The sequence below is a fragment of the Papaver somniferum genome, unplaced genomic scaffold, assembly GCF_003573695.1.
Source record: "Papaver somniferum cultivar HN1 unplaced genomic scaffold, ASM357369v1 unplaced-scaffold_150, whole genome shotgun sequence".
In the NCBI taxonomy this organism is placed as follows: Eukaryota; Viridiplantae; Streptophyta; class Magnoliopsida; order Ranunculales; family Papaveraceae; genus Papaver; species Papaver somniferum.
In genome coordinates, this window is record NW_020624377.1 from 5,068,429 (window position 1) to 5,140,517 (window position 72,089).

Sequence of the window (72,089 nt, forward strand, 5' to 3'; positions counted from 1 at the left end):
AGGTTCATGAGCTGCTGATAAGCTGCAACTCAAGCTGAATTCATAATCCCTTGACTAGTTGTGCTGTAGAAAGACAATTAGTGCTTTGGAAATAATACCATAGTTGTGTTTAACTTTCTATAGGAGAATACATAGTAAAAGTTAGAGTGAATTCAACCCCTAGTTCCCATCCATAATCAACCTTCCCTGTCATCCATAAATCCATCTTCAACTGTTAGTCTTGTTTTCTTTCACTTGTTTGTTTCATCTGCATTTTCTGTTTTGCATTTTCTTTACTACTTGCTTCCCCTCCTGCCACTTCTGTTGCATTTCTTCTACTGTTGCAATTGCTGCTGCAGCACTTGTGCTGCTGTGCTTTCCCTTGCTGCTGCCACTTCTTCTGTTGCTGCTGTAGCTTCCTCTGCTGCTGCTGCCTTTCTTGCACTGCTGCTGCCACTCCTTGCCTTGTGCTGCTGTTGCAGTACTGCCTTCTTTTCTTGGTCCTGTGCACTGCTTGTGCTGCACTGCTGCTTCCTCTCCTGCTGCCATTCTTTGTTGCAGCTGTTGTTTTCCCTTGTTGCAACACTGTTGTTAGCCCAGCTGCTACTGCTTGCCTCTGCTCTGCTGTGCACTCAAGCCCAAAGCTCACTTCCAAAAGCCCAGAGCACAATTTGAGCCCAACTGTAAGACCAAAACCAAAGCCCAGTTCATTAAGGCCCAAGTCAAATTCATTGTTAAGGCCCAGCCCAATTCATAAGTGAACAACTGAGCACAAGACTCAGTTCACTGTAAGGCCAGAGCCTAGTGAACTGTTAAGCCCAAGTCATAGTTGAACTGTTGAGCCCAAAGCTCAGACCAGTTTCTAGAACCAAAGCCCATTTGCACTTCAAAGATAACTGAGCCCAAGCTCAGTTCATTTTATCTTTAACAAACCCACTAAGCCCAATTCATTCAAAGGGCATTCAAACCCATTAGCACTCAAAACCCCATTTAAGCCAAAAGGCTTCTAAACCCAAAGCAAATCTAGGAACCCAATTAGCTAAAACACTTCCGAAACACACCCAATCTCTGTGGATCGACCCGTACTTGCACGAGCTACAACTGACGACCGTGCACTTGCGGTATTACTGTAGGCCCGCGTTTCATTACGCTCAATTTTATACACATCTCCGGGCCCACCATTTACCGATCAAAAAAAATAAAAATCAAGTACAAGCGATGTCAAATTAATTCACGTCCACCATTTATTTCATAAACTCTTTTGTGTTTGGTATAACCAAAACCATTATTATACTTATCTTACCGATAAACTTGTTTTATATCAGTGTCTTTACTACCTTTGTTTCTGCAAAAGGTGTTACTATTACGTTTCTATTTTAGCCTAAGAAATAGAGGTGGTATTATTGAGGGTAATCAGAATAATTATGGGCGGAGACCATACAAGGTGCGTACACCTCGAATATCATTTGCATACAGTTGCCGCTTTAGGGATCCTGGTTGGATGCTTGAGAACATGACTGCATCCCTTTCTGTGCTGTGCCCAAGCCCCAGTAGATGCCCAATTTCATGTAAAGCAACTGATTCCAGGTCATAAGTGCCACTTCCTTGCGCCGGATGAGTGCTCCATTTCTCGTCTGCATCGTAATGAAACCTTCCATCTACTGGTGCAAAAGCATGAGCTAGTACTCCACCATGACTACCACGGTGAAAACCAATCACGATATCGGCCTGATGAACAGCTTCAGAAAATGTAAAATGGGACACCTCTGCCCATCTTGCAAAAGCACTTGAACAGACGGCTCTCAAAGTGTTGATGATATTGCTAGTAACTGGGATGGTAGAGCTGAATCGATACGTGAGGTGGGATTTTGAACGTGGCCATCTAGGGTTTCCTCGGAAGAAGGTAAAGTGTGAAACAGTATGGAGAGAGCTCTCTTTCTTATTGCCTGATCTCATGGGAGTTTTTCCGTTGACAATGTCTGGGAATCCACATCTGGGTGCCGTCATCTGTTTCACCGTCTCGGCATCTAAGTTTCCGGTGGCTTTAAGATGATAATTGAGTTGGTAAGTTTTGATTTCTTCTTCTAAAATGTCATCAAATTGGTCAGAATGTTCATACTCAGTATGGTTAACGACATTTGCTGCGTACCCGAACTTTTTGAGATACAGCTTGAGTTCACGCAGGCCTTTAACTGTCTGACCTTTGTGGCATCCTTCCAGATTCTTGAGGAACTCGAATCCTTCGGAACTTTTTGTGGACAGAATTGGGTGTGGAAAAATGGCTAGGAGGAAAATAGAAAGTAAGGATACGATCTGAAAAGGGGATAAAGCCGCAGCTTTGGGGTTTGTCATTATGGCTTCAAAATGGTGAAAGTGTAAAACAAGGAAGAAGAAGGTTTTGATGATGAGGTTCTGTGACAATCTCTACCATATATATATATGTAGGATCCCAACATGGCCTGGAGATGATTTCATAAAAACCAACTGACCCATCGTACATGTTTACCGTCCCGTAGGGGCTTAGAACTTCAACATGGTGCCAAATAGACTAGGTTAACGTCCTTAGGAGTTTAGGACTTCAATATAATGCCAAATAGACTTCATGAAGGACGTCAATCTTGTGGAAAATAAAGCTTTGGTGGACCTGAAAGGAGGGAAAATTAGTACTCCGTGTGGTGGCTCACGCGTTTAGGACTTTAGGACTTCAATATAGTGCCGTATGGACTACTTTAACCGTCCTTCAGGACTTCAATAGAATGCCAAATAGACTTGACGAAGGACTGTTTACCGTCCTTAGGGGTTTAGGACTTCAATATAGTGCCAAATAAAACTTCATGACGGACGTCAATCTTGTGGAGACCTGAGAGGAGGGAAAATGAGTACTCTGTGTGGTGGGCGGTGGCTCACTAAAATGTATTTGCTTCTTTTTTTTCCCATGAAATCTCTACTATGTAATGTAGGTATCATTTTCTATTTTATTTTGATGAAAAGGTTAAAATTTATTAGTACAACAAGTTCAAATTTCGTTTTTACCAAAAACACTCGACAGGATGCATGATTTTCGAATTCTTGACTGCAATTGGATTGACATATGTTGAAGACTTTTGATCCTAACTTCCTTTGCTATGTAATCCTATAAGAGCAGTTCCTATGGGCTCAACAAACTTGAAGTTTGTTGATTTTGTTCCCACTATGGACTCAACAAATTTGTTCATTTTGTTGAGTGAGATGGAACATGTAGTGCACGCGTGATGGAAGGCCGGGCGAGCTTGGCACCAACGCTGGCGCTTGATTCAACAACTCTGGCGCATGATCCAACAACACCGGCGCTTGTCTTTCCATCACCCATTGTTAGTTCAAACACCAGCATTTTTCGTAAACGCGCCACATTTTTTATAAAAGCGCCAACGTCTCCACTAGTCCAGAAAGGGTTCCAAATTACACTTTTAAATGACAGATTAATTATGTGATTGGGATTTTACAGATAAATTCCGTCATATAATATGAAAATAATGGGATACACCATTTAACATAAAAAAAAATACTGTTATTCTAAAACGTCATATTTCTCTAGGCGTGGGATTTAATGATGAATCATACAATTACGGAATACATCCGTGGTATATTTCATCCGTGGGATTTAATGAAAAACTAAAATTTGTATGTGGATTTATGTCATTTTAGTAGATAAAACTAAACTTAAGGTGGGTTGTGTCTTTGATTGCATTGACACCCATCCTACAGACGCCCATTGGGTTTTGGTACCAGTTGATTGCATAATTTACACGATCAAATTCTTATCTTATTTATATAAAATTCAATGGATGACAGCATAAACTACTGTCTATTGGTTTAGTATTGTCTTTGAGCATTTTCTTATCTTTCCCACTGTTGTTCATTTCTCTTTTGGTGATTGATCAAGTCCTTAATGGGACCTTTAGTTTAGGGTATCATGGCTGACTCTGAACCTTTGTTACTTCGGGGTCTTGTTACTCTGGGAGTGATGATGATCGATGGTTTGATTTTTTTTTGTTGCTACGATGCTTCTGTTGCTAACATGCTTTATCTGCAACTGCAAACAACACTCAATTGCAGCATCTCTCAAGACCAACTCTACATTTAATCACTCATATCATCAGCACCAGCCCATAAGCACCACCTTCTCTGTCTCAAGACCCATTAATCAGTTGTACCTGCTACATTTCACAAAAATTTGAGCTTGTACTCTGTATCCTTGCGTTCTAAGTCAGAATCCTTGCATTACGTTGAGTCAGACGTCACTGGTTTTGATTGAGCTGGTTTATGAGTGTGTTAAATTTTTATTTGATTTAATCCTTCACAGTCTTGCAGATTATTGACTAGCATCATATTGTTTATTTATGTATGTCATTTAGGTTTACTTTAAGTGCTTTGAGTTGAACTATTGCTTCATTTTATCGAAGTGTCGTACTGATTATTAATTATGATGTTACAGGAAAATTAGGGGAGGCGTAAGTTCAAGACTAGTAAGCGTCCCAATAATAGCTTGAGATAAAATTTATCAGTACTGTATTTTGAGCGGAATTTTTCATTATTATAAAATTGATAATTTAAAATAATCCTTTAGATATTCAATAATGATAAAAATATGGAGTTTAATCCTTTTTATTTGTTATATTAATTTATTACATTCAAAAAACAAATATATCTATTATAATTGAGAAAGGGATTGTTTATTATAATTACAAAGTTTTGATGCAAATCGCAAATCGCCTCAATCCGAAAATTGTCAAATTTTCGACTGAAGTGTCGGGTCTTGGTTATGTAATTATATTTTGGTGCAAATCCTTTCAATTTGAAAGGATGAAGTTCCGGTTTCTTCGGTTTTACTCGAACTCGTTCCGACTCGATCAAATTTTCAGTTGATGTGTCGAGTTTTGATTATGTAGCTAAATTTTGGCGCAAATAGCCTCAATCCGAGAAGATGAAGTTCTATTTTTTCAGTTTAATTTGAACTCGTTCCAATTCGGTCAAATTTTCAACTGTATTATTGAGTCTTGATTGTGTAACTATATTTTGACCCAAATCGTCTCAATTCGAAGGAGATGAAGATCCGGTTTCTTCGGTTTTACTCGAACTCTTTCCAACTCGATTAAATTTCCAGTTGAAGTGTTGAGTCTTGATTATGTGACTAAATACGCAAATAGACTCAATCCGAAAGGATGAAGTTCTACTTTTTCAGTTTTACTCGAACTCGTTCCAACTCGATCAAATTGTTAGTTGAACTGTCGAATCTGGGTTATGTAACTAAATTTTGACGCAAATAACCTCAATCTGAAAGGATGAAGTTCTAGTTTTTCCAATTTTAGTCGAATTCGTTCCAACTCGATCAAAATATTAGTTGAAGCGTCGGATCTTGATTATGTAACTAAATTTTGACGCAAATAGACTCAATCATAAAAGGATGAAGTTCTAGTTTTTTCAGTTTTACTCGAACTCGTTCCAACTCGATCAAATTTTCAGTTGAAGTGTCGAGTCTTGATTATGTAACTAAATTTTGACGCAATTAGACTCAATCCTAAAAGGATGAAGTTTTAGTTTTGTCAGTTTTAGTCGAACTCTTTCTAACTCGATCAAATTTTAAGTTGAAGTGTTGAGTCTTGATTATATAACTAAATTTTGACGCAAATTGTCTCAATTCAAAAGGATGAAGTTTCGAACTCGGTCAAATTTTCAATTGAATTGTCGAGTCTTGATTATGTAACTATATTTGACACAAAATCGTCTCAATTCGAAAAGATGAAGATCCGGTTTCTTCAGTTTTACTCGAACTCGTTCCAACTCGATCAAATTTTCAATTGAAGTGTCGAGTCTTGATTATTAACTAAAATTTGTCGCAAATAGCCTTAATCCCAAAGGATAAAGTTCTAGTTTTTTCAGTTTTAGTCGAACTCGTTTAAAATTATTTATAATTTATTAATGTTGAAAGATCGAGTTTTCATTATAATTAAAGCGGCCAAATTCACATTTTAACAGGATTTCACTATTACACTTATTATTACGGCCAGATTTTTTTTTGAAGCATAATATTTATTAATCTACTAAAGGGAGAATACAAGAGGGTATGCAATACCCAAAAGTTCAGAAACAGTTGAATCGGAACGGCCAAAAATTACAAAATCATGACAGTGAAGCAAAATCTGAGTATCAATCTCCGGATTGAAATTGCAGCAAAGATAGATGTGTTGGATGAGGTTGTCGATGGTACGAAGCCTTCGACGAGTACTTTCCAAAAGAAAAATTGTACGTTTGATGGACATTGCTGAGTCCATAAGAATTTGGATGTTTTTAATGTCAGATGATGGATAACAGAAGTATGAGCAAAATTCGACATTTTGCAACTATTATTATATGCCATGCAACTACAAATCGAAGTGATGATGAACGATAACGGGAATTAACTTAACGTTTGAAAATGTTAATTTAGATTTACTTTTTTATAAATTTTGTGTGGTGGTATAATTTTGAGCATTTTAATATGCTTCACAAAATAATTTAACAGAAAAACATTTATTTTTTAGTTATTATGAAAAATAATTAATAGAATAAAAAATCATACAAAACCTTGGTATTATTATAATATTTTTTTATTATTTATTGCTCATTATTCCATTTTTTATACCCTAGTCAAGCTGCTTAAAAATTAAAGAGACAAGCTCTTGACCTATGACGTGTAAGCCTATATTAAAAAAAGGAAAGGAAAACGTGTAAGCCTATACTAAAAAAAGGAAAGGAAAAAAAAAAGATAGAATGATGCGTCTTTTGATGTTTAACAATGTGAGACAGTGAGAGAGTCTTCTCCTCCGTCCAGATCCAGCGGTTCTTCATCATTTCCGGCAATGCTTCGGGAAAAAAAAAATCTCTTCATCCCTATCTCTATCTTAGGTAATTTTTCCGCAATCTGATATCTTGGCAAAAAATTAGGGGTATTCAGAGAAGATTTGGTCTGTAATTTTATAAACATTTCAGCAACGCCGTAGGATGAAAATCCGATGTAACAAGAATATATTCACAAGGAATGGAAGAAGAACATCTAGCGGTAATAATCTCGATTAATTTTTTTCGATTTGAACCATAACAATTTCAATTTAAGCGGAATGAAATCGAAAGAAAATCCTTTTGGGAGGAATTATTCCTGCTTGGTGTTTTGGAATAACTATAAGTTCAACCCTAAAATCAATCCAGAGATGTATCTTTTTGGGGCGATTATATGGTCAGAGATCAAAAACATCCAAGGTATACCTTTTTTATGATTTTGATTGTAAAATGCATGAGTTTCATATTAGACTCTTTGATTGAATCGTTACAGGATTGTTATAGTATGGTAATAATACAATCTTATGCTGGTTTATTGCTAAATAACTTGTGACTTTTGATTGAAAAGATGCATGGGTTTCAAATCAGATTATCTTTAAATGAATTTAAACTTAGGTTACAGAGGATTGTTATAGATTTGTAATAATCTTATGTTTGTCTCTAGCTTAATAAATTTTAGACTTTTGATTGAAAAGAAGCATGTGGTATTAAGTCCGTGGTCTGAAGATCTGAATTTCATGTATATAGATCTGATTATCATGTATACTGGGTGTTTGTGTGTTTAAAACCTTTGGATCCAAAGAACAAATCAGTTCACTAGACCTATTAGGCTGTTGGTAGAGTAGTTGTTGTTTTGTTGATAAATACGAAAGGGTACTCATCCTCTGAACTTTATGGAACTAGGTCACAGTGATATAAATGAAACTCAATTGATTATAGTTTCTAGATGCATTGAACGAAAGCTTATGGTTATTTGAATGTGATTGTCATTGTTAGTGTTCTTGATTTCCTATTAGTTGCCTAAGTACAGATTAGCAAGGGTAGCATCTAGTAATGTTCTATGGTGTTTAGTTAACAAATGTGGTTGAGGTATTATTATTATTATTCAGTATTTGAATGCGATAAACTTTGTTCACATCCTGGATTCAAGCACCATTGTTAGTTAATATAATTATATTTAACTATTTTATTGTGATTTTGCTTGATAGGACTGTTTGCATATTCATTAGGTCTATTGACTGGAGGAAGTACGACCACTCTTTGCTCGACGGAAAGCAGCCCCACATCAAACTGGTCTCCTTATTCTCCTAGATATAGCCCCATGTTGTCTGAATCAAGTCATGATTGGAGAGATTACAAGGTCACAAATTGGATTGGGATATAAGAATTAGAAAGAGGTTACTGATAATTACAAAGAAGATATTTGGAACTCTGTTCAAGTGAGTCCAGTTGGATTTATTTTCCCTAAGCTTATGTTCATTTTTTTTTAAATTGCAGAGTACCTACCAGGTAACTCATATCCATACAAAATATGTTTTGACAAAAGCAAACAGTGCATAGAGAACAGAAAAATCAAACGGCGATTGGTCAATGATGGTACAACTCTGCAAGAAAAGAAAAGGAAGTTGCCTACATTTTATAAGAAAGAAGATTGGGAGAACAACACTTCTGAAAAATTTCAGAAAAAGTCTGAACAAGCAGTGAGAGCAGTCACAAGTGAAGGCTCAGTATACAGGTGGCAAGAAGGTGGCGTGAAATGGTAAATTCTTTATACTATATTGGATTTTCAAGCTATTATTCTTATGTTATTTCAGTTGTTTCATTAATTGGATATCATAAGAAGTTTTTTGTATGCCAAGAATCCTTGTTTATGCTAGTTCCATTGGTTATTGTTCATTCCGTGCATTATTGCTTCTTGCTGAAAGCGTCACTTATTCGTTTCAATTCAATTGAGTGCAATATTAACTGAAGAAACTTAGCTGGTTGGATTATATAAGACGTGATGCTATATAGAATAATTACTTATCTAAGCAGCTAATGAAATTTTAATGAACTTATCTTATCAGTAAACCTCTTCTTAATTATGCCTCATAGATGTTGTCTTTTGATGCAAAATTTTACAAGATTTGATGCATTGTGTTGTCACAGGAAAAGGAAAGCCCCTCTGGTGAGATATATAGGCCAGCGTGTTTCTAGAGACACATAAAGTCACCCCAGATGATAAACCCTCATCTTCTAAATCACTGGTATAAAAACGAAGCTTTGAAAGCACAGTTGGATGCTGAAAGACAAAAAAACAACACTTGAGTACATGATCAGATTTCCAATAGGTCTTATCAGCAGGTGTCTTCTAATAGCTCTAAGTAATGTGTAGTCACATATACTGCTATCATGATTTTTAAACTAACTTGGTCTTGTTTGTTACATATACAGGATATTGGGATGCCAGTAGCACCCTCGTCGTTTGGTCTTCAATCCAACGACTGTTACTCCTTTTTGTTTCCCTAGAAATTCAATTCATCTCCAGACTTAAAACTCACACCTTTTTCATCAATACCTCAAAATTACACAATTTCATACCATCTATAAAAAAAAAAAATTTCAAACAAAACTATTCATATCAACTCAATCTACCAGAAAAAATCCCATCTCTGTAAATTTCATTTCTAACAAATATGGCATCCTCACAACAACGATCACACCAACAAACACAACAACAATCACAACAATAATCACAACAAGAAACACAATAAAATACACTACAATCACAACCAACAAACACAAGAATTAGTGGTGTCATGTATACGATGGATGAAGACGAGTCACTTTGCAGAAATTATATATTATATACATGGGTGAAATCAATGGTATTTATCAAGAGAAAAAAAAACTTTTTATGATAATATTTTACAAAAATTTTGTGAAGAAACAGGTTACCCCAATAGACGTGATACCGATGGGTTGTCTCATCGTTTTCACGCAATTTCAGCAGCCGTTAGTGAATATGTAGCTTTTGATCACTCAAATGTGGCACAACGGAAAAAGTAGTGAAGGCGAACCGGATGTGGAACGAAGATGTCAGGAAGAGTGGCAAAGATCCCACAAATTAAGCTTCCAACATGAAACTTGTTTCACCATTTTGAGGGTGAAGGAAGGTAATCAAGTGCCTGCAAGATCACCACATGGTCCAATTTCGCAGGATTTTCAGAATGGAGGGCCTGCTTCCTCACCTGATGGAACTCCAAGTAGTTAGGAACAACACTACACTAATCTAGACGTTAACACCAACGTCAAGAGAAGATGAGGAGGGGATCAGAAAGTTGCAAAAGCATTGAGAGACGCAATCCAATGAGCATTAGAAGGAGGTTCAAGCGAGTTCAACTATGTTGATCACAAGGAATTCGAGATACAGATAGAAGCAGATAGAGCCCGGGACCGTGGCATTGCTATAAATAATCAACAAAAAAGTCGTCTATTGCGAGAACAATACTACAGGGAATGTAAGCTAAACAAGTTACTCTCCTTGAATACTTCAATAATGAATGGACGACAACTTGCTGCATGGACTAAGGGAATGGATGTGGTCGAAGCTCAGCAAGCTGCGGACGAAAAACAACAAGTCGCGGCCGAACAACAACAGGTTCCTAACAAGTCCCCCTCAACAAACTCGCCAGTATGTGAATGTGGAAGACGAAGATGATGCCTCGGAAGAAAACGAAGATGAATACAGTCTTGCTAACTGATTTTAATTCTTGTTTAGTTAAGTTTAATTTAATTGTACTCGTTTATTTAAAATTACTTTTAATATAATTGTCTCAACTTTAATTTTAAGTGTAGTCATTTAAACAAACAACTTTAAATTAAAAAAAATATTGATTAAAATAAACAACAACACTAAATTGAAAATAACAACTATCTCCCTCGCCCTCGCGCATCATCTCTCGCTCCTTTTAAAGTCCAAATGTGCTTAATTAGATCTTGTCTTAGTTGTCCATAGATTCTCCTGTTTTGGAGTCTGTCGCAATAATCCTTTGCGTCAAGTTGTGGCCCACGCGGAAAGGTCGCTGAAAATCCTCATCGGAACAGACACAATCATGATTAAAATAATCATGCATCATCTTTTCGTGGTAAAAATGTCGATCTCGCCACGTCCATCACCAAGAGAGTTGACCGCGGAACTTATATTGCCTATAAGGCTTTCAAGACAAAGAATTACCGAACTTTTTTTTGCTGCAGAGCAAACAACTAACTTAATTCCCTATAACAACGAATACCAATAATCCGAAAAGATGCAAAAAAAAGATACATAACACGGAAACGTATCATACAGCAAATCAAAGTGTCTTACATCAGTCTTGGCCTCATCCATTAATCTCAAAACTCCGGGTCTATGTTCAACCTGGTAATAACAACATAAGCTTTGCGTTCATTTTTTTCAATTGAACTGTGTACTTGTGATAATTAAGCAAACTTAAGGCATTGCGACGTTCATCCATTCTTTTAGGTCCTTTAGCCTTTAGGACAAGTAGAAGCACAAGTCCAGAGTAAACACTTATGTCACAAAAGAGAAAGCATAATTAAAATTATAAAATTAATATCAAAGATGTACCTGCGAGGAAACAGTCGAGACCTTTGAATCGATCCTACAACATGTAAAGAGATAGAACCTACATCAATATTATGTAAAACGTAGAACTAAGGGGTATTTATTCAATTTCCACTAGAATTTCCACCAAGAGAGTTGATCACGGAACTTACATTGCCAATAAGGCTTTCAAGACAAAGAATTACTGAACTTTTTGTTGCTGCAGAGCAAACAGCTAACTTAATTCCCTACAACAACGAATACCAATAAACCGAAAAGATGCAAAACAAGATACATAACACGGAAACGTATCATACAGCAAATCAAAGTGTCTTACAGCAGTCTTGGCCTCATCCATTAATCTCAAAACTCCGGGTCTAGGTTCAACCTGGTGATAACAACATCAGCTTTGCATTCATTTTTTCAATTGAACTGTGTACTGGTTTCAGACTTTCAGTATGTTAGTATCCAGAAATTGATCAATTCAACTTAAAATGCACAAAACACAAATGTACATCTCCTTACAGTTCCTGATTTGATAATTTCTTTGTACCTTTCAGTTTTCCAATCCTACAAGCAAAACTACAATTTCATCAGTGTCATTTACACAAACACCCAGTATGCAAGATAGAAGAACATGAACAGCCATATATACCTGGAGTGTATCAATGAGTTTAGCTTTATCAGAATCATTTTCCGGTGCAGATTCGAAAATTGAACTAGTTGGCCATCCATTCTCTTTAAAATACCATCTCATCTTAGGCTTTCCACCCCCGATTTGATTCTGAAGAACGTCATAAAAATCAGAATCCCAATTGAGTGGCTTAGTATCCGAAGCAGAGCATTTAACATTGAAATGTGCAAATGCATCGTTGTATGCTTGTCTGTGTAAATGTTCAGACTCAAGAATCACACCATCACAGTCAAAAATTAGTGCCTGAAGAGTAGAAGTAGTAGAAGAAGCTGATACAGTAAAGGGTTTCTTAGTAGAAAATCTAGTACTAACAGAGCAGAATCTCTGTATTGGAGACAGAGATTTAGAAGAAGAAATGAAGGTACAAGAAGAAGAAGAAGAGGGGAAGGAAACGGTGAGGAATAAGGATTTGAAACGATGGGAATTACAGGAGGGGATTGGAGGAAGGAGTTGAGAGAGGATTAGGGATGACGAAGAAGATGAAGCCATTTTTATGCGTCTGGAATTCAAAGTCTGAGTTTCTGAAATGATTAGTTTTGGGGATAATAATAATAAATTTGTTTTTGTGTGGCATGGGAGTGATGAAGGTTATCTGAATATTGAACGTTTTGGCGGGATTAGCAACCGAATGAACAACATGTGCAATAATTTGGAGTTCGGCTAGGTAACGGGTGCTAGATTTTACTCGGAGGTACCAAAATATATATAGGACAAAAATAAAAATCTGTTGGGGTGTCCGGCACCCATTAGCAATGTTGTAGGTACAAGTGCTTTAGCTTGTTCTTCCAATTTCTTGTCATTAAATTTTTTGTTGGGGTGTTCATGTTATTGTTCATTGGTTGCAAAACAATTAAAAGCAGATTAAAATCTCTTTATTTATTTTCTCTTATATATCAAGTACAAGCGATATGCCGGTGCTACTGTACTACAGTGGTAAAGTTACTGGGTGATGATATCAGTGGTCTGAGTTCGAAACTCGCTAGCATCAAAATTCTTTACCGATCAAAAAAAATAAAAATCAAGTACAAGCGATGTCAAATTAATTCACGTCCACCATTTATTTCATAAACTCTTTTGTGTTTGGTATAACCAAAACCATTATTATACTTATCTTACCGATAAACTTGTTTTATATCAGTGTCTTTACTACCTTTGTTTCTGCAAAAGGTGTTACTATTACGTTTCTATTTTAGCCTAAGAAATAGAGGTGGTATTATTGAGGGTAATCAGAATAATTATGGGCGGAGACCATACAAGGTGCGTACACCTCGAATATCATTTGCATACAGTTGCCGCTTTAGGGATCCTGGTTGGATGCTTGAGAACATGACTGCATCCCTTTCTGTGCTGTGCCCAAGCCCCAGTAGATGCCCAATTTCATGTAAAGCAACTGATTCCAGGTCATAAGTGCCACTTCCTTGCGCCGGATGAGTGCTCCATTTCTCGTCTGCATCGTAATGAAACCTTCCATCTACTGGTGCAAAAGCATGAGCTAGTACTCCACCACGACCATCAAAGCTGTGCCCGTCACCATGACTACCACGGTGAAAACCAATCACGATATCGGCCTGATGAACAGCTTCAGAAAATGTAAAATGGGACACCTCTGCCCATCTTGCAAAAGCACTTGAACAGACGGCTCTCAAAGTGTTGATGATATTGCTAGTAACTGGGATGGTAGAGCTGAATCGATACGTGAGGTGGGATTTTGAACGTGGCCATCTAGGGTTTCCTCGGAAGAAGGTAAAGTGTGAAACAGTATGGAGAGAGCTCTCTTTCTTATTGCCTGATCTCATGGGAGTTTTTCCGTTGACAATGTCTGGGAATCCACATCTGGGTGCCGTCATCTGTTTCACCGTCTCGGCATCTAAGTTTCCGGTGGCTTTAAGATGATAATTGAGTTGGTAAGTTTTGATTTCTTCTTCTAAAATGTCATCAAATTGGTCAGAATGTTCATACTCAGTATGGTTAACGACATTTGCTGCGTACCCGAACTTTTTGAGATACAGCTTGAGTTCACGCAGGCCTTTAACTGTCTGACCTTTGTGGCATCCTTCCAGATTCTTGAGGAACTCGAATCCTTCGGAACTTTTTGTGGACAGAATTGGGTGTGGAAAAATGGCTAGGAGGAAAATAGAAAGTAAGGATACGATCTGAAAAGGGGATAAAGCCGCAGCTTTGGGGTTTGTCATTATGGCTTCAAAATGGTGAAAGTGTAAAACAAGGAAGAAAAAGGTTTTGATGATGAGGTTCTGTGACAATCTCTACCATATATATATATGTAGGATCCCAACATGGCCTGGAGATGATTTCATAAAAACCAACTGACCCATCGTACATGTTTACCGTCCCGTAGGGGCTTAGAACTTCAACATGGTGCCAAATAGACTAGGTTAACGTCCTTAGGAGTTTAGGACTTCAATATAATGCCAAATAGACTTCATGAAGGACGTCAATCTTGTGGAAAATAAAGCTTTGGTGGACCTGAAAGGAGGGAAAATTAGTACTCCGTGTGGTGGCTCACGCGTTTAGGACTTTAGGACTTCAATATAGTGCCGTATGGACTACTTTAACCGTCCTTCAGGACTTCAATAGAATGCCAAATAGACTTGACGAAGGACTGTTTACCGTCCTTAGGGGTTTAGGACTTCAATATAGTGCCAAATAAAACTTCATGACGGACGTCAATCTTGTGGAGACCTGAGAGGAGGGAAAATGAGTACTCTGTGTGGTGGGCGGTGGCTCACTAAAATGTATTTGCTTCTTTTTTTTCCCATGAAATCTCTACTATGTAATGTAGGTATCATTTTCTATTTTATTTTGATGAAAAGGTTAAAATTTATTAGTACAACAAGTTCAAATTTCGTTTTTACCAAAAACACTCGACAGGATGCATGATTTTCGAATTCTTGACTGCAATTGGATTGACATATGTTGAAGACTTTTGATCCTAACTTCCTTTGCTATGTAATCCTATAAGAGCAGTTCCTATGGGCTCAACAAACTTGAAGTTTGTTGATTTTGTTCCCACTATGGACTCAACAAATTTGTTCATTTTGTTGAGTGAGATGGAACATGTAGTGCGCGCATGATGGAAGGCCGGGCGAGCTTGGCACCAACGCTGGCGCTTGATTCAACAACTCTGGCGCATGATCCAACAACACCGGCGCTTGTCTTTCCATCACCCATTGTTAGTTCAAACACCATCATTTTTCGTAAACGCGCCACATTTTTCATAAAAGCGCCAACGGCTCCAGTAGTCCAGGAAGGGCTCTAAATTACGCTTTTAAATGACAGATTAATTATGTGATTGAGATTTTACAGATAAATTCCGTCGTATAATATGAAAATAATGGGGTATATTCTAAAACGTGATATTTCTCTAGGCGTGGGATTTAATGATGAACCATACAATTACGGAATACATCCGTGGTATATTTTTGTCTTTATACGCCCATTATTAATCCTCTAGTACGCACCCACAAATGACGGACCACCGTAGTCGGACGCACCTAGAGGTGACTAACCACCGGCTTACCACAACATGTCTAGAATTTTGGTTAGCCACCCGCATATTTCCTTTTAAGTCTTTTGCATATATCCATGTCTGCAATGATGATTAGCCACAAATCTTTTGCATAGAGCCGGTTCCATTCTAGCAAACCCCAAAACCAAAAAAAGATAAGCGGTTTCTGAGTTCTTCTCTTCGCCATGCCGCCTGTTTTTCCATCCGGCAACCAAACTACCCAAGAGGAGAAAAATAAGAATAAATAAAATTCATCTCTAAAGCTCAAACTCAGAAGAAGAAGAAGAAGACGATTTCTAGTAAGTTTCGATTCCTTTTCATCTTTGTATCTGGGTTAAGCTTAAGTTTCTACCTGGTACCTAAAAAATTAGTTTTTTGAGAGCAAAATCGTACATGCTAAGATTTTGATTTGATAAATTGGTTAGGGTAGAAATCGGGAAGGAATGATTTTGTTTAGTTTTATTGCTTGAAAGTGGTTTTCAAGTCTATGTTATGAACACTGATTTTGTATAGGTAAACCCTAATAAGACTGGCTTTTTTTATGAGAAAATTGGTTTAGGAGGGAGTCTATTCATGTTGATTTGATTGAATATGGGTTCGGGAATCACAGCAAAGCCTTGATATTTATAGTTGTTGAACCAAACATGATATAATTATGCTGATCTTGTGTGATTTCTACTGAATTGGAATGTATTATTTGGGTTTCTGTTTGATGTGTAATAAATATGGATGTTCATAAATTGTCAAATTTCATGATCTGATCTCACTTTCATAGTTATAATACAAATCAGAACAAGAAATCCCTGCCACTGTCAAGGTGATTTACCAAAAAAAATTGGATTTTTGAAGATGGCTACTTACTTTGATGGTTCAGTTCTTGTGCGAATAGATGATTAGGGGGGGACAATAACATAACTCCCGTCCAAATCTTGCATAAGTATGTTCTTTGCATGAATTTCGTCCTCTGTTTGTTAGGTGAATATGACTAGTTTATGTGATAGACTCCATGTTTAGGCTAGTTTATTTGGAAGGTGCAATTGGTTGTATTTCAGTAATGCAATAGGTGGTTCTCATCACGAATATAAGATTGGGGATTCTGTGCTCGATGCAGCTTCTGTGGACATAACTTACCATAACCTAGATTAAGAGTGTGTACTTTTTAACTGAGTTCTGTGGGTAAATTACTGTACGCATGTATCCTGCTTATCCATACAATAGACATACAGGATTTGGATTTGTCCTGTATCAGTCCCCTGCAAGCAATATGTTTTCATTTCATAGTTCTTACAACAGATAGAGATTACGGGATTTGAATTCGTCCATTATCAGTCCCCTTTCATTCCATAGTCCATACACAGATAGAGATTATGGGCTTTGGATTCATCCTTTATCAGTCCCCATATTTGTGGACATAGGTAGTCAAAATTATGACCAGGAAGAACTAGTAGCCAAAGATAAGGAAATGGTTATGCATAAGAAATCCCTTACGGGAAAAACTAAAATTTGTATGTGGATTTATGTCATTTTAGTAGATAAATTTTTCATTCTTAAGGTGGGTTGTGTCTTTGATTGCATTGACACCCATCCTACAGACGCCCATTGGGTTTTGGTACCAGTTGATTGCATAATTTACACGATCAATTTCTTATCTTATTTATATAAAATTCAATGGATGACAGCATAAACTACTGTCTATTGGTTTAGTATTGTCTTTGAGCATTTTCTTATCTTTCCCACTGTTGTTCATTTCTCTTTTGGTGATTGATCAAGTCCTTAATGGGACCTTTAGTTTAGGGTATCATGGCTGACTCTGAACCTTTGTTACTTTGGGGTCTTGTTACTCTGGGAGTGATGATGATCGATGGTTTGATTTTTTTTTGTTGCTACGATGCTTCTGTTGCTAACATGCTTTATCTGCAACTGCAAACAACACTCAATTGCAGCATCTCCCAAGACCAACTCTACATTAATCACTCATATCATCAGCACCAGCCCATAAGCACCACCTTCTCTGTCTCAAGACCCATTAATCAGTTGTACCTGCTACATTTCACAAAAATTTGAGCTTGTACTCTGTATCCTTGCGTTCTAAGTCAGAATCCTTGCATTATGTTGAGTCAGACGTCACTGGTTTTGATTGAGCTGGTTTATGAGTGTGTTAAATTTTTATTTGATTTAATCCTTCACAGTCTTGCAGATTATTGACTAGCATCATATTGTTTATTTATGTATGTCATTTAGGTTTACTTTAAGTGCTTTGAGTTGAACTATTGCTTCATTTTATCGAAGTGTCGTACTGATTATTAATTATGATGTTACAGGAAAATTAGGGGAGGCGTAAGTTCAAGACTAGTAAGCGTCCCAATAATAGCTTGGGATAAAATTTATCAGTACTGTATTTTGAGCGGAATTTTTCATTATTATAAAATTGATAATTTAAAATAATCCTTTAGATAATGATAAAAATATGGAGTTTAATCCTTTTTATTTGTTATATTAATTTATTACATTCAAAAAACAAATATATCTATTATAATTGAGAAAGGGATTGTTTATTATAATTACAAAATTTTGATGCAAATCGCAAATCGCCTCAATCCGAAAATTGTCAAATTTTCGACTGAAGTGTCGGGTCTTGGTTATGTAATTATATTTTGGTGCAAATCCTTTCAATTTGAAAGGATGAAGTTCCGGTTTCTTCGGTTTTACTCGAACTCGTTCCGACTCGATCAAATTTTCAGTTGATGTGTCGAGTTTTGATTATGTAGCTAAATTTTGGCGCAAATAGCCTCAATCCGAGAAGATGAAGTTCTATTTTTTCAGTTTAATTTGAACTCGTTCCAATTCGGTCAAATTTTCAACTGTATTACTGAGTCTTGATTGTGTAACTATATTTTGACCCAAATCGTCTTAATTCGAAGGAGATGAAGATCCGGTTTCTTCGGTTTTACTCGAACTCTTTCCAATTCGATTAAATTTCCAGTTGAAGTGTTGAGCCTTGATTATGTGACTAAATACGCAAATAGACTCAATCCGAAAGGATGAAGTTCTACTTTTTCAGTTTTACTCGAACTCGTTCCAACTCGATCAAATTGTTAGTTGAACTGTCGAATCTGGGTTATGTAACTAAATTTTGACGCAAATAACCTCAATCTGAAAGGATGAAGTTCTAGTTTTTCCAATTTTAGTCGAATTCGTTCCAACTCGATCAAAATATTAGTTGAAGCGTCGGATCTTGATTATGTAACTAAATTTTGACGCAAATAGACTCAATCATAAAAGGATGAAGTTCTAGTTTTTTCAGTTTTACTCGAACTCGTTCCAACTCGATCAAATTTTCAGTTGAAGTGTCGAGTCTTGATTATGTAACTAAATTTTGACGCAATTAGACTCAATCCTAAAAGGATGAAGTTTTAGTTTTGTCAGTTTTAGTCGAACTCTTTCTAACTCGATCAAATTTTAAGTTGAAGTGTTGAGTCTTGATTATATAACTAAATTTTGACGCAAATTGTCTCAATTCAAAAGGATGAAGTTTCGAACTCGGTCAAATTTTCAATTGAATTGTCGAGTCTTGATTATGTAACTATATTTGACACAAAATCGTCTCAATTCGAAAAGATGAAGATCCGGTTTCTTCAGTTTTACTCGAACTCGTTCCAACACGATCAAATTTTCAATTGAAGTGTCGAGTCTTGATTATTAACTAAAATTTGTCGCAAATAGCCTTAATTTAAAGGATAAAGTTCTAGTTTTTTCAGTTTTAGTCGAACTCGTTTAAAATTATTTATAATTTATTAATGTTGAAAGATCGAGTTTTCATTATAACTAAAGCGGCCAAATTCACATTTTAACAGGATTTCACTATTACACTTATTATTACGGTCAGATTTTTTTTTTTGAAGCATAATATTTATTAATCTACTAAAGGGAGAATACAAGAGGGTATGCAATACCCAATAGTTCAGAAACAGTTGAATCGGAACGGCCAAAAATTATAAAATCATGACAGTGAAGCAAAATCTGAGTATCAATCTCCGGATTGAAATTGCAGCAAAGATAGATGTGTTGGATGAGGTTGTCGATGGTACGAAGCCTTCGACGAGTACTTTCCACAAGAAAAATTGTACGTTTGATGGACATTGCTGAGTCCATAAGAATTTGGATGTTTTTAAAGTCAGATGATGGATAACAGAAGTATGAGCAAAATTCGACATTTTGCAACTATTATTATATGCCATGCAACTACAAATCGAAGTGATGATGAACGAGAACGGGAATTAACTTAACGTTTGAAAATGTTAATTTAGATTTACTTTTTTATAAATTTTGTGTGGTGGTATAATTTTGAGCATTTTAATATGCTTCACAAAATAATTTAACAGAAAAACATTTATTTTTTAGTTATTATGAAAAATAATTAATAGAATAAAAAATCATACAAAACCTTGGTATTATTATAATATTTTTTTATTATTTATTGCTCATTATTCCATTTTTTATACCCTAGTCAAGCTGCTTAAAAATTAAAGAGACAAGCTCTTGACCTATGACGTGTAAGCCTATATTAAAAAAAGGAAAGGAAAACGTGTAAGCCTATACTAAAAAAAGGAAAGGAAAAAAAAGATAGAAAGATGCGTCTTTTGATGTTTAACAATGTGAGACAGTGAAAGAGTCTTCTCCTCCGTCCAGATCCAGCGGTTCTTCATCATTTCCGGCAATGCTTCAGGAAAAAAAAAATCTCTTCATCCCTATCTCTATCTTAGGTAATTTTTCCGCAATCTGATATCTTGGCAGAAAATTAGGGGTATTCAGAGAAGATTTCGTCTGTAATTTTATAAACATTTCAGCAACGCCGTAGGATGAAAATCCGATGTAACAAGAATATATTCACAAGGAATGGAAGAAGAACATCTAGCGGTAATAATCTCGATTAATTTTTTTCGATTTGAACCATAACAATTTCAATTTAAGCGGAATGAAATCGAAAGAAAATCCTTTTGGGAGGAATTATTCCTGCTTGGTGTTTTGGAATAACTATAAGTTCAACCCTAAAATCAATCCAGAGATGTATCTTTTTGGGGCGATTATCTGGTCAGAGATCAAAAACATCCAAGGTATACCTTTTTTATGATTTTGATTGTAAAATGCATGAGTTTCATATTAGACTCTTTGATTGAATCGTTACAGGATTGTTATAGTATGGTAATAATACAATCTTATGCTGGTTTATTGCTAAATAACTTGTGACTTTTGATTGAAAAGATGCATGGGTTTCAAATCAGATTATCTTTAAATGAATTTAAACTTAGGTTACAGAGGATTGTTATAGATTTGTAATAATCCTATGTTTGTCTCTAGCTTAATAAATTTTAGACTTTTGATTGAAAAGAAGCATGTGGTATTAAGTCCGTGGTCTGAAGATCTGAATTTCATGTATATAGATCTGATTATCATGTATACTGGGTGTTTGTGTGTTTAAAACCTTTGGATCCAAAGAACAAATCAGTTCACTAGACCTATTAGGCTGTTGGTAGAGTAGTTGTTGTTTTGTTGATAAATACGAAAGGGTACTCATCCTCTGAACTTTATGGAACTAGGTCACAGTGATAGAAATGAAACTCAATTGATTATAGTTTCTAGATGCATTGAACGAAAGCTTATGGTTATTTGAATGTGATTGTCATTGTTAGTGTTCTTGATTTCCTATTAGTTGCCTAAGTACAGATTAGCAAGGGTAGCATCTAGTAATGTTCTATGGTGTTTAGTTAACAGATGTGGTTGAGGTATTATTATTATTATTCAGTATTTGAATGCGATAAACTTTGTTCACATCCTGGATTCAAGCAGCATTGTTAGTTAATATAATTATATTTAACTATTTTATTGTGATTTTGCTTGATAGGACTGTTTGCATATTCATTAGGTCTATTGACTGGAGGAAGTACGACCACTCTTTGCTCGACGGAAAGCAGCCCCACATCAAACTGGTCTCCTTATTCTCCTAGATATAGCCCCATGTTGTTTGAATCAAGTCATGATTGGAGAGATTACAAGGTCACAAATTGGATTGGGATATAAGAATTAGAAAGAGGTTACTGATAATTACAAAGAAGATATTTGGAACTCTGTTCAAGTGAGTCCAGTTGGATTTATTTTCCCTAAGCTTATGTTCATTTTTTTTTAAATTGCAGAGTACCTACCAGGTAACTCATATCCATACAAAATATGTTTTGACAAAAGCAAACAGTGCATAGAGAACAGAAAAATCAAACGGCGATTGGTCAATGATGGTACAACTCTGCAAGAAAAGAAAAGGAAGTTGCCTACATTTTATAAGAAAGAAGATTGGGAGAACAACACTTCTGAAAAATTTCAGAAAAAGTCTGAACAAGCAGTGAGAGCAGTCACAAGTGAAGGCTCAGTATACAGGTGGCAAGAAGGTGGCGTGAAATGGTAAATTCTTTATACTATATTGGATTTTCAAGCTATTATTCTTATGTTATTTCAGTTGTTTCATTAATTGGATATCATAAGAAGTTTTTTGTATGCCAAGAATCCTTGTTTATGCTAGTTCCATTGGTTATTGTTCATTCCGTGCATTATTGCTTCTTGCTGAAAGCGTCACTTATTCGTTTCAATTCAATTGAGTGCAATATTAACTGAAGAAACTTAGCTGGTTGGATTATATAAGACGTGATGCTATATAGAATAATTACTTATCTAAGCAGCTAATGAAATTTTAATGAACTTATCTTATCAGTAAACCTCTTCTTAATTATGCCTCATAGATGTTGTCTTTTGATGCAAAATTTTACAAGATTTGATGCATTGTGTTGTCACAGGAAAAGGAAAGCCCCTCTGGTGAGATATATAGTCCAGCGTGTTTCTAGAGACACATAAAGTCACCCCAGATGATAAACCCTCATCTTCTAAATCACTGGTATAAAAACGAAGCTTTGAAAGCACAGTTGGATGCTGAAAGACAAAAAAACAACACTTGAGTACATGATCAGATTTCCAATAGGTCTTATCAGCAGGTGTCTTCTAATAGCTCTAAGTAATGTGTAGTCACATATACTGCTATCATGATTTTTAAACTAACTTGGTCTTGTTTGTTACATATACAGGATATTGGGATGCCAGTAGCACCCTCGTCGTTTGGTCTTCCATCCAACGACTGTTACTCCTTTTTGTTTCCCTAGAAATTCAATTCATCTCCAGACTTAAAACTCACACCTTTTTCATCAATACCTCAAAATTACACAATTTCATACCATCTATAAAAAAAAAAAAATTTCAAACAAAACTATTCATATCAACTCAATCTACCAGAAAAAATCCCATCTCTGTAAATTTCATTTCTAACAAATATGGCATCATCACAACAACGATCACACCAACAAACACAACAACAATCACAACAATAATCACAACAAGAAACACAATAAAATACACTACAATCACAACCAAGAAACACAAGAATTAGTGGTGTCATGTATACGATGGATGAAGACGAGTCACTTTGCAGAAATTATATATTATATACATGGGTGAAATCAATGGTATTTATCAAGAGAAAAAAAAAACTTTTTATGATAATATTTTACAAAAATTTTGTGAAGAAACAGGTTACCCCAATAGACGTGATACCGATGGGTTGTCTCATCGTTTTCACGCAATTTCAGCAGCCGTTAGTGAATATGTAGCTTTTGATCACTCAAATGTGGCACAACGGAAAAAGTAGTGAAGGCGAACCGGATGTGGAACGAAGATGTCAGGAAGAGTGGCAAAGATCCCACAAATTAAGCTTCCAACATGAAACTTGTTTCACCATTTTGAGGGTGAAGGAAGGTAATCAAGTGCCTGCAAGATCACCACATGGTCCAATTTCGCAGGATTTTCAGAATGGAGGGCCTGCTTCCTCACCTGATGGAACTCCAAGTAGTTAGGAACAACACTACACTAATCTAGACGTTAACACCAACGTCAAGAGAAGATGAGGAGGGGATCAGAAAGTTGCAAAAGCATTGAGAGACGCAATCCAATGAGCATTAGAAGGAGGTTCAAGCGAGTTCAACTATGTTGATCACAAGGAATTCGAGATACAGATAGAAGCAGATAGAGCCCGGGACCGTGGCATTGCTATAAATAATCAACAAAAAAGTCGTCTATTGCGAGAACAATACTACAGGGAATGTAAGCTAAACAAGTTACTCTCCTTGAATACTTCAATAATGAATGGACGACAACTTGCTGCATGGACTAAGGGAATGGATGTGGTCGAAGCTCAGCAAGCTGCGGACGAAAAACAACAAGTCGCGGCCGAACAACAACAGGTTCCTAACAAGTCCCCCTCAACAAACTCGCCAGTATGTGAATGTGGAAGACGAAGATGATGCCTCGGAAGAAAACGAAGATGAATACAGTCTTGCTAACTGATTTTAATTCTTGTTTAGTTAAGTTTAATTTAATTGTACTCGTTTATTTAAAATTACTTTTAATATAATTGTCTCAACTTTAATTTTAAGTGTAGTCATTTAAACAAACAACTTTAAATTAAAAAAAATATTGATTAAAATAAACAACAACACTAAATTGAAAATAACAACTATCTCCCTCGCCCTCGCGCATCATCTCTCGCTCCTTTTAAAGTCCAAATGTGCTTAATTAGATCTTGTCTTAGTTGTCCATAGATTCTCCTGTTTTGGAGTCTGTCGCAATAATCCTTTGCGTCAAGTTGTGGCCCACGCGGAAAGGTCGCTGAAAATCCTCATCGGAACAGACACAATCATGATTAAAATAATCATGCATCATCTTTTCGTGGTAAAAATGTCGATCTCGCCACGTCCATCACCAAGAGAGTTGACCGCGGAACTTATATTGCCTATAAGGCTTTCAAGACAAAGAATTACCGAACTTTTTTTTGCTGCAGAGCAAACAACTAACTTAATTCCCTATAACAACGAATACCAATAATCCGAAAAGATGCAAAAAAAAGATACATAACACGGAAACGTATCATACAGCAAATCAAAGTGTCTTACATCAGTCTTGGCCTCATCCATTAATCTCAAAACTCCGGGTCTATGTTCAACCTGGTAATAACAACATAAGCTTTGCGTTCATTTTTTTCAATTGAACTGTGTACTTGTGATAATTAAGCAAACTTAAGGCATTGCGACGTTCATCCATTCTTTTAGGTCCTTTAGCCTTTAGGACAAGTAGAAGCACAAGTCCAGAGTAAACACTTATGTCACAAAAGAGAAAGCATAATTAAAATTATAAAATTAATATCAAAGATGTACCTGCGAGGAAACAGTCGAGACCTTTGAATCGATCCTACAACATGTAAAGAGATAGAACCTACATCAATATTATGTAAAACGTAGAACTAAGGGGTATTTATTCAATTTCCACTAGAATTTCCACCAAGAGAGTTGATCACGGAACTTACATTGCCAATAAGGCTTTCAAGACAAAGAATTACTGAACTTTTTGTTGCTGCAGAGCAAACAGCTAACTTAATTCCCTACAACAACGAATACCAATAAACCGAAAAGATGCAAAACAAGATACATAACACGGAAACGTATCATACAGCAAATCAAAGTGTCTTACAGCAGTCTTGGCCTCATCCATTAATCTCAAAACTCCGGGTCTAGGTTCAACCTGGTGATAACAACATCAGCTTTGCATTCATTTTTTCAATTGAACTGTGTACTGGTTTCAGACTTTCAGTATGTTAGTATCCAGAAATTGATCAATTCAACTTAAAATGCACAAAACACAAATGTACATCTCCTTACAGTTCCTGATTTGATAATTTCTTTGTACCTTTCAGTTTTCCAATCCTACAAGCAAAACTACAATTTCATCAGTGTCATTTACACAAACACCCAGTATGCAAGATAGAAGAACATGAACAGCCATATATACCTGGAGTGTATCAATGAGTTTAGCTTTATCAGAATCATTTTCCGGTGCAGATTCGAAAATTGAACTAGTTGGCCATCCATTCTCTTTAAAATACCATCTCATCTTAGGCTTTCCACCCCCGATTTGATTCTGAAGAACGTCATAAAAATCAGAATCCCAATTGAGTGGCTTAGTATCCGAAGCAGAGCATTTAACATTGAAATGTGCAAATGCATCGTTGTATGCTTGTCTGTGTAAATGTTCAGACTCAAGAATCACACCATCACAGTCAAAAATTAGTGCCTGAAGAGTAGAAGTAGTAGAAGAAGCTGATACAGTAAAGGGTTTCTTAGTAGAAAATCTAGTACTAACAGAGCAGAATCTCTGTATTGGAGACAGAGATTTAGAAGAAGAAATGAAGGTACAAGAAGAAGAAGAAGAGGGGAAGGAAACGGTGAGGAATAAGGATTTGAAACGATGGGAATTACAGGAGGGGATTGGAGGAAGGAGTTGAGAGAGGATTAGGGATGACGAAGAAGATGAAGCCATTTTTATGCGTCTGGAATTCAAAGTCTGAGTTTCTGAAATGATTAGTTTTGGGGATAATAATAATAAATTTGTTTTTGTGTGGCATGGGAGTGATGAAGGTTATCTGAATATTGAACGTTTTGGCGGGATTAGCAACCGAATGAACAACATGTGCAATAATTTGGAGTTCGGCTAGGTAACGGGTGCTAGATTTTACTCGGAGGTACCAAAATATATATAGGACAAAAATAAAAATCTGTTGGGGTGTCCGGCACCCATTAGCAATGTTGTAGGTACAAGTGCTTTAGCTTGTTCTTCCAATTTCTTGTCATTAAATTTTTTGTTGGGGTGTTCATGTTATTGTTCATTGGTTGCAAAACAATTAAAAGCAGATTAAAATCTCTTTATTTATTTTCTCTTATATATCAAGTACAAGCGATATGCCGGTGCTACTGTACTACAGTGGTAAAGTTACTGGGTGATGATATCAGTGGTCTGAGTTCGAAACTCGCTAGCATCAAAATTCTTTACCGATCAAAAAAAATAAAAATCAAGTACAAGCGATGTCAAATTAATTCACGTCCACCATTTATTTCATAAACTCTTTTGTGTTTGGTATAACCAAAACCATTATTATACTTATCTTACCGATAAACTTGTTTTATATCAGTGTCTTTACTACCTTTGTTTCTGCAAAAGGTGTTACTATTACGTTTCTATTTTAGCCTAAGAAATAGAGGTGGTATTATTGAGGGTAATCAGAATAATTATGGGCGGAGACCATACAAGGTGCGTACACCTCGAATATCATTTGCATACAGTTGCCGCTTTAGGGATCCTGGTTGGATGCTTGAGAACATGACTGCATCCCTTTCTGTGCTGTGCCCAAGCCCCAGTAGATGCCCAATTTCATGTAAAGCAACTGATTCCAGGTCATAAGTGCCACTTCCTTGCGCCGGATGAGTGCTCCATTTCTCGTCTGCATCGTAATGAAACCTTCCATCTACTGGTGCAAAAGCATGAGCTAGTACTCCACCACGACCATCAAAGCTGTGCCCGTCACCATGACTACCACGGTGAAAACCAATCACGATATCGGCCTGATGAACAGCTTCAGAAAATGTAAAATGGGACACCTCTGCCCATCTTGCAAAAGCACTTGAACAGACGGCTCTCAAAGTGTTGATGATATTGCTAGTAACTGGGATGGTAGAGCTGAATCGATACGTGAGGTGGGATTTTGAACGTGGCCATCTAGGGTTTCCTCGGAAGAAGGTAAAGTGTGAAACAGTATGGAGAGAGCTCTCTTTCTTATTGCCTGATCTCATGGGAGTTTTTCCGTTGACAATGTCTGGGAATCCACATCTGGGTGCCGTCATCTGTTTCACCGTCTCGGCATCTAAGTTTCCGGTGGCTTTAAGATGATAATTGAGTTGGTAAGTTTTGATTTCTTCTTCTAAAATGTCATCAAATTGGTCAGAATGTTCATACTCAGTATGGTTAACGACATTTGCTGCGTACCCGAACTTTTTGAGATACAGCTTGAGTTCACGCAGGCCTTTAACTGTCTGACCTTTGTGGCATCCTTCCAGATTCTTGAGGAACTCGAATCCTTCGGAACTTTTTGTGGACAGAATTGGGTGTGGAAAAATGGCTAGGAGGAAAATAGAAAGTAAGGATACGATCTGAAAAGGGGATAAAGCCGCAGCTTTGGGGTTTGTCATTATGGCTTCAAAATGGTGAAAGTGTAAAACAAGGAAGAAGAAGGTTTTGATGATGAGGTTCTGTGACAATCTCTACCATATATATATATGTAGGATCCCAACATGGCCTGGAGATGATTTCATAAAAACCAACTGACCCATCGTACATGTTTACCGTCCCGTAGGGGCTTAGAACTTCAACATGGTGCCAAATAGACTAGGTTAACGTCCTTAGGAGTTTAGGACTTCAATATAATGCCAAATAGACTTCATGAAGGACGTCAATCTTGTGGAAAATAAAGCTTTGGTGGACCTGAAAGGAGGGAAAATTAGTACTCCGTGTGGTGGCTCACGCGTTTAGGACTTTAGGACTTCAATATAGTGCCGTATGGACTACTTTAACCGTCCTTCAGGACTTCAATAGAATGCCAAATAGACTTGACGAAGGACTGTTTACCGTCCTTAGGGGTTTAGGACTTCAATATAGTGCCAAATAAAACTTCATGACGGACGTCAATCTTGTGGAGACCTGAGAGGAGGGAAAATGAGTACTCTGTGTGGTGGGCGGTGGCTCACTAAAATGTATTTGCTTCTTTTTTTTCCCATGAAATCTCTACTATGTAATGTAGGTATCATTTTCTATTTTATTTTGATGAAAAGGTTAAAATTTATTAGTACAACAAGTTCAAATTTCGTTTTTACCAAAAACACTCGACAGGATGCATGATTTTCGAATTCTTGACTGCAATTGGATTGACATATGTTGAAGACTTTTGATCCTAACTTCCTTTGCTATGTAATCCTATAAGAGCAGTTCCTATGGGCTCAACAAACTTGAAGTTTGTTGATTTTGTTCCCACTATGGACTCAACAAATTTGTTCATTTTGTTGAGTGAGATGGAACATGTAGTGCACGCGTGATGGAAGGCCGGGCGAGCTTGGCACCAACGCTGGCGCTTGATTCAACAACTCTGGCGCATGATCCAACAACACCGGCGCTTGTCTTTCCATCACCCATTGTTAGTTCAAACACCAGCATTTTTCGTAAACGCGCCACATTTTTTATAAAAGCGCCAACGTCTCCACTAGTCCAGAAAGGGTTCCAAATTACACTTTTAAATGACAGATTAATTATGTGATTGGGATTTTACAGATAAATTCCGTCATATAATATGAAAATAATGGGATACACCATTTAACATAAAAAAAAATACTGTTATTCTAAAACGTCATATTTCTCTAGGCGTGGGATTTAATGATGAATCATACAATTACGGAATACATCCGTGGTATATTTCATCCGTGGGATTTAATGAAAAACTAAAATTTGTATGTGGATTTATGTCATTTTAGTAGATAAAACTAAACTTAAGGTGGGTTGTGTCTTTGATTGCATTGACACCCATCCTACAGACGCCCATTGGGTTTTGGTACCAGTTGATTGCATAATTTACACGATCAAATTCTTATCTTATTTATATAAAATTCAATGGATGACAGCATAAACTACTGTCTATTGGTTTAGTATTGTCTTTGAGCATTTTCTTATCTTTCCCACTGTTGTTCATTTCTCTTTTGGTGATTGATCAAGTCCTTAATGGGACCTTTAGTTTAGGGTATCATGGCTGACTCTGAACCTTCGTTACTTTGGGGTCTTGTTACTCTGGGAGTGATGATGATCGATGGTTTGATTTTTTTTTGTTGCTACGATGCTTCTGTTGCTAACATGCTTTATCTGCAACTGCAAACAACACTCAATTGCAGCATCTCTCAAGACCAACTCTACATTTAATCACTCATATCATCAGCACCAGCCCATAAGCACCACCTTCTCTGTCTCAAGACCCATTAATCAGTTGTACCTGCTACATTTCACAAAAAATTGAGCTTGTACTCTGTATCCTTGCGTTCTAAGTCAGAATCCTTGCATTACGTTGAGTCAGACGTCACTGGTTTTGATTGAGCTGGTTTATGAGTGTGTTAAATTTTTATTTGATTTAATCCTTCACAGTCTTGCAGATTATTGACTAGCATCCTATTGTTTATTTATGTATGTCATTAGGTTTACTTTAAGTGCTTTGAGTTGAACTATTGCTTCATTTTATCGAAGTGTCGTACTGATTATTAATTATGATGTTACAGGAAAATTAGGGGAGGCGTAAGTTCAAGACTAGTAAGCGTCCCAATAATAGCTTGAGATAAAATTTATCAGTACTGTATTTTGAGCGGAATTTTTCATTATTATAAAATTGATAATTTAAAATAATCCTTTAGATATTCAATAATGATAAAAATATGGAGTTTAATCCTTTTTATTTGTTATATTAATTTATTACATTCAAAAAACAAATATATCTATTATAATTGAGAAAGGGATTGTTTATTATAATTACAAAATTTTGATGCAAATCGCAAATCGCCTCAATCCGAAAATTGTCAAATTTTCGACTGAAGTGTCGGGTCTTGGTTATGTAATTATATTTTGGTGCAAATCCTTTCAATTTGAAAGGATGAAGTTCCGGTTTCTTCGGTTTTACTCGAACTCGTTCCGACTCGATCAAATTTTCAGTTGATGTGTCGAGTTTTGATTATGTAGCTAAATTTTGGCGCAAATAGCCTCAATCCGAGAAGATGAAGTTCTATTTTTTCATTTTAATTTGAACTCGTTCCAATTCGGTCAAATTTTCAACTGTATTATTGAGTCTTGATTGTGTAACTATATTTTGACCCAAATCGTCTCAATTCGAAGGAGATGAAGATCCGGTTTCTTCGGTTTTACTCGAACTCTTTCCAACTCGATTAAATTTCCAGTTGAAGTGTTGAGTCTTGATTATGTGACTAAATACGCAAATAGACTCAATCCGAAAGGATGAAGTTCTACTTTTTCAGTTTTACTCGAACTCGTTCCAACTCGATCAAATTGTTAGTTGAACTGTCGAATCTGGGTTATGTAACTAAATTTTGACGCAAATAACCTCAATCTGAAAGGATGAAGTTCTAGTTTTTCCAATTTTAGTCGAATTCGTTCCAACTCGATCAAAATATTAGTTGAAGCGTCGGATCTTGATTATGTAACTAAATTTTGACGCAAATAGACTCAATCATAAAAGGATGAAGTTCTAGTTTTTTCAGTTTTACTCGAACTCGTTCCAACTCGATCAAATTTTCAGTTGAAGTGTCGAGTCTTGATTATGTAACTAAATTTTGACGCAATTAGACTCAATCCTAAAAGGATGAAGTTTTAGTTTTGTCAGTTTTAGTCGAACTCTTTCTAACTCGATCAAATTTTAAGTTGAAGTGTTGAGTCTTGATTATATAACTAAATTTTGACGCAAATTGTCTCAATTCAAAAGGATGAAGTTTCGAACTCGGTCAAATTTTCAATTGAATTGTCGAGTCTTGATTATGTAACTATATTTGACACAAAATCGTCTCAATTCGAAAAGATGAAGATCCGGTTTCTTCAGTTTTACTCGAACTCGTTCCAACTCGATCAAATTTTCAATTGAAGTGTCGAGTCTTGATTATTAACTAAAATTTGTCGCAAATAGCCTTAATCCCAAAGGATAAAGTTCTAGTTTTTTCAGTTTTAGTCGAACTCGTTTAAAATTATTTATAATTTATTAATGTTGAAAGATCGAGTTTTCATTATAATTAAAGCGGCCAAATTCACATTTTAACAGGATTTCACTATTACACTTATTATTACGGCCAGATTTTTTTTTTGAAGCATAATATTTATTAATCTACTAAAGGGAGAATACAAGAGGGTATGCAATACCCAAAAGTTCAGAAACAGTTGAATCGGAACGGCCAAAAATTACAAAATCATGACAGTGAAGCAAAATCTGAGTATCAATCTCCGGATTGAAATAGCAGCAAAGATAAATGTGCTGGATGAGATTGTCGATGGTATGAAGCTTTCGGCGAGTACTTTCCACGAAAAAAGTTGTACTTTTGATGGATATTGCTGAGTCCATAAGAATTTGGATGTTTTTATTGTCAGATGATGGATAACAAAAGTACGAGCAAAATTCGACATTTTGCAACTATTATTATATGCCATGCAACTAAAAATTGAAGTGATGATGAACGAGATCGGGAATTAACTCAATGTTTGAAAATGTTAATTTAGATTTCCTTTTTTATAAATTTTGTGTGGTGGTATAATTTTGAGCATTTTAATATGCTTCACAAAATAATTTAACAAAAAAACTTTTATTTTTCAGTTATTATGAAAAATAATTAATAGAATAAAAAATCATACAAAGCCTTGGTATTATTATAATATTTTTTTATTATTTATTGCTCATTATTCCATTTTTTATACCCTAGTCAAGCTGCTTAAAAATTAAAGAGACAAGCTCTTGACCTATGACGTGTAAGCCTATATTAAAAAAAGGAAAGGAAAACGTGTAAGCCTATACTAAAAAAAGGAAAGGAAAAAAAAGATAGAAAGATGCGTCTTTTGATGTTTAACAATGTGAGACAGTGAAAGAGTCTTCTCCTCCGTCCAGATCCAGCGGTTCTTCATCATTTCCGGCAATGCTTCAGGAAAAAAAAAATCTCTTCATCCCTATCTCTATCTTAGGTAATTTTTCCGCAATCTGATATCTTGGCAGAAAATTAGGGGTATTCAGAGAAGATTTCGTCTGTAATTTTATAAACATTTCAGCAACGCCGTAGGATGAAAATCCGATGTAACAAGAATATATTCACAAGGAATGGAAGAAGAACATCTAGCGGTAATAATCTCGATCAATTTTTTTTTCGATTTGAACCCTAACAATTTCAATTTAAGCGGAATGAAATCGAAAGAAAATCCTTTTGGGAGGAATTATTCCTGCTTGGTTTTTTGGAATAACTATAAGTTCAACCCTAAAATCAATCCAGAGATGTATCTTTTTGGGGCGATTATCTGGTCAGAGATCAAAAACATCCAAGGTATACCTTTTTTATGATTTTGATTGTAAAATGCATGAGTTTCACATTAGACTCTTTGATTGAATCGTTACAGGATTGTTATAGTATGGTAATAATACAATCTTATGCTGGTTTATTGCTAAATAGCTTGTGACTTTTGATTGAAAAAATGCATGGGTTTCAAATCAGATTATCTTTAAATGAATCTAAACTTAGGTTACAGAGGATTGTTATAGATTTGTAAAGTTAGAAGATAGATTTTGGTGAATACTTCCACACCTGCTATGTGCAGATTGTGGTTCAATTTATATTAATCACTTTCAAGATAAACTGTTACAAATTTGGTAAACAAATCAAAGACTGAGCATGCCACAAATGTAGGCTTTAGAATCTGACAAAAAACTAGGTCAAGAGACTTGGTGTGCAGTCAATCTAGGAGAGTCTTCAGGACTTGGTTTAACACCTCCCCTCAAGTTGAACTGCAGCTGGCGAAGTTGCAACTTGCTACGTAAAATGCGAAATCTTGATGATTGAAGCCCCTTAGTAAAAATATCCGCAACTTGATCACGTGAACTGATGAATCTGACATGGAGTAGACCAGCAGCCACACGCTCACGAACAAAATGATAGTCTATCTCAATGTGCTTTGTGCGGGCATGGAAGATGGGATTTGAAGTTAAGTACGTGGCTCCTAAATTATCACACCAGAGTAATGGAGGTGAAATTTTGAAACCAAGTTCCTGCAGCAAGGATTGAATCCAGATAACTTCCGAAGTAGCTATTGCAATTCCGCGGTATTCTGCTTCAGTACTGGACTTTGATACAGTCTTTTGCTTGCGTGCACTCCAAGAGATCAAGTTAACCCAGAAATATATAAAATATCCACTAGTTGAACGTCTGTCATCCAGACTTCCAGCCCATTCTGCATCAGAGTATTCCTGCAAAGAGAAGTCTGAGGTAGAACGTATATGCAGCCCAAAATTTACTGTATTTTTAAGATGCCGAATAATTCTTTTGACCAATTCCCAATGCTCTTCAAATGGGTCATGCATATATTGACAGACCTTGTTAACTGCCACAAAGATATCTGGGCGGGTTAAGTGCAGATATTGCAGTGCACCCACAATACTGCGATATAATGTAGCATCTGAAAACCTTGTTGAACATTGCTTCTGAATTTTTGCATTCACTGCCAGAGGAGTGTTTACTGGCTTTACACCATCTAGCTTCGTCTTGCGCAGTAGGTCTGTAGCATATTTACGTTGTGACAGAATTAGTTCAGATCCTTGTCTGATGACTTCAACTCCTAAAAAGAAAGAAAGATCACCCAAATCCTTTAATGCAAACACAGCACTGAGATCTTCTATTAAGCCAGAGATTTCAGAAGGATGTGAACCAGTCACTATTATGTCATCAACATAAACTAAAACGTACAATGTTGAATCCTTTGTTTGACGAACAAACAGAGAAGTGTCAGAAATGGATCCTTGAAATCCCAACTTTACCATGTAGTTGCTCAGTTTGGAAAACCACGCTCTAGGCGCCTGTTTAAGGCCATAGAGTGATTTGTGCAGCTTGCAGACATGGGATGGATGCAGTTCATCGACATACCCCTGAGGCTGTTGCATATACACATCCTCTTTCAGGTCACCATGAAGAAAAGCGTTCTCCACATCCAGCTGTTTGATATCCCAGTTGCGCATTACAGCAATGGATAGTACTAGCCTTATAGTGCACGGCTTTACCACTGGTGAAAACCCGTTTCACCATAGTCAATACCAAGTTGTTGGTCATATCCCTTGACAACAAGACGCGCCTTTCTCTTGTTGAGTGAACCATCAGAATTATGTTTAACCCTATATACCCACTTGGATCCCACCACATTCATACCTTCTTCATATGGCACCAGAGAGAATGTGCCATTCTTAATTAATGCATTGATCTGAACATCCATTGCATCCCGCCATTCCGGAATTTTTCTTGCAGCCGAGAAACAAGTTTGCTCCATGAAATCTTCATCATGCAGAATATGCTTGGACGCAGTTAAGCACAACTTTTGAATAGGTTTGTGTATACCAGCCTTTGACCTTGTGACCATTGGATGGGATAGAGAAGTACTCTCAACTTCGTCACCAATATGTGAAGACGCAACAGGCAGAGTTGTATCAGGTTCAGAAGTTGAAGTTGTTGAACTAACCGCAGGAGATATTGTTGTGTCAGAGCAAGGCAAACCTTCAGAGGGGGATGCTGAAATATGCAAGTTGTCTGATGTCGGTGCAGCAGTAGATTATGAAGCAGGACCCTGAACTACAGTATTATTTCCTATACCAAATGGAGTCTTAGAGAAAATACTTGTGCTGGATTGTACAATACCTGGATTTGGCACTGGGGTTTGATGCTTGAGAGGCAAGAATGGGAATGTAGATTCTTCAAAGCGCACATGTCTAGAGATGTAGATTCTGTTTGTTTCCCTATGCAAACACATGTACCCCTTATGTGCATTACTGTATCCTATGAAAACACATTTAATTGACCTAGGTTCAAGTTTGTCTTTGTTATATTGCCTTAAGCAAGGATATGCAAGACAGCCAAAAACTTTTAAGAAGGAATAATCTGGTACTTTGTTGAACAACATTTCCAAAGGGGATTTCGAGTTGGACACTGAAGTAGGTAGGCGGTTTATAAGATAACATGCAGTAACAAAAGCATCTGCCCAAAAAGACCTAGGCATATGAGCATGAAACAGTAAGGCCAAACCAGACTCTGTGACATGTCTGATTCTTCTTTCTGCCAAACAATTCTGAGGTGACGTGTGAGGACATGAAAAACGATGCTGAATGCCAGACTCATTTAAATAGGAAGTAAATTTTTGATATTCAAGAGCATTATCAGATTGAAAAGTTTTAATCTTATGACCAGTGAGATTTTCAACTAGTTTGCGAAAGAGAATAAAAGTCTGCAATGCATCAGACCTTAGTACTAGGGGAAAGATCCATGTATAGTGAGAATAGACATCCATAAACAAAATGTAATACCGAAAACCAGTTCTTGACAAGGAGGGTGAGACCCATATATCTGAAGCAACTAAGCTCAAAGGCTTATTGTAAACTGTTTTACTCAAAGAAAAAGATAACTTCTTGCTTTTACTCACATGACAAGAATGACAAAAGCCAAATTTTTATTTGTTACTGGCAGTGAAAATTGATGATAGATTTTTGACACAGTGCTAAGCATAGGATGTCCTAGTCGCTGGTGCCAAAGAGGAAGAGTATAGGTCACCATAGCTTCAGGTTTTATTGAGTGCTGAATCAAATCTACCCCTTCAAACATATAAAGGCCATTCTTGTTAAACCCTCTCAGCAGCATTATCCCCGTGCGCTTGTCCTTAACAACAAAGAAACCAGCATGAAACTCAAAATAAACATTATTGTCTTTACAGAATTGTGATACAGACAACAAGTTTGTCTTTATTTTAGGAACATGATAAATATGATTCAATGCAAAAGTTCGGGAATTAAGCGTAAAAGATGCATTACCAACATTGGAGATCTCCAGTGTATTACCATTGCCAACATGAACCTGCTCAGTGCCATTGTATTCATGAGGAATGGACAGCTTTCTCATATCAGAAGTCAGATGATGAGTTGCACCTGTGTCAGTTACCCACTGATTTCCAAACTGATCACCAGGTAAAGCAATATAGGCCTGCGCTGGACGCTGGTTGTTGGTTGTGGGTTTGTCATATCGAAACCAACATCTGTCACCAAGATGGCCCTTCTTCTTACAAATCTGGCACTTTTCTATGAACTGAGGAGGTTTCTGATTCTGCTGCTGACGAGCATTCATATTATTGTTGGAATATGAATATTTCTGTTGGACTAGATTCTTTGGATTTCCTCTGCTTGTGGAGGAAAAGTTTGAGACAGCTACATTTGCTATTGGAGACTGCAGTGATGACAACTGTGATTCTTGGCGCATGTCATATGTGATCAGATGTGAGTAAAAGGTATCGATAGGCATATCCTCCACAGTACTCAAAGCAGTTACAACAGGATCATAGCTTTGGTTAAGGCCATTACTAATGGCTTGTTTCTTTTCATTTGTTGTTACAGCACAGCCAGATTCTGCCAATTGAGCAAACAAAGATTTAGCATCATTCAAATAGGTTTTGAGAGTTTTGTTACCTTTTGACATGCTATGCAGTTGCTTTTTCAGATTCATCTGATGATGAAAAGTTTTTGGTGCATATTCTGATTCTAGTTTATCCCAGACATCCTTTGCAGTTGTTAGGTGAGCTACATTACTCAAGACTTCAGGTGTCAGAGTTTAATTGAGCCAGCCAACAATGAGAGAATCCTGAGATCATAGCCCTTTAAGATTGGTTTGAACTGCGCCTTCCAGAGGATATGATTTGTTTCTGTGTGTTTTAATGTGACAAGGTGATGAATTTGCACCTGTCTTAGGGTATTTGTTGTGTCTGCCATGAAAGTTTTTTTTGTGTGGTATTGAGCGGAAGATGGCTTGGATCAGGCTGATACCAAGTTAGAAGATAGATTTTGGTGAATACTTCCACACCTGCTATGTGCAGATTGTGGTTCAATTTATATTAATCACTTTCAAGATAAACTGTTACAGATTTGGTAAACAAATCAAAGACTGAGCATGCCATAAATGTAGGCTTTAGAATCTGACACAAAACTAGGTCAAGAGACTTGGTGTGCAGTCAATCGAGGAGAGTCTTCAGGACTTGGTTTAACATGTAATAATCCTATGTTTGCCTCTAGCTTAATAAATTTTGACTTTTGATTGAAAAGAAGCATGTGGTATTAAGTCCGTGGTCTGAAGATCTGAATTTCATGTATATAGATCTGATTATCATGTATACTGGGTGTTTGTGTGTTTAAAACCTTTGGATCCAAAGAACAAATCAGTTCACCAGACCTATTAGGCTGTTGGTAGAGTAGTTGTTGTTTTGTTGATAAATACGAAAGGGTACTCATCCTCTGAACTTTATGGAACTAGGTCACTGTGATAGAAATGAAACTCAATTGATTATAGTTTCTAGATGCATTGGACGAAATCTTATGGTTATTTGAATGTGATTGTCATTGTTAATGTTCTTGATTTCCTATTAGTTTGCTAAGTACAGATTAGCAAGGGTAGCATCTAGTAATGTTCTATGGTGTTTAGTTAACAGATGTGGTTGAGGTATTATTATTATTATTATTATTCTTATTCAGTGTTTGAATGCCGATAAACTTTGTTCACATCCTGGATTCAAGCAGCATTGTTAGTTAATATAATTGTATTGAACTATTTTATTGTGATTTTGCTTGATAGGACTGTTTGCATATTCATTAGGTCTGTTGATGTTTGAGATGACTGGAGGAAGTACGACCACTCTTTGCTCGACGGAAAGCAGCCCCACATCAAACTGGTCTCCTTCTTCTCCTAGATATAGCCCCATGTTGTCTGAATCAAGTCATGATTGGAGAGATTACAAGGTCACAAATTGGATTGGGATATAAGAATTAGAAAGAGGTTACTGATAATTACAAAGAAGATATTTGGAACTTTGTTCAAGTGACTCCAGTTGGCTTTATTTTCCCTAAGCTTATCTTCATTTTTTTTTTTAAATTGCAGAGTACCTACCAGGTAAATCATATCCATAAAAAATATGTTTTGACAAAAGCAAACAGTGCATAGAGAACAGAAAAATCAAACGGCGATTGGTCAATGATGGTACAACTCTGCAAGAAAAGAAAAGGAAGTTGCATACATTTTATAAGAAAGAAGATTGGGAGAACAACATTTCTGAAAAATTTCAGAAAAAGTCTGAACAAGCAGTGAGAGCAGTCACAAGTGAAGGCTCAGTATACAGGTGGCAGGAAGGTGGCGTGAAATGGTAAATTCTTTATACTATATTGGATTTTCAAGCTATTATTCTTATGTTATTTCAGTTGTTTCATTAATTGGATAGCATAAGAAGTTTTTTGTATGCCAAGAATCCTTGTTTATGCTAGTTCCATTGGTTATTGTTCATTCCGTGCATTATTGCTTCTTGCTGAAAGCGTCACTTATTCGTTTCAATTCAATTGAGTGCAATATTAACTGAAGAAACTTAGCTGGTTGGATTATATAAGACGTGATGCTATATAGAATAATTACTTATCTAAACAGCTAATGAAATTTTAATGCACTTATCTTGTCAGTAAACCTCTTCTTAATTATGCCTCATAGATGTTGTCTTTTGATGCAAAATTGTACAAGATTTGATGCATTGTGTTGTCACAGGAAAAGGAAAGCCCCTCTGGTGAGATATATAGGCCAGCGTGTTTCTAGAGACACATAAAGTCACCCCAGATGATAAACCCTCATCTTCTAAATCACTGGTAGAAAAACGAAGCTTGGAAAGCACAGTTGGATGCTGAAAGACAAAAAAACAACACTTGAGTACATGATCAGATTTCCAATAGGTCTTATCAGCAGGTGTCTTCTAATAGCTCTAAGTAATGTGTAGTCACATATACTGCTATCATGATTTTTAAACTAACTTGGTCTTGTTTCTTACTTTGTCAAAATGTTAAGGAGATCATAATACTTACTTGACTATCCTTAATTATTTAAATATTTTATGTTAATAAAAATGCAAGTATTAAAAACTGCTTAAAATTGTTATGAGAATTGTAAATAGGAAATAAAAAAGGAAAATCAAAATATATCGAATTTATGGAATATAAACTCTTTAGGGAATTTAATTTTTGGAGCCAAATAAATTGTCTTTTAAAAGGAATGAAGGATATGTTTGTTTCCTTAATTGTATAAATTTCTTTAATATTTTAGATTAGATCCCATTAATATGCATTTATGAATATAAAAAATTAAGGTTTTCCCCATTTCCTATCCCCACTTTTCCTATTTCTAATCCCCCGTAATTCCTATCCCCAATAATCCTAAGTACCACCCACATAAAATTTCACATTTCCTAAATACCATCTCTTGACTTTTTATTTTTACACCCAACTAAACAAAATAGAAAAATCTAAGAAACAAATCACTGTCTTCTCCATCTCCACAATCTCTTCTACTCCGTCTCCATGATTCATCACCAAAGAAGGATAAAACTTTGATGTAAGCTAAACATTAAAAATGGTGGACGGGAGAGATTAGGGTACCATATTACTTAAAATAGGTGGAACACATATTGAGTCACCGATTTGATATGTACTTATCGGATAGGACACTAGTCTTGAAGCATCTGTTACTAATGGGAGAAAATGCAAGCATAATGTTACGTTAATTTGGATTAGTATGTTTATGTACATACGCAAGTGCGGTTGGAATTATTGCTGCACTTAGATGACCATACATTTATGACTACCCTTCTCATGATCACCTCCAAACTTTGTTCATAAAATATATTTTCAATGATTAAATTAGGGTTTAGATATTCTTCAAGTTTTTTTAAATAAGATTTTCCACCATAGCGGTTTATCGATTAATTGCGGATCAATTCATCTTTATCTTGACAAATTAAATGACAAAAAATGAAAGATAGATGTACTATATCAATCTAATTTAGAGTTTTTTGCTTGATAATTTATGTGGTTTCTTATTGGAAAAGAGGGGAGTAAGGAAGTAGAAGACAAATAAAAGTCATAAAGGTTATGGTTATAGTCAATTTGACTTTTAGGGATTGTACAAGGAAAAATTAGAGTTGAAAAGTAAATTGTTTTTAGAAATTGTGAAGGGGATGGGAAATAGGGAAAATGGGGATAAGAAATAGGGAAAACCAAAATTAAAGGCTATAATAGAGAGTTCATTGAAAAAATACGTCTATAAATAGAAGCTTGGTTCATTGAAAAAATACGCCTATAAACAGAAATTGAATAGAGGATTGTCTTTTTGAAACAGAGGGAGTACTAACATAGCATAATCTTTGTATTTGAGACAGAGACTTTGAAGAAGAAATGAAGGCAGGGGAAGAACAAGAGGGGAAAGAATCAGTGACAAACAAGGATTTGAAAGGATGAGAATTAGATGCGTGAATTGGAGGAAGGGGTTGAGAGAGGATTAGTGATGATAATGATGATGAAGACATTTTTATGTGAAGTCTGAATTTTGTGTAAGTGTTTAGTTCTGTGGGATAATAATAAATTTTAGCGAAAAGTTTGGAGCTTTTTGTTTTTGTATGGTTTGGGAAAGATGAATGTTATCTGATTATTAAACCATTTTTCTTTTTATTTTTAGGCTTCCTCGGGCAACAAATGTTGGTAGGGAACCAACGCTTAATAGTCCAGTTGGCTAAGTTGGCTAGGTGTCGAAGTCCCAAGTTATACGTTAAAACCATGTCCAATAGGGAACGATAAATTCTCCTAAAATTCTAGGTGTCTTTGTTTTTCGATGACATGTAAAGTAATCTGAGATTTTCAAGTCCAATACAAGGGAAAGGCAATTTCGTATGCGATCGATAATCTAACACACAGTCTGTATACCATTTAACGTTTTCTATTTTTTTAATTATAAAAAATATTAAATAAAAGAAAAAGTGAAAGCTATAATCTGTTATCGATCGTATACAAAACTGCCTTTCCCTTGCATTAGACTTGAAAATCTTAGGTTACTTTACATGTGTAGCGGCCCCTAAACTAGCAGCTGACTAATCCAAAAGATTAACTAAATAAAAGATATTAAAAATCTAAATTATTTACTTAGACATTCAATTAAGAAGTCTTCTACACAACTTAACCCAAAACTAGCCCCGCTCAGAAATATATATACAAGAACTCCTCTCAAATGATACATTTACAATAGTCATTTGGTTTACAAATACAATATGCAATATAATAAACATAGTAAAAGTTAACCAACTAACGAAATCAACCCTTGAATCTTTCGCCGCGCAACTCTGATCTATCTCTGAAACTGAAAGTGGGAATGGGTGAGCACATCATCCCAAAAAGGGGTGCCCCGTAGGAATAACATTTAACTTTTAAGCAATCATTGGCATGATTTGGAAAACAATACATGTTTTCCCAAACATTAAAAGACAACCAAACCACTAAAATAAACAATCATGTATATGAACCTAAACTCCTTCTTAGTTTCTGCGATGACATTTACACACCTGATAACTTTCTGTGGTGACATTTACGCACCGTAATACTGATGGCCATTACCACCTAGATAGTCTGTGGGTGAATGTACACACCCGTAATATTGATGCCAATTCCACACTGAATAAAGCACAAAAGTAAAATAACGAAGAAGCGTATCCTATATACCAAAGTTGGAAATTCTCATTTCCCAAAGACAATCATAAAGACAAACAAAGCATTACATTTCCTTTACGCGCACTGGAAAGATTAAAAGAGATAACAAAACTTTCGGAATTTAAAACTAAACAATGCAAGGAATACACAAGCAGACAATGCATGAATTTGTTAAAACATAAACTTTGGTAAAAGAAAACAACAATAATCGCAAAAGAGTTAAATATATTCCCACCTCTTTTGATGACAAGCCACGCCTACCTCGAGATCCACAATCCATTGGTTCATCCTTTGAATCGATCGTTGTTAATAAAGACTAACTGTTAATCACACAAGAAGACTAAAAACCTAGCCACCAAAATGGCTCACACAAGAATCATACAAATTTATCTAATGATTCTAAGTCCATTTATGGTTCTACACCCTTTTATTATGTATCTTTAGCATATCTAAGGTTTACTAATCCAATTAGATTGGTTCTATAATCCAATAGCTAAGTCTTATGCATATCCACAACTTTGTAGAATAAGCCATAGGCTGATTCAGACCATAAGGGTCCAAATCATCAACATAGGATAACTAGTCCTAAACCCAAGTCCACTGGACCAGCCCATTATCCTAAGATCCAGTCCATCTGAGTCAACTAACAGTCACTAACGGTCAAAGGAGTCAACTAACAGTCAACGTCTAAGTCCAGGCCAAATGTCCAATTGACTAACTCAGTCAACTAACTGAGTCAAATCGGGTGATTCAATGGGTCAACTCAGTCAACAAGACTGATTTAGGTAAGTCAGGTTCACATCTGACTCAGTCAGATTAACTGAGTCAGCTAAACAGAGACGAGTCATACGGGTGACTAGGATGGCTAACATGTCTAATCTTCTTCACAGGCCAGAGCCATAGCTCAGGCCAAAGAACACTAATGCACAAACATTTTGCAACACCAAAACTCTTAACCATAATTCAATAACAATACATTTAACTTAAACAAACTTCAATTTCAATTACAATCACGAACTATTCCTACTTGCAATTGCAGCTTTTCCAAGATTCTACAAGAGGGGTTCAACTTCATACAATCATCTTATCCATCATTCCAATACTTCAGTTACAATCCCTACCTATCATGTAACAACTAAACATAACTGCAAACACATCTAAATTTCATCATTAACTCCGCTCTTCTTTGCAAGTTCTGCCATTTCACTTTCCTTACCACCTGCAACTCTAATACCCTCGGCTCTTACATCATTCTGAGTTCGTCTCAAAACATACACTGCCTGCACCACTATCCAATCTCAACTTCACTAACTCAACCTCTTCATCAACTCACACAATTTCAAATACAACTTCATCACATCTCCATCTTATTTCACTTGCACCTGAAAGCACAAGTTCTTCATAACATTTACCTCTGTCAATTAACACATTCAACAACACAACTACCAAACTGAATCAAACTCAGTTCCCTTACTAACTCCAAACCCAAAATCAACGTTCAACCAACCTATAATTATAACACCATTGTCACAAGAAACCCAATTCAAACACTTCAATAGTAACACATAAAGCTTATCACCACGATTAACTGAGTAACACTCAACTGAATCACATATCACCCAACTTGTATCAATATCTTAATCTCATTAGCATTTCCAGAGTCTTGTAATTTATCAAACCCTAACCACCAGCATCATCTCATTCACCCAAATCAATTTAGCTTCATGTATCCAACATAAATACAATTTCCAAAACTCAATTCAATCCACTCTAAACACAGTCTCTTCAACAATTAAACATTATCATATCATCACCTCAACCATCTACAACTCCATATCATTAAACATCTATAATTCATTTAAATGAAATCAAAACTTTACTGAGATACTAAGAAGTAAATTACCTCAAAAGACTTTCTCCCCAGTTGAAATCAACCCCTTCTCTAGATAGGTTCGACTCAGCTCATCACCACCTATCCCCTAATCCACGGTTCATCACAGCCAATTCCCAAAATCTTCACTCAAATAGAACCAAACCCTAATCCTTCGGTTCACAATCAAAATCAATCTCCAACCTCAATTAAACAAAACCCTTCGTTCCTCATCTGATAGTAACTCAATAAACCTGTTAATTCCATCCAAACCCCGAATCAAACCGAAACCCTAATTTCTCAATTTCTCAATTAAAGTTCTTCTCATTAACTGAATCTTTAAATTAATATCATAAACTTCTTCTTTACCTCAAGCTCTTCAAAACCCAACCATTAATTTCTCCTTAATCGTCTCTAATCACAACTTCAATGAATTCAGAAACCCTTTTCATCAACTCTGAATCATTTACCCTAATCAACAGCACCACCAACAGTTACTGTGTGATCCATCTCATCATTATTCATCTCTTAATCATTGATTTAATCTCTCAACCATCACTAGGCTGAAGAACATAGGAAGACAGAGAAGAGATGAAAGAAGAAGAAGAAAGACAAAGAAAAAGAGAAATGAGTTACTCTTTTGATTTCGTGAAGATAAGGCCGACCAGAATTTGCTAAGACACCAACTCGCTTCGACACGTGCAGCCACAAGGATAATATCTAAAATTACTATTTTACCCTCTGAAAACAACTTGATAAATCTTATTCACCCAGTGTCTGAATGACGCGTGCGAGCAGTCCATTTCGTATATTTTTTGTAGATATATCCAACGATACTAATTTCGTATCTAAATCGTTGTTAGATTAATTCTTATTAATTAACGTTCGTGTTAAACTGATCGAGTTATTAGCGGCTAAGACGTCTCTTGACTGGTCTAATAGCGTTGACGAGCTTGAGGGTCTTTACAACATGTCATCGAAAAGCGAAGACAGTAGGATTTTAGGGGAATTTATCGTTCCCTCATTGGACATGGTCTAATTACCCAGGCCTACAAAAATTGAAAACACACTACGAAAAGTAAAAAACCAAAAAACATAAAATCTTTCAAATAAAAATAACATAGTATCATCCATTGTAACAAAATTAAAAACATTGAACAAAGAACATGGTTTTAAAAAAAATAAAAAAAAATAAACTACCAAGTCATAAGGAAATACACCAGAAGCAGAAAAATCATCAAGGGAGGGGGAAGGAAGCTCTTTTGCGATGGCCAATGGTAAAGCACTTTGTACACATTATAGGACTTTTTTGCTTCTCTTAAGCACTCTCGATACGCTGAGTTTTTCATCTACCAGGTGGAGGAATAAATATGGGAACAACAACCCTACTACGATCATTAACCCGTGGCTTGTAAAAATTGGGGATGGGGCATATGATCTCCTGGAATGCCAAGTTGAACAATTTGGTGGTGAAATATGGATCGACAAATGAATAGATGTCCTCCCTCGTATCTTGAATGGCAACACATACATGTGCACAAGGAAAACCATTCACTCACGACTTGTGACACGTACAAGTTTTGCCGAAGATCTACACAGTGAGACCTGGGAGAATGGACTTCATACAATCTATCACCGTACCCACTAACCCTCCAAGTACGACCAATGTCGATACCATCCTTTAGTAAAGCTTCGTATATGGGAGTAAGCCTAGTGTTTAAATTTCTAGACCTTCTATCTTTCTCTCAGTATTCTTCCTAATAATCTTCAAACTGAATAATTAAAAAAACATAAAAAAATGATCTAGAAAAAACAAAGATAAGCATGTGTACAACAAAGCACACATTAAGGAAATCCATGTGTACAAGTAGAACTGTGTGTTGCTTCAAATCAACTATGCACAAAAAAAAAAGAAAAATCAGCTTCACTAATAAACAAAATGAGTAAATGATAAACGTCGTTATCACCGTATCTCACAGAGAATATCATAAGCAGAAAACTTTTTGAGATCACAAATCCAGTTGTTAAATGACTCCGCAACACTTGAAGAGTGAGTATCATATATGTATATAGGTACAAATACATTTGCTTATTTCTCCTTTATAATGGTCCTGATATATCTAGAAATATGTCCACATCTAAGCGCATGCATACCCCATAAAGCATCTTCAATTTGTTAATCCAATAAGAATCTTTGTAGAAAAAATCAATAATAACCTTGGAATTCGCATCGCCTGATCCAATAAGAAGATTGTACTTGATATGATAAAAGAAATAAATGTGACATGAATCAGGAAATACTTTTGGATGGAATGCTTTGCAAAAGGCCTTCACCACGAACGCAAAGAAAAACAATCATACAACCATCCACCACTTGTTTAAGATTGTACAGGAACCAAAACCAATTTTCTTTGTTTTCAGCAGAAACAAGAGCATAAATGTATGAGTAAAAACCATTGTTTCCATTAACACGTGTTTCATCCATTTAAGCAACCTGAATCTACCAGTAAGGAAAGTAGCGTCCAAGTAATCATGAGTCTAGGATACTTATATCTATATTTGGAAGCACCAAAACATATGAAAATCGTCTTCAATCTTCTAGTTGCATGATCAATCTCAAAATTGACATAGCTATCAGGATTAGTTTCCTCAGTGGCTTTGATATACCAAATTAAATCAATGTAGGATTTTTCGTCATCCCCAAACTGTTGTTCAAATACGCTTCTCTCTCTCTACGAGTATGGTAATACTTAATATTGGACCTATAAGTTTTCTTAACAAGTGAAATGATCTGATTAGGTTCTAAACTATGATCTCTCTGTATATTGTCAGACATGAAATGCTTGACTAACTTGGTTTTGACCAACGGACTCTTCGACCTCAAACCAACACCACATCTGAAATAAAAAAGACATAAAATAAGGAAAAATAAGTGAAGTGCACCAAAATGTACACCTAAAAAAAGCCTCCATATACAAGGTGCAAAACTATGTACATCATTATGGACATACACATGAAGAGCCTAAAATAAGTAATGTGCACTACAATGTACACCTAAAAAACCTGCATATACAAGGCGGAAACTATGTACATCACTACGAACACCATAAAAATAAAAATTAGTAATGTGGACTAATATGAACACTACTCACCTGTGAAGAACATTATAATATTTAAGAGAGAACCGAGAAATGCAACCATTCATATATCCTGAGTGAATCCTCCATGAACAACTATCTTCTTTACACTTTGCAGTATGCAGAGTCTTGTCATTTATCAGAATACCAATTTGCAACCTGCTATCTTGTACTTATCCAAAAAAAATTTTAACTTCTTAAACACCACGCATAAACTCTCTACCTTTCTTGTCAAAAGTATAAATTCATTCATCAGAAACAAAAGGCTTTCCCTTGGATGCATCATGATCTACCACCATTGCAAGATTAGGACTTTCAGTTACACAAGAATTTGCAGTACTAGAACCAGAACTACAACCAGATTTAGAACGAGAACTAGTCTTCTGAATCATGTCAACATCAAAATTAAAAGGGTTATTTTGTTTTTGGTACTCAAGTTTTGACCAACTTTGCTGTTTGGTCTAACATTTGTCCAGCTTGGTGTTTGGTACTTGGGAATGACGTTGACCCGCGTGGACTCGGTTTGACCTAACACCAAGCTGGACAAATGTTAGACCAAACATCAAAGTTAAACCGAGTCCACGCGGGTCAACGTCATTTCCAAGTACCAAACACCAAGCTGGACAAATGTTAGACCAAACAGCAAAGTTGGTCAAAACTTGAGTACGAAAAACAAAATAACCCAAATTAAAATCTTTGTTGTAAATAAAAATGGTAAGAGAAACTAGACCTTGCAGTTGTATATCACCAAGTACAAGAACTCTGCGATCATTTTCCATATAGCTCAAACCTATAGTCTTAGGAGACAAATATCTCCACCGTTTACATGCAAAGCGCTTCAACTCATCTACGGTGCTCCGCTTCAAAATATTTGATACCACTGTAGTTGTCAATCTACAGTTGTAAATCACTATTTTTCCCGTAGTTCCCGTAAATTCCCATGGCGTGCAAGACGATGCAAAACATGAAGAATTTCATGAGCCAATTTCCACATAGACATCTGACACTTGTACGGAACTTGAAGATGCCACAGATCTAACCAAAAAGCTTCATTGTAGATAGAAGTCGAAGGAGGAAACAAGTTATGCAAAATCGCTCTGTAGGTGGACTTTAGAGTAAAGTCACCGCTAGTAGTTAAAGACCATCTAGAGTATCCTGAGCATTACCAGATAAATGAATAGAAGTGATATCTTGTAGCTGATTTGGAGAAAAATACTGTTGAAGGGAAGGCTTATCCCAGGAACAAGTTTGAGGAATGATAAAAGTGCTGACCTTGATATCAAATATAGGAGAAGACTGAGTTTCTAAAGTGTTATTGATTGTACTAGGAATCCAGTTGTCATTGATAGCTCTGACATGAGTATCGTCCCCAATCTCCCAAACATGGAATTGTTTGACCCATTTTAAACCTCTATGAATACTTTTCCAAACCCAAGACTCCCTAGTTTTCCTAATGATGTGAAGTAGATTGGAATTGGGAAAATATTTAACAGCTAGAACCTTGACCCATTCCGCATCAGAATTATTGATCATTCGCCAAGCCAACTTAGTCAAAAATGATTCATTAGTAGATCTTAGATTCTTAAACCCAAATCCCCCATCACGCTTCCGATAACAAACAAATATCCATGATTTAAAATACATACCTCTTGAATGTTGATTATTCCACCAATACCGACGTTGTATTGAGTCCATTTGTTTCAAAGTAGAATGAGGCAAATGAAAAAAAGCCATTTGATATTGTCCCATACTATTTAGAATTGACTAAATCTGAGTACTTCGGCCATATTAGAATTGTTCGACTGAATCTGAACCTTGAAAGTAGTATCAAATTAATTCAATTCCACACCTACTAAATTCCCTCTTATATTATTAAGGGAAATCTATAAAACGGTCCTGCAATTAGGACCCAATTTTCAAAAAGGTCACACTGCTACAAACCATTAACAAGAAGGTCCTACTTTCGTTAAATGATCCGTTAAGCAGGTGGGTCCCACAAAGTCAGAGTTAAATGGCAGTGTAGGGATACCGATATGTCCCTGACCTAACCAAACCCGATCTGTAACCGTATATCGCCTTACATGTTGAATCTCGAGATTAATATGTACGGTCAGGATAACATTTACAAAGACCAAATCTATAATAGATAAGGTTCTCATTTTCTCTTCGTTGTTGCCGCCTCTTTCATTCTAGGGTTCATTCTATTCTCTGTTATCTGCAGAAAAGGCGATCGATCAAAAAATGGCGACAGAAAGTTGATTTTGGAGTGATTTAGATCACTAACAATGAGGGTTATGGTCAGTTAGTTCGTGTATATATAAGGGTTAAGGTCAGTTAGTTCTTAGCAGTGGTTTGGTAACGTTGATGGTGTTTTTTTGAAGAGAACAGATCTTCGAACGGTTGTTTACTAACAAGATCGGGTCACAATGTACGCAAACATAATGAGGTTGGTAATCACAAACCTTTTCCTGATTTTCGATTTTTTCTTAGTAAACCCTAATTTAAAGGAAATGGGAATTTAGGGATTTTTTTTCATAAACCCTAAATTAGGGAAAATTGGGAAAAATAAATGTTATGGGTTGTTATCTGATACGGTTGATTGCTGTGTTTACTAATTTTTTCAGAAATTGTATTTCGTTATGTGATTGTGCAGGAAATATGTGAAGAACCCAGTGAGAAGTTTTAGGGTTAAACAATCTGATATAAACAAGGTTAGGTTTTTTGATAATGTTAGTGTCAGTTGTGGGGGATTAAATGGTTGTAGTGATGTTGTTCATGCTGCATATCAGTTATCACAAATTAAGAAGGTTAACCTAACCTGGTTCAGTGAGACAAACCTATTTTACATTGGTAGTAATGATGAGTTTTATGAAATGTGGGATAAAGGAGTAGTTGAAGATGATGGGTATATTCATATTTACATGAATATTACCCACAGGAAGGTTCCTCTTAGTGATGAATTCCCTGAAAGTTCTGGTGTGTCAGTTGCACAGAGTTGTTATTCAACACCTGATAAGGCAAAAACTGCTTCATTTCTACACATTGACAGAGATGCACCACCAGTCACTCTTGACCCATCTAGTTTCTTAACACCTAAGAAGAGGTTGTTATATAGTAAATCACCTGAGATATTAAGGAGAAGTCCTAGGTTGGTGTCTAAGTCTAATTCTGCAGTCATTGGGAGTCGTAAGAAGTCCTTATTTGTTAATGTGGATGATGATGAGGTTGTAGATGCTGAAACATCAGTTGAATCAAGACTTTCACAGTTAGAGTATGACAACAATATACAACTGAAAAATAATGATATAGATGTGTGTCATCCCATTGATGATTGTAGAAGCCCACATTGTGATGATGCAGAAATGGGTATTGAAGTGTATACAGAATTTTGCAACAACTATTCTGGTGGAGTCGACTCTTTTGATTTCTTACATCCACAACTATATAAGAAATGGTTATTGAAGTGTTTCCTATTCACTACTTATAATATACTTATCTCTTTCTCTTTATCCTTTCTTCATCTCTTTATTTTTTCTTCATCCTCTCTTCATCTCTTTCTCTGTATCATTGTGCAATCATAAGACATGGTTGTTATGAGACCTCCTATTGACATCATAAAACCAGGGAGGTCTTGCAAGAAAAGGAAAAAGGGCTTATGATGAAGGTTACACTGAGAAGAAAGTAAGATGTTGTACCAGATGCAAGTCAATTGGAAACAACAAGAGAACATGTGCTAGTGCACCTGTTGGGTCTAATCCAAAAGCAAAGAGGAAGAGAACCATGATTCAATGTGGATCTCACTCCACTTCTTATCCAGATCCATTTGAGTTTAGTACCAGCAGGAGGGCTATATGAGGAAGAGGAGGAAGGAGAGGAGGAAGAGGAGGAACTGCATCATCTTCATCTGTTGTTGCATCATCATCTCAAACTACAAATAATTCATCTCCTGGTGCATCATCATCTTCAACTCTAGGTAGTAGAGGTTCAAGAGGTGGTAGAGGTGCAAGAGGTGGCAGGTCCCGCAGTGGATTGCAAGTGCATCAAACACTGACACAGAGAATTGCAGGTGTTGGTGGGGTGAGTCAAACACTGACTCAGACTTTCACAGTTCCTAAACCAAAAGGAAATGAGATGAATTTCTTCCGTGCTACTCAATAAAGTGTTGCTACTTAATGAAGTGTTGTTGTTAGCTAATGTGTAGGTATTAGTTTTATGTTTAACTCTTCTTTTGTGTTACTGCATTTGTTTGCAGCAGTTGGTTAACTTGGATTCTGACTTATGGTTGTGTTTATGCTATGTTAATATTTATGTTGGATTCAGACTAATATTTTGCTTATTACATTACATTTGTAGATCTCCAATTTGCTTGCATAAATCTGCTATCTGTTTTACATCGGATCTTACAACATTGAAAATAACATCAGTCAACCATTGAAACTCAAGACAGTTGGAGCATTTGAGGTAAGCAATGTTATAGTTGTGTACATTCTGGCAGAACAAAAGAATCACAGTTCCCTTACACTTCTTTTTCTTGCAGGGTTGGTTCTTCCATGGACAATTGTTGTGCATATGATTCTTGTAACCACAAGCAAAGCAGGAATGGGGAGTCGGGAGATGAACTGGAATTGATATTTTTTGGTTTGTGACATCTTCAAACCACTCAAAGTATGAGCAGATTGAGCATCCCAAGAACTTCTCTCCAACATGATCATCAGTTTGAGCTTTCAACAACTTCCTCACTCCATTGCAAGGTACATTAATTCGTATACCTTGAATAGATCCATGGAAAATCAATAGGATCATGCATACCAATCTCACATAAACAACGAATGCTAGTGTTGTTGCTTAATATAACTATTGCACTGCTGCTGCTTGACGCCTCATCTGAATTGCAGAAACACTCACTTTTGCCTCCACCCATTTGTTGTTCGAATATTATACCTTTTTTAGTTGTTGGAATACAAAAATGAGTATAACTATCTACATGTATATAAATAAAAGAACAAATGAAATCAGACCGTTGGGAATGGTCTGATTTTCCAGTCACAAAATCTTTGCCACGTCAGCGGATCTCCAAGTCTCCACGTCACGGAGTCTCCACGTCACCGATTCTCAAACAAATTGGGTTAAATGATTAACTGCGGTTAAAGACCTTCAGTTGAAATGGAGGGTATTTTGGAAAAATCTAACCCCGTTTTTTTCCCAACAGTTATCTCGGCCAAAGTGTGACCATTTTGCAAACAATTAAAGAAAGTACGATTGTTTTGTAATTCAATTAACAAAAGTAGGACCTTTTTGTTTATGGCCCTATTATTAATTACACACATAGTTACTGTACCACACTCCAATCTGTGTTGTGGACCTTGTGGTTACCGCACCATTGCCGTAAAGTCTTGGGAGGACAATATATTGCCAAGAAGTCAAAGACATGCATCAGTTATACTGGACCCAATGGGGTTAGTTCCTGATGGACCATGGGACACATGTGACCAGAGTGAGCCTGAGATTTTGCGGTTACAATGTATTAGGTCCCAAAACTTGTATTACTTCCATAGTATTTGATAGACACATTTTTGTGTTTACTTTGTCCTAAATGTCTGTACTTTTGGAACTCTATTTTTGTACTAATATTGTGTTTTTATGTATTTTTAGGAAATAAACATTTTTGAAAAATTCGGCTCGAAAAGTTGATTTTGGCACCCGGGGAACAAGTGTTATTCGGACTCTCACTTTTGGATAAGGGGTAACCTAATTACTAAGGGGCACCCCCAGGTCACCCCAAGGCATCTGCTATTCGCACCCCAGTTCTGGATAGGGGGCATATCATCTTCAACCTTTTTGAATTTCAAATTTTGGAGGGGAAAATGGTAACAAAATAAGGGTTGAAGATTTGAAGGTGTTCCAGTGAGATTCAATCGCTGAAATTTAATGGGTTTTTTCTAATTGACCTAACAGAGCTGTTATGGGTGTTGGTTTCGATCAAAATTGGTTGGATAATCACCAGTTGATGAAAACATCAAGAACAATTTTGGCGGGAAAAATTGTTCTTGAACTGCCGTGACTAGGGTTGAGAATTTGAAGGTGTTCCAGTGAGATTCAATGGCCCAAATTAAATGGGTTTGTTCCTAGGGTCTAGATAGAGTTGGTATGGGTGTTGGATTCAGTCAAAATTGGTTAGATAACCGGTGGGAATCAAATCAAGGAAAATATTCTAAAATAGGAAAAATATTCTATTCTTGGAATTCTTGGATGGAAGAGACGTGCATGGGTTGATTCTATTGGCTGGAAACAATCCCTACAGCTCAGGGATGACGCGTGAGAAGAGATAAAACAGGGAACAATCCGTAACAAATCAGAGAATTAAAGAAAAAATATTTCGGAATATTTTCTTTAATGGCCGGATATTCTTGGAATTATTACGAGGATTTGAGTGACCTGTTGTGTATAAATAGGTCCCTAATGTCGAGAAGGAAGGGCTAGCAAGTTTAGGGAGAGTTTGGAAGAGAATAGAGACGTAAAATCGAAGAACTAGGCGCTATGAAGAAGAAGTTCCTGCTGCTGCTGGAACTGAAGAGCACGAAGAACATTGGACGAGGCAGGAAAGTCGTTAAAAACTGTCGCTTTATTGCGACACTTTTCCACTCCTTTCCGCGACTGAGTCATTGTACCAAAAGCACTATCTCTGTGTCGTTGATTCTGGACGCCTTCTGTGGGTCGCAGAATCCTGTTTTATACTATTTACTTCTCTTTCTCTTCATTGTAAAACACTTTTGAGCATCAATGAAATATTTTGAGAGGTTTTCCAACATGATGAGCGGCTAAAATACCTGGTGACTGAGGCGACGGAGGAGCTATTCACTCATGTTTGATTGGTAAATTCTTTTTATAATTTCTTAATTATTTATTTTATTTAATTCACTTGGATCAATAAAAAAAAGAGATAAAAATGGTTTTCTTAATTAGTTGTGAATCAGTTTGATGTTTTATGCTTAGAATTAATTCTTTGATAAATCATGCTTAAGGATTACAATTTAATATTTGGACACCTTATAGATTAATAAGTGATTTAATGGAAAAAGAGCTAGATAATAATTATGAAATATTTTTGTAACCAATCAACTTGAAGTAATAGTGAATCCGGAGCCTTAGTCCATTTTAAATCTTGACATCACTCCTTGAAAATTAATTTGCTTTATTTTTATTAAATCTAAAAATTATTTCCTTCATAAATCTGAAACGAATCTTTTTACCATTATCACTACAATAACTTTTGAAAAATCATCAAATTTTTGGCGCCGCCGACGCGGATTTGTTCTTAGGTAGAGTTTTTAGGTTTTTATTAATTTTTATTATTTTCATTTGTTCCTCTTTACGTTTCTTTGTTTGTGTCTTTGATTTGCAGGTTTGAAGATTGGACACTAAGGACTTGGAACAAAGTTTAAAGCTAAAAGAAAAGAATAAAAGAAGACAAATAATTTTTTTTTTAAAGATTTAGTTTTATTATTTTTTTTAATTTTTAATTTTTTTTTAGAATTGTATTAGGAAATTTTTGTAACATTTTTGCACTTTACTTTGGACTTGGACTGTGACGTTGGACATTTTTAAGTTATTTTTACCCTACGTAAGGGTACCTTAACTACAAACTGTGTGCAGGGAAGGACGACGATTACGATATCGTCTCGGCCCCTCGGGTTCGTACATGACATAGGAGTCGTGGCCCGAGTCGACTTCAACAGTGCATCCCCCGTCTGGTACGGGAGTTAAGTCTATCGAAACACTCGCGAATCTCCTGCAAGCGAGTTATTGTATTCCTTAAGGTGATTCATTGATTGAGGACGAATTTGGACTGTTTTTAAATTCCTAGTAAAGGGAAAGGCCTGGCCAATACAAGATAAGGGTTCAGATTTCATCACCGCTCCCTTCTTGCCCGCCTTAGGAAAACGAAACCTAACGAGAACCTAAGCCTAAAATTTTGACTAGAACGAGACCTATAGGGTAGCGAGCTTAATAGGATAGTCATTCGAAAAATATTGGTTACTCTTTTGAGCATACTTCGAAGTTCAGGATATTTTCTGTGAGTTGAATGCGTGACTGCGCCGCCTTGAATACCGGTGAGGCCTTGGGTATCAAAGCTCCACTGAGATTCCCTCGCCTCTATTCAACTCACTTTGACTGGTACTGATTCCAGAGAATTTGCTCAAATTGTAACGAATTCCTTTTCGAAGGATTAGAAGCTGGTCTAGAAATAATCTAAGTGGAGCCATCATGCTTTTTGTTTGCTAGAAATTTTTAGGTTTGATTTGGTGGAGTCGGCCTGCTGAGTGTTTGCTTAGAACCTCCCTTCTTTAGGATTTTTGTTTGTGTATGCCAAAAGCGCTCGAGTCCTTTACAGAGCGTGCTTGGAAAAGAGATAATTTTGGCCGTTTGATTAGTGACGAGCCTAAAAGATCTTCTTGTGGAAGCGGGGAGCTCGAAGACTCTTCTTTTAAGAGCCCCGTTTTTGGAAACTTCAGTTTTGAGAATCTGTCTCTTCGTGAGGAAAGTACCCCTAGTATTTCTGCTGTGCCACCGATGGCAATTTTGGAAGATGACATGTTCCCAACTAGGTCCAACCGAGCTTCGTGCATTAAATTGCCAGCCACTACGGCTAATTTCGAGATAAAACCTAGTATTTTTCAGATGATCCCTATATTCTTAGGAAAAGATGATGAGAACCCTTATTTCCATATTAGGGACTTTGAGGAAATTCGTGGGACAATTAGAATAAAAGACCTTACTGATGAAGTCTTGAAACTTAAGATGTTTCCCTTTTCCTTGAGAGATAAAGCCAAGACCTGGCTGAACAACCTACCATCTGAATCCATAGAAACATGGGAGGAACTTATCATTTCCTTCTATATGAAGTTCTACCCTAAGCATAAAACTGCAGCTGTTAGGCAGAACATTAGTACTAGTTTGCAACAAGAGGGAGAGTATCTTTATAGGTTTTTAGAGAGATTCAATGATCTCCTATCCCAGTGTCCTTACCATGGATTTGATAAGATGAAACTTGTAGAGATTATTTATAATGGTTTAGACTATTCGACCAAAGCCATTGTCGAGTCTATGTGCGCTGGTGAGTTCACTAGTAAAAATGTTGATGATGCTTTTACCTTCTTAGGAGCTATCGCTGAAAAATCCCAACAGTGGGAGTCTTGTGTTGAACCCCCTAAAAGACTCTTGGTCAATAGAAGTAGCACTAATATGGTAGAAACGAGTTTTGCGTCAGATGTTAAGTTTGCTGCTTTATCTAGAAGGTTAGAATCATTGGAAATGGGTCAATATAAAAATAAGTCCCTTGTTGAACCTAATAGAGCCTCTCAAATCTCTAGTTGTGGAATAGAGCCCGATAACTCATTTTGGGAAGGTCAGGTTAGTGAAGAGCAAGCTCATGTTGTCTATAACAATGCTAGGTTTGAGAACCGTCAGAAGTTTGACCCCTACTCAGAGACCTACAACCCTGGTTGGAGAAACCATCCTAATTTCTCTTGGTCTAAGGGCCAGAATCAAGGCCAGTCTAGTAATTCTCAGCCTCCCCCAGGTTTTGGTTATACTAAGAACCCTTCAGGACAGATCCAGAACCCATCTGAGAATAGAATAACTAGCTTAGAGGAAACCCTTAGTATATTAAGGAAGGGCCAGGAAATGCTATCACAAAGCCAGGAAATGTTAGTAAAAAGCCAGGGTAATTTTCAAGAGGAAACCAAACAGAATTTTAAGAATAGTGCCCAGTCTTTTGCTAATTAGAACTTCAAGTCGGCCAAATAGCTAAGTATATTAATGAGAGAGAGGAAGGAAGGTTCCCTAGTCATACTGATCCTAACCCTAGAGGAGAGAAATCGTACAGTCATGTTAACTCTGTTACGACCCTTAGGAGTGAAAGGAAAGTTGATAATAAGGTCGACATACCTGAAAGTGAACATGCTGTAGTTCACCCTTATGAGCCAGAAAATGAGGAGACTGATAGAGTCTCCAAAGAGACCAATGAGGGTCCTGATGAGCCCGGCTTTGTTCCCAGAGCCCCGTTCCCCCAGCTGCTAGTTCCGACTAAGAGGGAGTCCAACTTTAATGATATATTGGAGGTTTTTAAGCAGGTTAATATCAACCTTCCATTGTTAGATGCAATTATGCATATTCCCTCTTATGCCAAGTTCCTTAAGGACTTGTGTACGCGAAAGCGTAAGCTCAGTGTCCAGAAGAAAGCCTTCATAGCTAGTCATGTGAGTTCTATTATTCAGAATAACACTACTCCTAAGTATAAAGACCCAGGGTCCCCTACCGTTGCGTGTACAATAGGTAAGTACCGTGTTGAGAAAGCGTTGCTTTACTTAGGAGCCAGTGTGAACTTACTGCCATACCATGTGTACCTTAAGCTAGGACTTGGTGAGATGAAACCTACCCAGATAACACTTCAGTTAGCTGATAGGTACGTTAAATTTCCTGGTGGTGTGATCGAGGATGTTCTCATAGAGGTTGACAAGTTTATTTATCCAGTGGATTTTATTATCCTAGATACTCAACCTTTCCCTGACCCAGAGAACAAAATACCAGTGATTTTAGGTCGCCCGTTTTTAGCCACGTCTAATGCGATCATAAACTGTCGAAATGGTATTATGAATCTATCTTTTGGTAATATGACTATTGAGTTGAATATTTTTAATGTCAATAAGCTACATTATGAGCTAGATGACACGTGCATTGAAGAGGTCAACATGATAGGAACCTTAGTTCCGAAGTCTGTACCAAACACCTAATCGGAAGATCCATTAGAGAGTTGTCTAGCCCGTTTTAGCATGGATTTCGACTATGATAGCAACATTGAACAAGTAAATGCTCTGTTGGATTCTATTCCTATGTTAGATACCGATAGATGGAAATCTAGGTTTGAACCATTACTAGCTACCGAATCTAGCTTAAGCCCTTATTTCGAAGAGCCTAAAGATCCTCCTAAGTTGGACCCCAATTATGCATTTGTAGGCCCATCTGAGATTTTGCTTATAACTTCCGACTTGGATAGTGATCATGAGATTAGGCCAGTAACCGTGCTTCAACACAATAAGGAAACTCTAGGGATGACCATAGAGGATATGAAACATATAAGTCCTATAGCTAGTATACCTCAGAAGAATTTAGAGGATGAACCACCTGATTATAACTCAGAGAAAGCAATTGACCTTTTTCAGGAACCGGATGGTCTAGAAATTAGGAATATTGTGACTAGTTTATCTAGAGACACCCAAAACTCTAAGTTCGGGGGTAGTGAACTAGAAGAAGCTCTAGAGTATTTTAAATACTCTCCGGATCCGGAAATTCAAGCCATAGTTAAAGGTATTATGGAGAATAGTGATTACCCTAAATTTGGGGGTAGAGATTGTCAATTATCCCCATTAGAAGTCCCTAACTTGGGACTCAATCCTAGTGCATCTGAGGTATCGTTTGAGTCTATTCATACTCCACAACCTGATCCGCCTGATACTGTTCAGGAGGAAATCCATATATTAGAAACCCATTTTTCGGATGAATCTATTTTTCAAGACACTCTTATGAAGCCCAACTAGAGGCTCTGGATAGATCCGGTTGTCTTGCAAGAAACCTTAGATGAGGATGTGCTCCTTCTGTTCATTTTTCTGAACCAGTGCAGTTGTCTCATATTGGTGTTAGCTCTATTTGGTATTATGGACCCACAACTTTTTCGGCTATTGGTATATGACTTTGGAAGGTGAAGATCCTTTTTGAGGTATTTGATGTCTAGATGAAGACTTTAAACTTAGCACTTCTTGGGAGGTAACCCAATCTCACGCAACACGGCAATATCTTTCCTCAACCCTTTTTGCTTCACGTGGTAACAATTTCTCCTCGTTCATGCTGTTAATTTTATCATTAGAAACATTGAGGACAATGTTAGATTTAAGTTTGGGGGTATGGGAAAATCTTTTAGTTGCAATAAATAAACTACAGAGCCTAGAAATTTATGCGTATTCAGGATGGCACTAACTAATCTAAGTGGATGGAAGCATCTTGGTTGTAGGAGTTGAGGAACCAATCTGATTAGATGGAAACATCTATAGAGTCTATTCATAAAAGCACAGAGCTCAGGTGTTAGAAATAACAGCATCTTGGTTGTAGGAGTTGAGGAACCAATCTGATTAGATGGAAACATCTATAGAGTCTATTCATAAAAGCACAGAGCTCAGGTGTTAGAAATAACATGATAGTTGCACCATATCTCGTTGAGTCCTTTTCATTTCATTTCTTTTTTTATTTTATTTTTTCATTTTAAACTATGTTTCTCTAAGTGATTAGGTGGGGCACACGATTCAAGTTGTTACCACTGCTAGGGTGAATTACAGTGACTGAGTTCCAAAAAAAAAAAAAAGAGACCGGTTAGACCAATCGGAATAAGTATTAACACTTGGATAGCAATATGCGTGTGTTCTCCCTGTTTCCGTCGCCTAAGCAAGCGTGGAATGCAGGACCCGTGGGAACTATCGTGTAATCTGCTGACAAGAAGCATGCGCTTGGATCAAAAAGATCTATTCATGTCGTTAAGTTAAAAAAAAATGGTTATTGTTCTGTGTAGTCAACTGCTGGTTCCCTTGTATTTGCCAGTTTGTTGATCTAGATTTAAGTTATTGACCACTGGTTCCCTTGTATATGTCAGTTGTGTTGATATTAGCCAGACCGGTATCTCAGTCCATTAGGATAGGTTCATTCTGGCAGTGGCCTTCAGACAGATATGTGAAACATCTATCATTTGGTTAACATCAAAACCATCTACATTTTTCTATTTCCATCTCCTTTTTCTATCCATATGATTATTTTGACTCTGAATATGATGTCCATAGTGCAACTATCTGAGTAGAGCTCTGTCACTTTATATGAATTTTAGTATGCTTGAGTGTAAACTCGTGTACAACAATTGGAATTTCGCATCAGGGTACTTCCTCCTGTAGTCAGTGATTGTAAGCCAACCAAGGAGATTCTTTAGTGCCTTCCAAGGTTCGTTGTAGATAGCTAGGGTTTGGAGTAAAGATTTTGTGGGTACACCTCTGGTAAACCCTCCGGAGACAACACTCCGCCACTAGGGCCACCTAGTGGTTTAACGGCTTGCTGCACGCGCTAAGTGTAGTCTTTTTACTTTCTAGATTAGATTTGCTCGAGGACTAGCAAATAATAAGTTTGGGGGTATTTGATAGACACATTTTTGTGTCTACTTTGTCCTCAATGTCTGTATTGTTGGAACTCTATTTTTGTACTAATATTGTGTTTTTATGTATTTTTAGGAAACAAACATTTTTGGAAAATTCGGCTCGAAAAGTTGATTTTGGCACCCAGAGGACAAGTGGTATTCGGAATCTCACTTTTGGATAAGGGGTAACCTAATTACTAAGGGGCACCCCCAGGTCACCCCCAAGGCATCTGCTGTTCGCACCCCAGTTCAGGATAGGGGGCATATCATCTTCAACCTTTTTGAATTTCAAATTTTGAAGGGAAAAATGGTAACAAAATTAGGGTTGAAGATTTGAAGGTGTTCCAGTGAGATTCAATCGCTGAAATTTAATGGGTTTTTTCTAATTGACCTAACAGAGCTGGTATGGGTGTTGGTTTCGATCAAAATTGGCTGGATAATCACCAGTTGATGAAAACATCAAGAACAGTTTTGGCGGGAAAAATTGTTCTTGAACTGTCGTGACTAGGGTTGAGGATTTGAAAGTGTTCCAGTGAGATTCAATGGCCAAAATTAAATGGGTTTGTTCCTAGGGCCTAGATAGAGCTGGTATGGGTGTTGGATTCGGTCAAAATTGGTTAGATAACCGGTGAGAATCAAATCAAGAAAAATATTCTAAAATAGGAAAAATATTCTATTCTTGGAATTCTTGGATGGAAGAGACGTGCATGGGTTGATCTATTGGCTGGAAACAATCCCTACAGCTCAGGGATGACGCGTGAGAAGAGATAAAACAAGGAACAATCCGTAACAAATCAGAGAATTAAAGAAAAAATATTTCGGAATATTTTCTTTAATGGCCGGATATTCTTGGAATTATTACGAGGATTTGAGTGACCTGTTGTGTATAAATAGGTCCCTAATGTCGAGAAGGAAGGGCTAGCAAGTTTAGGGAGAGTTTGGAAGAGAATAGAGACGTAAAATCGAAGAACTAGGCGCTGTGAAGAAGAAGTTCATGCTGCTGCTGGAACTGAAGAACACGAAGAACATTGGACGAGGCAGGAAAGTCGTTAAAAACTGTCGCTTTGTTTCGACACTTTTCCACTCCTTTCCGCGACTGAGTCATTGTACCAACAACACTATCTCTGTGTCGTTGATTCTGGACACCTTCTGTGGGTCGCAGAATCCTGTTTTATACTATTTACTTCTCTTTCTGTTCATTGTAAAACACTTTTGAACATCAATGAAATATTTTGAGAGGTTTTCCAACATGATGAGCGGCTAAAATACCTGGTGACTGAGGCGACGGTGGATCTATTCACTCATGTTTGATTGGTAAATTGTTTTTATAATTTCTTAATTATTTATTTTATTTAATTCACTTGGATCAATAGAAAAAGAGATAAAAATGGTTTTCTTAATTAGTTGTGATCAGTTTGATGTTTTATGCTTAGAATTGATTCTTTGATAAATCATGTTTAAGGATTACAATTTAATATTTGGACACCTTATAGATTAATAAGTGATTTAATGGAAAAAGAGCAAGATAATAATTACGAAATATTTTTGTAACCAATCAACTTGAAATAATAGTGAATCCGGAGCCTTAGTCCATTTTAAATCTTGACATCACTCCTTGAAAATTAATTTGCTTTATTTTTATTAAATCTAAAAATTATTTCCTTCATAAATCTGAAACGAATCTTTTTACCACTATCACTACAATAACTTTTGAAAAATCATCGGTACCTTCCGAAATGATTCAGGTAGGACACTAGGAATTGTAGAGACTACGGTGATCAGATTCGTACATGAGGGATGGAGGTGTAGATGACAAAATGTAGGTAATGTCTTAAAACGCTATTGGGCAACTTTTTGTAGCCCACTCACTTAACGATTATGTCACTGGTAGGACTAGTGAAAGCAGGCTCTGATTAGACTTCCTAGAGAGCATGCCTTGAATTCTAGGATGTAGAGCCTACGAGTGATGCATTCATGCAGTCACTGACATCACATTGACGGTTTTACTTTGACCAGATAAATACGTTACCCCTTGGAACACCTAACAGTTCCATCACAAGCCGGTCACTGGCATTGAGAAATTCAAATGCACCCCACCAAATTTTCCAGAGGATAAATTGTGAATGACATAAATCACCTGAACCAACAATGTTACATTCTTCTGGGATCTCTCATGGAACAGGTTGACGAGGAATTATTATTCTCGGACACCTAGATGTGAACCAAGCAAGATATACCTCAATACATTCTTTATGGAGGATAATCGTCGGATCTACAAGAGCAATACCATTGAGACATTGTCAATGTATAGAGAATTGTCTTGCCGCTCCAACAAAGATTCCTTGATTTGTGCTTGGCGCATTTGCTTGGTAAGAAAAGCACGACATCTTAACCACTGACGGACCTACAGCTGGGCTAACCTGGGCTTTAGCCCAGGTAGCCATCACAGTCCAACAACCTAAAAAAGTGATAGTGAAAACTACAGGGAGACCCATTCTCCCAGATTTTTCCACTGAGAAACCCACGCTCAGAAAACTACAGGCACGCACCCATTTTCTGGAAAAAAAATTATTCTCAAACCCACAATTTCAAAAATTATGTTTTCGTCTGTTTTAATGGTCGAATTACACTTCTTCTTCAGTTCTTTTTCCTCTTCCTCCAACTGTGAAGTAATCGTTAAAATCTCTGGTGCAGGTTCAGGATTTGTCTCACAAGACCTTTATCTTCATGGGTTCTTTAGTGTTTCGATCAAATTACCAGCAGATTATACAGCCGGGGTTGTCGTTGCCTTCGATGAAGAAATCAAGTTAGAACTGGAAGATGATGATGTTGTTAATGTTTGTGATTAATCTCTTCTCTGTTGCTGCATCTAGGGTTTGAAATTGATGCTGCTACAGATCGAGAAAAAGAGAAGAGTTTCTCAGAAATTGAAGCTCGGATTCTGAATCTGCTTCTGAGATTCAGATGGAAATGGTGGTGAATTTTAGTTCAAAGCGGCGATTTGAGAAACAGATGATTAATAGAAAAATGGTGGTTCAGATGAATTTCAAGGGTTATAAGATAATTTGCTGCTGTTGTGAATTGGGGGTTTTAAGTGAAGAAATATGAAACTGGGTTTAGTGTTTGAGCAGTTGAGGAAGAGAATAAACTGAGATGCTCATGTCACTGGATTCATCATTGTGTTGCTGCTGGTGATGACTTGTTACCGATAGTGATGTCTCAATATCTCCAATAGTTGGACCTGAGTAGAAGCTGTGTTCTGGTGGTTGTAGTTCAATTTGCAGGTCAATTTGGGTATCGAAATGGTGGCTGCTGTTTGGTGAAGATGTCAGTGGAATTGAGATTTGTTCATGAGCAGAAGCAATGGGTTTTTGAGAGCACTTCGATTGCAACAAGAAAAAGGAAATGTGCATGTGCTTTGGTGGTTTTGCAGCTGAGTTTGGAGCTGAACTGGGTTCGATTTGAGCTGATATTTCAGCAGTAAAATGTTGCATCCATACAACTGAATGATGAAATGTTTACAGGGATTCGAATTGGATTAGTGTTGAAAGCGATGTGGCTCAAGTTTGTAAGGGTTTGGTCAAGTTTTTCTCAGGCGAAGGAGCTGGTGTTGCTGCTACGTCGGAGGTAGAGCTGTTGAATAAAGGGCAGTTCAGGCAAGCAAGGAATGAGGCTGGAATGACCAAGTCTGGGACTTATTTTGGTTGTATGTTGAGCTGAAGTTCAGTCTTAAGATATGTATTGTTGCTATGGTTCTTTGCAGCTGTTTTCCAGGGATGCTGATGAATATTTACAGAGAGTCAGTGAAGGAGATATAACAATAGGAGGAAGATATGATGGCATTCTAAGCCGTGTACTGCTGGGATGATTTTCGGTTGTGTTTGAGGACCCATGGGGTGGTTTAGAAGCCTGAGATGAACAAGGATAAGGAGGTTTATGACACAGATATCATGGGTTTGTATATGGCAGTAAAGCTCTCTTACTAACTCGGCATCATCTTCTGTTGACCCATCAAACCAATTAGTTGCTGCTCTTAGTAAATATTCCTCCATTACGATGATCTTCAACTTAACATATACAATTCACAACATTACCAGAAGAAAAAGAAGTATTGATGGTAGTATAAGTAAAGATGATGAAATAAAGGGATAGGTGTTGTTGGTTGGAAAGCTACAGATGTATTGGTGTTTTTTTTGTCCATAATGGTTGAATAATCTGTTATGCAACTCTAAAAACAGTTGCATAACCTGTTATGCATCTACAAAATTTGTTGCATAACGTGTTATGCAGTCCGAAAAATGATTGCATAACACGTTATACAACAACATTTTTGTTAGTATTAAAACCAACAAAAAATAAGGTTGCATAACTTGTCATGCACCTACAATAATATCTACATAACATGTTATGCAGTCGTGAAAATGGATGCATAACCTGTTATGCATCCGAAAATATGACTGCATAATGCATTATGCATCGAGAAAATTGTCGCACAATCTTTTATGCATCGAGAAAATAGATGCATAACATGATATGCATCCGTAAATATGGATATATACTGCATTATGCATCAATTTTTTATACTCAAGAAGGGTGCGAAAACAATGAGTACATGACTTGTTATAGATGCATAACTTTGTTATGCAGATGCATAATTTGTTATGCAGTCGAGAAAATGGTTGCATAATTCGTTATGCGTCTGCATAATGCGTTATGCATCCTTTTTGGTGGCTGCATAATGGTTATGTATCAAGTTTTCGAAAATTTTGCCTAAAACGATGATCACCTCCGATTTTTTCATGAAAAACAAAAATTTGATATTGTTGTTTGTACTCGTTGCGTATCTCTCTTTAAAAGATTTCCAACCATATAAAATTTGTAAATTTCTAAGGTGCGGATTTTTAGATATGTTATGTCCAAGTTGAGTTGACAATTATACCCCTGATGCATAACTCAGTCATGCAGATGCATAATCCGTCATGCAGAAATTTTTATTAATTTCATATAATTATGGGTGTCACGAAAATAATTATGGGTGTCACAGTACCCAAAATTAATTATGGGCTTGACAATGAGAATATTTTTTTTTTTTGAATCTCCTCCTAATTTTCCCAAAGTGATATGCTATGGTCGACAAGCCTAATAGCCCGGTCAGCAAGAATATAGGAGGAATAGCATGGTCCCTTCAAATTTATAAGCCCACCAAAATTGAAAAATTTTCCGGTTAACAGAATGAGTTTTCGAATTAGGCAGCTCCGTAACGAGTGTACTGTATATATATCTGGCAAATCAAAAGATTTATCAAGTGTGTAGCTACCTGCCAAAGGGTTAAATCCCAGAGTTAGAAAGGTTTTTTTTGATGCGCGAGGAAGTGAACAGTGCCTTCGGGCAATTGTTAGAATAGTCTCCACATCGTTGGAGACTTGATGGAATGGCCTCACGCTCACTTCACCGGGGACTCCAACTATTTAAGCTATGTTGTAAATAAATCTCCGACACTATGAAAAGTTGAATCCGCGAGGCTGTACCTTGAAAGTACTATCAAATTGAAAGTACTATGGTTACTGTACCACTCCATTTTGTGTTGTGGTTGCCGCACCATTGCCAGCCATATAGTCTTGGGAGGACAGTAGGCAAGAAGTCAAAGACATGCATCAGTTATACTGGACCCAATGGGGTTAGTTCCTTAGAGAATTCACAGTGGGCGAGTATAACCAAATTTATGGGATGAGATCGTAACACAGTGGGACGGAGTAAAGATCAAATTTGGACCAAAGATCAAATTCCAGACCAAATATGGTCGCGACCAAATCCCAAATTCTAATATAGTCGGGCGTAAATTTAAAGTACGTTTGATGCTGGGCGTAAATTTAAAGTACGCTTGTTAACGTGCGTAAACCAAAGTTACGTATGTTGGTGGGGCGGAATTTAAATTTGCGTTTGTTGCGGGCGTAACATAAATTTACGCCTGATGGGACGGACAGAAGAATTCCGCGCGTTGCCAGGCGGACACCAAATTTCCGCCTGTCTGGGGCGGACACGAAATTTCCGCCTGTCTGGGGCGGACACCAAAATTCCGCCCCTCCCAAACGGACTTTTTTTTTACGCCTGAGAAAAATTATGAAACATGAAATGAAATTTTCGAACGTTAGAATGATAAATTTTTCGAACGTTGGCGTTGGATTGCGTAGCAGATTTTTGACCGTTGGTAAGATATTTATATCTTTCGAACGTTTGAAATTGAATGTTAATAACGGGTTTATTTTATACCTATATATACCAGATGAATTCCTTTCACATTTTCATATCATTCATTTGTATTCGGCAAGAAAAAAATAGTATCAGGAAGAAAAAATAGTTTTCCATATTTCAAATCATTTTGAAAATTTTCATCGAATCGTTTTTAATGTCAACACCACGAATAGCAAGAGGTCCAAATTTTACGACAATCGAAGATGTCACGATGTGTAAAATTCATTTATCAATATCTCAAGATCCCGGCGTTGGAGCCGATCAATCAGAGATTGCGTTGTGGACTCGTATCAAGGATGATATTGAAGCTCATTTACCGGATAAACCAGAGCGGTCTTGGAGTTCCTGGCAAAAACGATTTCAGGGAATAAGTAAAGAAGTGGCGTTGTTTTCGGCAAAACAGGCGGAAGTGGAAGGTGAATATCATACGGGATGGGGTCCGGAAATGACCGTGAGTATTCTCTCTGTTTTGAAACAATTATTTTCTAATATTGAGATGCATGAACCTAATTGTTTTTAAAAACATTAACAGCTCGAAGAAGTAAACAAACGGTTTAAGGAATGCAATCATGGAAGAAAATTTAGGCATGAAGAGTGCTACCCAATTGTCATAGAAAATATAAAATATAATCGTCGATCGACTTTTGTTTTTGATACGACGCACGATTTGGATAGTAGCGTGAATACCGAGGAAGATGGCACTCAAGTCGAGTCCGGTAACGACACAGATAAAGGAGACATAGAGAATACATACCTTCGTCAGATGGGAAAAAAAGCAGCTAAACGATTGAAGAAAACCGGGCGAGAGAAATCCAACAGCCAAGAGGAATTGATGGGAATAATTATTACACAGCAAGAAAATTTCAATTCTCATTACCGGGAACAATCAAGATTCAAGATGGAACAAAAAAAGGCCGAGTTTGCACAAAAACAAGCTGAGCATGCGGCTAAAATAGCCAAGGAGGTCGTAGACGATGAATTTCGCATCATGATGATGGATCTTTCCAAATTGGATCATGTACAAAAGGAGTACTTCGAACTTCGAAAGGCTTTAATAGTACGGGACAAAAGGAGCCAATTATAATCGTCAAAACGGGATAGTTCGAACCTTAAGTATTAAGTCTAATAATAAGTGATAATAGTTTTAGTAGTTTATTTACGTTTTAATATGTATTAATTTTGTCATTAGTCGTATTATTATGTAATATTTGGGATTTAATTTTATCTTCATTTAATTTAATCAACTTTAACTTATTTTGTAACATCTTACTTTAATTTACCAAGTGATGAGTATATGAAATAGAGTTAATACATTTCTTCGAAATTATTCGTTAAAATAAAATCACATAATTTTTTCATATGGGAAACAACATTTAATTCCAATATTTTGTCCTCGTCTCCAACCTTTTAATTCCCATATTCTGCCCATATATGTTCGATTAAGTCATCGCGCAAGCGAATATGCCTATCTTTGCTGCGTATATGACGTCGGCGTTGCTCAGCTCTAATTTGGGAAAACTCCTCACTGTTGCCTCTTAATATATTAACCGGTGTCGGGTTGCTACGATGATCATAAACATGTGGCCATTCACCGGGTAGACGCTCATCCTCGACTATCATATTATGTAAGATAATACACGTTTTCATGATATAGGCAAGCACATCTGGATTCCACATTCTAGCAGGTTGTTTGATGATTCCAAACTGTTGTTGAAGTACACCAAATCCCCGCTCTACGTCTTTTCTTGCACCCTCTTGCATCGCTGAAAATATCTCTTTTTTCCTACCAAGCGGATGTTTAAACGCCATAATAATAGTAGCAATTTCTGGATATATTCCATCACCTAGATAATACGGCATGTCATAAGAATGACCGTTTACCACATAGTTCACCGGTGGTGCTTTTCCCGTGACCAGACTTCGAAAAACATATGAACGGTTCATCACATTAATATCGTTGTTAGAGCCTGGCATACCAAAAAATGCATGCCAAAACCATAGATCATACGACACCACCGCCTCCAACACGATACTTTCGTTCCCTTTATACGCGGTGTAAGCCCCTGATTCGGCAGACGGACATTTATCCCATTTCCAATGCATGCAATCTAGGCTACCTATCATCCCTGGAAATCCTCTATCTTTGTTTTGGTTGAGCAACAACTCAACATCACCAGCCGTAGGTTCACGCAAATATTCTTTCCCACACACATTGACAATCGACTTGCAGAACCTCCGAGTTGCTTCCAACACCGTGGTTTCGCCTATGCGTAAGTACTCGTCTATTGCATCTGCCGCACATCCATAAGCTAACATTCGCACCGCTGCAGTTACTTTTTGATGAGGGTTTAATCCTAAAACTCCACACGCATCGGGCCTTTGCACAAAATATCTGTCTTCGGCTGTAACACCTTCCACTATTCTGTTAAAAAATTGTCGACGCATCCGGAATCTTCTGCGAAAAACATTAGGTGGTTGGTTTGGATACGGAGAAAAATAGTCGTTCCACAGAAGTTCAGCACCAGTCTCACGATCTCTTGGTATTTTGATACGAGTTTGAGGCCATTTAGAATTGGTAACAAGGACTCCCATACTAACGGCCATGTTATTTTGCATAATTGCTATTGAATCATCATCCGAGGAATAAAAACTACTATTAGAAGAAGAAGAAGAAGATGAAACAGAAGAACAATAGTGAGCGGTATTCTCATATGCTTCCATATTCTATCCGAATCAGAATAAGTGTGTGATTGTAAAAAGAGGTGTGTTGGTATTTATAGAGTGAGTGACGGAGATCACATGCTTCCATTTTGTAACATCTTACTTTAATAAATAAAATAACATAAAGTATTTGACAAACTTTGTAAACTGTTTGTCAGTGAGGTGTTTGTCGTATTGAAATGACTAGTCGGTGAAATTTGATAAAGTATTGAACTGACTACTCGCTGAAATTTGATTGCCTATTGAAATGACTACTCGCTGAAATTTGATTGTCTATTGAAATGACTACTCGCTGAAATTTGATAAAGGATTCAAATAACCACTCGCTGAAATTTGATAGAAATTTGATTGAGTATTGAACTGACTACTCACGGACTACACATAACAAAGATAAATAACATAATAAATGTCTAGTATGACTACACATAACAAAGATAAATAACATAATAAATTCAAAGCTAAACCATATAAATAGTCATCACCGGCTAAACATTTCCCGTATCCGGAGGTGCCGATCGCGGTGGGATAAAAGCCGTTCTCGGAATGGGCCTGACCGAGGACGTTGAAGATGATCCTTGACTCATAGAACTCCACACTTGTGGGGGCAATGTGGGGGAAAAGGCGCCGAATCCAATGGAAGGTTGGATGGTGTGTGGCGTTCGGAAAAGAGACAGTTGATACTCCAATTCCGTGATCTTATTATTCTGGTTTCCTATAAGTTCATCTTTCGCTAATAGACACTCCATCCTATCTTTCGTTTCTCGTAATGTAAAATCTCGAAATTGTTTAGTAAAATCAGCATATTCTTGGAATAATGCATAACTATCGCCCTGTCATGAAAAAATGAGATAGATGAGATTTTTTTTTTTTTTGAAATAAGCAATGTAAAGTTGAACGAACACTTACGGGCGATAATTGTTGTTGCGGTGGAATAAGAACATGTTCATCTGGTTTTCCAAGTTCGGTAGAATAGAAGTCACCGATGTACCCAAATGTTTGGACCTCCCAATCAGGATGTGTCACATATTTTCTGAAATTAGTAACCTTTTTCCAATACTCTAAATATACTTCATACTGCACAACTTGCACCACCTCGGTTGCATCAACAAAACCGTCCGCTAGCAGGAGTTTTGCTTGGTCATCACCCAAATGCCCAATAATTACATGTAGTCTCATGGGAACAGCAAACGAGGGATGGTTTTGCCTCCAACATCTTTCTCCTAAATAAACATTATGCTGTATAACCAAAAACGGAATATAATTGTAGTGAGTACGTTATTAATTAGATAAATAACGAAAAATAAAAAACTATGTTATTGACGATTAATATTAATGATATAATATAAAAAATCATGTCTAACTCACAACGCCATTCCAAGAAAATATCCATCTCGAGTCCGACAGCTTCCTAGCAGACTTTCCCATCTCAGAACTGAGGACGTCGGTGTATGATTCCCATGGGTGCCATGTCACTTGGTCAATCGTCAGCTGATTCAGTAAAATCCTACAACGAATAATATCATTCTGACACCTCCTTCCATTCCATCTGGAAATTACAGGCCATTTCTGTTCATTACCGTTCATTGAGATGTCTGGTCGACATATGCCTAGGTATTCATACCCCCAAAACTAGTCCATAAAATTAATGAATCAAATTAATATATCCAAGGAAATAAACTTAAATGAAAATATACTTTACGTTGAAAATTAAAATAAAATCGATTACCAAAATACCTCTAATATTTGGAAGGGCCCGCTTAGTGCCTTCTGTTGTTTCCTACTAGCTTGTCGGAGACCTGCATACAATCTCGAAAAGGCACTACCGCCCCAGTCAAGGTCTTGTATTTTATCAATTTCTTCGAAAGCAGCTAACCATCCAGCATCAATATAGTTCTTTGCATTAGGAAAGAAAAATTGACCCAAAACATACATAAAAAAGGCAATTGCTATTCTATGGGCGAGGAGAGAATCTTCATTAGCCGCCACCAACTTATCTTCTTTGAAGTATGAGCTTAAATATGTAATTGTAATTGAGTTTGATATCCACGACGCGCCTCTTGTTCCCTGTGTGATATCCGGAAAAATCTTCTCACGGACATAGTCAAATTGGTATAGGCTCGAATCATACGGAACTACATAACCATCACCGATACTCAGTCCAGTTAACATGACCCAATCTAATGGCGTGAACCCCATCTCACCAAATGGAAAATGGAACGTGTTGGTTGTATCCCAAAACCTCTCAACAATATAATCAACAACGGCATGTTGGGTAACGTTACACTCTATGTTCAACAATTTTTCCCACCCCGCTTTTTCAATCAAATATTTAACTCTAGGACAATGTATTGAAATAAATTTATAATAATGAATTACCGATGCCAGACATCCACGATGTTTAAACTTAAATGTTGGTGCGTCTGAAAATGTAATGTCTTCAGTAGCGTGCGGCTTATCATCTTCCACTATAGGAAACCTCCCTAACCCGGGGACGTCGACCTCCTCAATTTGACCGGTGGAGATTAAGTTGTAATCAGCTTCGGTAGATTTTTGTCTCTTGTTGGTCTTTTGGCGACCACTAAACCTCGATATAAACTTGTTCATTCTACGCACAAACATGTTAAATACAATTTCATAATTAAAAGACCAATCCACGAACCATAATAGACATAAATTTAACCGAACAAAATTTCAACATCATAAAATTCCATAAACATAAATTTAACCAAAAAAATAATAATCCAATTAACTATATTTATAACTATTTATAATTAACAAAAAATTCAATTAAAATACGAAACTAAATTAACAAAAAGATAAATTAAATTAAATCACGTAACTAAATTAACAAAAAATAATTATCCAATTAACTATATTTATAAATATTTATAATTAACAAAA

The 72,089-nt window shown here is 36.7% G+C and overlaps 4 protein-coding genes and 2 long non-coding RNA genes across 9 annotated transcripts; 2 read left to right on the forward strand and 4 right to left on the reverse strand.

Annotated features, from left to right (window-relative positions):
• Positions 1-1,178: 1,178 nt before the first annotated feature.
• On the reverse strand, positions 1,179-14,359 carry LOC113336149 (metalloendoproteinase 2-MMP-like). Its single transcript, XM_026582138.1, has 2 exons — positions 13,618-14,359; positions 1,179-1,670 (listed from the first exon to the last, which is right to left on the reverse strand). The coding sequence occupies exons 1-2, from the start codon at positions 14,303-14,305 to the stop codon at positions 1,402-1,404; spliced, it is 957 nt and encodes a 318-aa protein (XP_026437923.1). The 5' UTR covers positions 14,306-14,359; the 3' UTR covers positions 1,179-1,401.
• On the forward strand, positions 6,812-9,557 carry LOC113336155. 2 transcript variants are annotated; one of them, XR_003353638.1, is made up of 5 exons: positions 6,812-7,254; positions 8,043-8,273; positions 8,381-8,593; positions 8,983-9,177; positions 9,268-9,557. It is a non-coding gene; the product is annotated as an uncharacterized LOC113336155 (long non-coding RNA). The 2 variants fall into 2 exon arrangements; XR_003353639.1 differs by having other exon boundaries at positions 8,043-8,231; positions 8,332-8,593.
• On the reverse strand, positions 11,183-12,687 carry LOC113336152 (haloacid dehalogenase-like hydrolase domain-containing protein At4g39970). 2 transcript variants are annotated; one of them, XM_026582143.1, is made up of 6 exons: positions 12,075-12,687; positions 11,945-11,989; positions 11,757-11,807; positions 11,593-11,667; positions 11,444-11,477; positions 11,183-11,348 (listed from the first exon to the last, which is right to left on the reverse strand). In XM_026582143.1, exons 1-6 carry the CDS (start codon positions 12,600-12,602, stop codon positions 11,344-11,346), a joined length of 738 nt encoding a protein of 245 aa, XP_026437928.1. In that variant the 5' UTR covers positions 12,603-12,687; the 3' UTR covers positions 11,183-11,343. The 2 variants fall into 2 exon arrangements, with proteins under 2 accessions (XP_026437928.1, XP_026437927.1); XM_026582142.1 differs by having other exon boundaries at positions 11,183-11,233; positions 12,075-12,686.
• A 6,371-nt stretch (positions 14,360-20,730) lies between the features above and the next one.
• On the forward strand, positions 20,731-22,065 carry LOC113335973. The gene is made up of 3 exons (XR_003353561.1): positions 20,731-20,753; positions 21,542-21,730; positions 21,831-22,065. It is a non-coding gene; the product is annotated as an uncharacterized LOC113335973 (long non-coding RNA).
• A 2,618-nt stretch (positions 22,066-24,683) lies between these two features.
• LOC113335972 (haloacid dehalogenase-like hydrolase domain-containing protein At4g39970) lies at positions 24,684-26,188 on the reverse strand. 2 transcript variants are annotated; one of them, XM_026581974.1, is made up of 6 exons: positions 25,576-26,188; positions 25,446-25,490; positions 25,258-25,308; positions 25,094-25,168; positions 24,945-24,978; positions 24,684-24,849 (listed from the first exon to the last, which is right to left on the reverse strand). In XM_026581974.1, the coding sequence occupies exons 1-6, from the start codon at positions 26,101-26,103 to the stop codon at positions 24,845-24,847; spliced, it is 738 nt and encodes a 245-aa protein (XP_026437759.1). In that variant the 5' UTR covers positions 26,104-26,188; the 3' UTR covers positions 24,684-24,844. The 2 variants fall into 2 exon arrangements, with proteins under 2 accessions (XP_026437759.1, XP_026437758.1); XM_026581973.1 differs by having other exon boundaries at positions 24,684-24,734; positions 25,576-26,187.
• Positions 26,189-26,626: 438 nt separating this feature from the next.
• Positions 26,627-27,867, reverse strand: LOC113335971 (metalloendoproteinase 2-MMP-like). The gene has a single exon (XM_026581972.1). The coding sequence runs from the start codon at positions 27,804-27,806 to the stop codon at positions 26,850-26,852; it is 957 nt and encodes a 318-aa protein (XP_026437757.1). The 5' UTR covers positions 27,807-27,867; the 3' UTR covers positions 26,627-26,849.
• Positions 27,868-72,089: the final 44,222 nt, after the last annotated feature.

What these genes read in the sequence shown, in the direction of transcription:
- LOC113336152 (XM_026582143.1), bottom strand. Translation starts at nt 12,602, where the DNA reads ATGGCTTCATCTTCTTCGTCATCCCTAATCCTCTCTCAACTCCTTCCT. An exon ending in AACTCATTGATACACTCCAG is followed by an intron (nt 11,990 to 12,074) that starts GTATATATGGCT and finishes TTTTGCTTGTAG; the next exon opens with GATTGGAAAACTGAAAGGTA. An exon ending in AAATTATCAAATCAGGAACT is followed by an intron (nt 11,808 to 11,944) that starts GTAAGGAGATGT and finishes TGTTATCACCAG; the next exon opens with GTTGAACCTAGACCCGGAGT.
- LOC113336149 (XM_026582138.1), bottom strand. Translation starts at nt 14,305, where the DNA reads ATGACAAACCCCAAAGCTGCGGCTTTATCCCCTTTTCAGATCGTATCC. An exon ending in GCACAGCTTTGATGGTCGTG is followed by an intron (nt 1,671 to 13,617) that starts GTGGAGTACTAG and finishes GTGGTAGTCATG; the next exon opens with GTGGAGTACTAGCTCATGCT.
- LOC113335972 (XM_026581974.1), bottom strand. Translation starts at nt 26,103, where the DNA reads ATGGCTTCATCTTCTTCGTCATCCCTAATCCTCTCTCAACTCCTTCCT. An exon ending in AACTCATTGATACACTCCAG is followed by an intron (nt 25,491 to 25,575) that starts GTATATATGGCT and finishes TTTTGCTTGTAG; the next exon opens with GATTGGAAAACTGAAAGGTA. An exon ending in TGGATGAGGCCAAGACTGCT is followed by an intron (nt 25,169 to 25,257) that starts GTAAGACACTTT and finishes TCGTTGTTGTAG; the next exon opens with GGAATTAAGTTAGCTGTTTG.
- LOC113335971 (XM_026581972.1), bottom strand. Translation starts at nt 27,806, where the DNA reads ATGACAAACCCCAAAGCTGCGGCTTTATCCCCTTTTCAGATCGTATCC.